This window comes from Peromyscus leucopus, chromosome 3 (genome assembly GCF_004664715.2).
Source record: "Peromyscus leucopus breed LL Stock chromosome 3, UCI_PerLeu_2.1, whole genome shotgun sequence".
Lineage (NCBI taxonomy): Eukaryota > Metazoa > Chordata > Mammalia > Rodentia > Cricetidae > Peromyscus > Peromyscus leucopus.
In genome coordinates, this window is record NC_051065.1 from 60,138,865 (window position 1) to 60,194,369 (window position 55,505).

General features: G+C 42.6%; 2 protein-coding genes across 2 annotated transcripts; one reads left to right on the top strand and one right to left on the bottom strand.

Annotated features, from left to right (window-relative positions):
• Nucleotides 1–965: 965 nt before the first annotated feature.
• On the bottom strand, nucleotides 966–11,232 carry Znf786 (zinc finger protein 786). The gene is made up of 4 exons (XM_028879640.2): nucleotides 11,142–11,232; nucleotides 8,817–8,943; nucleotides 5,225–5,380; nucleotides 966–3,437 (listed from the first exon to the last, which is right to left on the bottom strand). The coding sequence occupies exons 1-4, from the start codon at nucleotides 11,157–11,159 to the stop codon at nucleotides 1,429–1,431; spliced, it is 2,310 nt and encodes a 769-aa protein (XP_028735473.1). The 5' UTR covers nucleotides 11,160–11,232; the 3' UTR covers nucleotides 966–1,428.
• A 14,434-nt stretch (nucleotides 11,233–25,666) lies between these two features.
• Nucleotides 25,667–49,236, top strand: Znf398 (zinc finger protein 398). The gene is given in 8 exon segments (XM_028879639.2): nucleotides 25,667–25,933; nucleotides 30,224–30,619; nucleotides 41,256–41,382; nucleotides 41,729–41,839; nucleotides 41,984–41,986; nucleotides 45,534–45,575; nucleotides 45,578–45,646; nucleotides 47,565–49,236. Coding segments are annotated over 8 exon segments (1,929 nt in total). The 5' UTR covers nucleotides 25,667–25,909; the 3' UTR covers nucleotides 48,722–49,236.
• Nucleotides 49,237–55,505: the final 6,269 nt, after the last annotated feature.

Consider the following 55,505-nt stretch of genomic DNA (forward strand, 5'->3'; position numbering starts at 1 on the left):
ATCCCTGCCCAGTGGAAGACTGTAGCTAGAGTTTTCCTGCCTAGCCCACAGTCAGGACAAATCTTTGTCACCCGCCAGTCCCACAGCCGCTCAGACCCAACCAAGTAAACACAGAGACTTATATTGCTTACAAACTGTGTGGCTGTGGCAGACTTCTTACTAACTGCTCTTATAGCTTAAATTAATCCATTTCCACAAATCTATACCTTGCCATGTAGCTCGTGGCTTACCGGCATCTTCACATGCTGCTTGTCCTGGCGGCGGCTGGCAGTGACTCCTTCTGCCTTCCCGTTCTTTCTTTTCTCCTCTCTGTTAGTCCCACCTATACTTCCTGCCTAGCCACTGGCCAGTGTTTGATTTATTGACCGATCAGAGCAACACATTTGCCATACAGAACATCCCACAGCAGAAGACCACACCTTTAATCCCAGAACTTGGGGGACTGAGGCAGTAGATAATTGTGAGTTGAGGTCAGACGGGTCTACATAGTGAATTCCAGGCTGGCCAGGACTACATAGTCAGACTGTTGGGCAGGTAGGAGGGAGGAACCTCAATACAGTCACCACCTGGGCCTGAGGCTGTTGGAGAGACTTCATGGTGGCTTTTGTTTCCTTCTCTAACATTAGAGTTTGAAACTTTAAAAGAATCCCTTTCTGATCTCTATAGTTTAAAAAGACTTGAGACTATAAATCATTCACATATTGTGATACCTCTGTTTTGTGTTCTGTGTATGGTTTAGGCAATTGCTTAAATATTCATTCATTATTGGGAATCCCACTTCTGCTCCAAGTAGCATCTCTACTCTGGAACTCCCAAATCTCTACCCACCAACTCAACCCCGATCTTGATCCAAACCTCTCAACAACTTTGGTCTTTTGTTTCTTCAACTCAGACTATCAGCATTTTCTTAGGGTACACCGCACTTTAATCACCAAGGGCCCTGATGAGAAACTTCAGCATTCACATGAAATTCAGACTTCATTTTATCGCTATTGGTTTCAAAATAAATGAATCAAAAGCAAATCCAAAAGTGTATCACGACAGAAATAAAATCTGCTGGATTTAACCGTTTAGAATCATACTCTGAAAAGAACAGAGTAGATTTGATATTAAACAGACGTCCCTTTTTAGCTTTGACCATGGTACTGGAGAGATTTCCTTCTGGTTTAAGATAGGGCTTTTGAACTAACTGCATTTTGCCCAAATGCAGTTAAAGTGGGAGGAAGAGCAAATACCTTTTTACCAAGGGAGGGAAAATATAATTGGTGGTATTTCAAAAAAGAAAATTCTCCATAGTTTCCAATTTTTAATTTGTTAATTTTTTTGATAAAAGTAGAGCCCCTTTTCCTAAAACCCGCTTTCCTGTGGGTTTAGCCACCATTCTTCATGCTACCCTGGCAACGAAGCTCTGCTCATGGCTTTGAGGCCTCAACTCCAGTCAGCCTCGATCATTGCAAACAGTTGGCTAAGCCTTTTCTTAATGTCAGGCTCACGTGGAACCCGGCAGGACTTTGTGTGCACTCTAATGTGCTCAACCAGTTTGGACTTATAAATGAAACCTTTCCCACAGTCCCCACAGGCAAAGGGCCTCTCAGGCCTGTGGATGCGCTGGTGCCTGAGCATGTGACCCCTTTCCCGGAAGTTTTTATCACATTCGGGGCAATGGAAAGGTCTCTCGCCTGTATGCAGGCCCTGGTGGCTGAGCAGCTGAGCCTTCAATCGGAAGCTCTTGTCACACTGGGGACACTGAAAAGGCTTCTCTCCTGTGTGTGTCCTCATGTGTTCCACGAGTTTAGACTGTTTGGCAAAGCCCTTCCCACACTGGCAGGAGAACGGCATCCGGCCGCTGTGCAGCAGCTGGTGTGCCTTCATGTCGGCCTTCACACGGTAGCTCTTGCCACACTCCGGGCACTGGAAGGGTCTCTCTCCCGTGTGTAGGCGCTGATGGTTAAGCAGCTGCCCCTTTAGGCGAAAGCTCCTGTCACACTCTGGACACTGGAAGGGCCTCTCTCCACTGTGGACACGGAAGTGCTCTGTGAGCTTAGACTGTCTGGTGAAGCCCTTGCCGCACTCCCCGCAAGAGAACGGCCTCTCCTTGCTGTGGGTGCGCTGGTGGGCCTTCAGGATGCCCTTCAGGCGGAAGCTCTTGTGGCACTCGGGACACCGAAAGGGCCTCTCTCCGCTGTGCACTCTGAGATGCTCACGGAGCTTGCACTGATGGGTGAAGGCTCGGCCACACTCGCTGCAGGAGAATGGCCTTTCTCTCAGCCTGCTCTTCAGACGGAAGCATAAGTCACACACTGTGCATTGAAAGGGCTTTTCCTCTGGGTGAAGCCGCGGGTGCCTCAGCGGCTGTCCCTTTGGGCTGAAGTTCCTTCCACACTGGGTACACCAGAAAGATTTCTCCCCACTGATGTCTCGGGCATGTTCTGTGAATTTGCAATGTTTAGTGAAGCCCTGCCCACACTTCCTACAGGAGAACCGTCTCTCCTCACCATGCACACTCCGGTGGACAATCTGCAGGTCTCTCAGGCAGAAGCACTTGTTGCTCTCTGGACACCCAAAGGGTTTTTCTCCTGTGTGTGCCCTGCAGAGGATGGCCTGCTTAGACCGTGAGAGGAAGCAACCACCACATTCTGTGCATGAGCAGGGTTTATCCTCACCTAGGCTGCAGCCACACTCCAGGGCCTTCAGCTTGCTACCCTTGTGGCAGCTGCCCTCATAGTCCAGGCTGGGATCTGGCTTCTGTCTTGAGGGCACCATGGGGTCTTCCCTCCAGGAGGTTGGCCTCTCCTGGCTCTGCTGGTATTGGTGAACATTGCTATCCATTGGGAAGCTCTTGTCACATTTGGGGTGCTGGGAAGAATTGTTCTTGAGATGACAGCTGGAAAGGGTATGCTCATGATGGAAGTACACTTTGCATGTAGGGCACTGAGGTGGTCTCTTCTTTGTATGGGCATCTAGATGTCTCACCAGATACTGCTTCAGGCAGAAGCTCTTCCCACACTCAGGACACGAGAAACTCCACTGCTGTTGTGACCCAGTCTGCCTGCTGACCTTCTTCCAGACCCTACATGATGGGTTCTTGGGGTGACCCTTTCGGTGCTTCACTAAGTGATTCTCCTCCCGAGAGTTCTCAGCACAGACAGGACAAGAGTGTTGGGTACTCTGCCCAGAGGTGACTTTTTGCAAGCCAGGGAGATCCGGAGTTCTGTGACTCCAGAGTCCTTTTTGGGCAGCCTCACTGGAACTGTGCACTGTGGAAACTAGAGTCCCGAGGCTGTGTGTCTGTGCATTTACAAGACCGATGCCTTGGTCATGCCCGAGGGAAACATCTTCCTTTCCTCCTAAAACAAGCCCAAAGGAATGCTGACTCTCCAGAGGATTTAACTGCATACGGCATGTGACTGCTCTTGACTTCACAGATTGCTGCCCACCTGAAAATGAAAACAAAAATTCAGTAAATTTTTGTCTATGGCGTGACTGAAAGTCATCACCAGTAAAGTGATCCATCAACAGTCAACCTGTGGTGGGAGCATCCTGCTCCCACTAAACTACAAAACATGACCAAAATGAGTTCAACAACCATTTGCAGAAACTAAACTACACTGAGCTATGTTAATGTTATGACGAAAGTGAAAAGATGAAAACCTAAGTCTCAAAGGGAGGGTCTAAGGCCTGGAAACTGACTGCGTAGGTATGAATCCCATTTGCCCACTGGGTAAACCTTGCTAAGCTAATTGCTTCTGGTTTGGGGCTCTTTATCCTGCTTAAAAAAAAAAAAAAAAAAAAAAAAGAGGCGAGGAGGAATAGGACAGAAGTGACAGAGGGGTGGTTTAAGAGTACTGACTGCTCTTGCAGAGGACCCAGGTTCTGTTTCCAGCACCCACACGATGATTCCAATTCCATGGGATTCAACTCCATCTTCTGGCCTCTGTGGACACTGCATACACATGGAGCATACAAACTTACACAGGCATCCACACCATACACACAAATAATAAATAGTACAATAAATTATTAATTTCTTTCTGAGACAGGGTCTCTCTATGGAGAGATGCCCGGAACTCTGGAAAATTGCAGGAACAAACTGGAGCTGGCCCAAGAAGCACTTCCGATGTACTACAGGGGCAGAGCTGGAGAGATGGAGCTGCCCAAGGCCAGTGGAACCTAAATGATTCTAGCATAAGCCCCAGATGATAGATATGGACCTGCAGGGCTTAGTGTTTGCCCTTCTGGATGTGGGTCTTGCTTCAGTCCTCTATTTTCTTGCTATAGCCTCATTCTTCATTTTTGGAGTAGTAATTATTGCACTGTGCCATGGCATATTCGTAGTATGCTACTTCTTTTCTTTTCTCTTTTGGTATTATAAGGGGCTCACAGCTGAAAGACTGCTTTGCTCAAGAAGACAGGGTAAGCCTGTCTCAGCTTTGGTCTTTCCCATCCACTGGCAAGAACAGCTCCCATTAATGACGACTTCAGCACGGTACACATTACTCCTTCCTAACACTCTCCTGGAGGTTCTTGGATTGGAATGGCCCCACAGACTCATATGTTTTAATACAGGGCCCTCAGTTGGTAGAACTGTTTGGCAAGGATTAGGAGGTGTGGCCTTACTGGAAGAGGTGCGTCACTGTGGGGTGGGCTTTGAGATTTCAAAAGCCCATCATGCCATTCCCAGTTAGCTTTCCCTGTCTACTCGTGGATGAGATGTGAGTTCTCAGCTACTGCTCCAGTGCCATGCCTGCTACCAGTGCTCCATGCCATGATGGTCATGGACTCTAGGCCTCTGCAACCATCAGCCCCTAGTAAAAACCTCCTTTTAGTAGTTGTCTTGGTCATGGTGTTTTGTCACAACAATAGAAAATGACAGTCACTTACAAATGGAGAGATCAGACTCAGGCTTTAGCAGTCACATGCCTAACCACTATGCTTTACTGCCTTTCTCTAAAATATATGCAACATCAAGCCTCAGGTCAGCCAAACAGGAAGAAAAGATCAGAGAAAGAAAAACAAGAAATCAGAATGTGATGTGTTTGGGTTAAGATCATGGTTTCTTTCTTTTTTGAGATAGGGCCTCGTGTAGTTCAGACTGGACTTAACTCACTATGCCAATGAGGATAACTTGGAGCTCCTCTCCTCCTCTTGCATCATCTCCCAGGTGCGGAGATTACAAGTGTACATCATAACATCCACTTTAGGACACCAGGTTCTTCATACTCACTCTCAAATAGCGGTTCCTCAATAACTAGATGAAAGTGCACATCATCTATAGAGGAGCGAATCCCTTTCTCTAGTTTCTCTTCTTCTCCCCAGCTGCCAAAGAGCTCTCTCCCAAGTTCAATCCAGGATATTAGTTGTGGTTTTGGAAGTCCATTATCTGTACAGAGAAGTCCAACAGGGTAGTTTGGTTTGAGTGTTGTAAGGCACGTCAATTTTAAATTTCTCAAAATCTACTTCTGGAACAATACATGAGATGCTGACAAACAGACTCACCCATCTATCAGCACTTCCTGGTCTATCTAGACATGCTATAGTAACTGTGCCATTTTTCATAGTCTTTGCATATCTAATGATGTTATATTTAATTAAAAACAAATGGGAAAATGCTTTATTATTGTTATTATTATTGTTGTGATGATGATGATGTCTGATGTCTCTTAACCACTGAGCCATCTCTCCAGGCCCCTGTCTGATGTCTCAGTATGCAGTTCTGGCTAGCCTCAAACTCAGAGATCTGTTCTTCCAGAAGACCTGGGTTCAATTCCCAGCATCCAGACACCAGCTTACAACTATCTATAGCTCCAGAGATAAAATACTCATGAGCACATAAAATTAAAAAAAAAAAAAAAAGAATATCAAGGAATATTTGATGTTATTCAGCTTTTAATATATCAGCTGTCTTCTGCTATGAAATTCTTGCGCACTCGCATACTACAGGCCTTATGGCAAACAGTATAAGCTTCTCAGACCTGCTGCTGATCTAGTAGGTAACACCCCTACAGAGCCTAAGAAACAGGCAAACTGTAGATGCATAGCTTTGTTTCTTGTGCAAATGAAGCTCAGACCATCCTTTTCCTTCAGGCCTAGTAGCACTGCAGAACTACTGACTGAGGATAATTGAGTTTTTTGCATGACCAGGTGCAGTGATAGCTGGGAGAGAGTTCCTGGTCTTAGCAGAGTCCCATGGCTGGAGGAGAGAGGAACAAGGCAGTATCTATAGATGATAAGGCAGAATGGCTCGGGATGAGGAAGAAAGAGCAAGGAAAAGTTTTGCAGACTATATATAGGTGGATTTGAATCAGGTCAGAAGAGGAAAAGAGGAAGTAAAGATGGAGGACGGAGGGGCGGAGGATGAGATGGAGAGCATAAGAGCTTAGTTATTACTAGGGCTATAAGAGGACAGGAAAAGAAGGGACAGAGAGCAGCTGAGTGTGAGTTAAGAGCTGAAGCTATGTGGATAGAATTTTGTCTCAAAGTAATAAAGTAAATGGACGAAAGAGCATGGTGTACATGGATTCTTTTCCCTCAGATAACCCCACGCTGAACATAGTGTCTTCCCCAGGATTTGCTCAGGGAAGGCCCTTGGGAAAAATTCCAATAATTTTGTATCTGTGTATGTTGGGAGGTACGTGGCATGTATTTGGAAGTCAAGGGATAACCCTAGGTATTGGTTCTCAGGATACCTTCTACTATAGGGACAATCTTTTTGTAAACTGTATAAAAATGTGTCTCTGTCCTTCCTCACCTGCCTAAGGCACCTTCTCATTGGTTTAATAAAGAGCTGAACTGCCAATAGCTAAGCAGGAGAGGATAGGCAGGACACCCAGGGAGAGATAGGAACTCTGGGAAAGAATCTTGTGGTGGAATATCTTTCTGTACACTGTGAATATGTTTTGCTCTCACTGGTTGATAAATAAAGCTGTTTGGCCAATGGTGAGGCAGAATAAGGTTAGGTGGTACATTCAAACTGAACACAGAAATGAAGAAGAATGGAACGATGGAGATGCTGTGAACTGCTGTTAGGAGAAGCAAGATGTGAGAGAACAGGTAATGCCACAAAGCTGTGTGACAAAACAGATTAATAGGAATGGGTTGAGTTAAGCTATAAAAGCTAGCTAGCAAGAAGCCTGAGCCATAGGCCACACAGTCTGTAATTAATATAAGCCTCTGTGTGTTTACTTTACAAGCGGCTGCGGGACCATGGGTGGGAGAAATGTCTGGCTACATTTGAGAGATTCAAATCTGAGGCATGAGATTCAACAGCCAAACTCGCACGAACTTGGACATATGGTACTGAGGAGAGGTAACAAACCATGAAACGGAATGTAGATTAATATAAGTGGGTTAATTTAAGTTTTAAGAGCTAGTTGGGAACAAGCCTAAGCTAAGGCTAAGCTTTCATAATTAATAAAAAGTCTCTGTGTCATTATTTGGGAGCTGGTAGTCCAAAGAAAGACCTGCTATATTCCACCTTTTAAATTTTGAGACAGGATCCGTCATTGGCCTCAATCTTTTTGCCATGCAGGTCAGGCTAGGTAGCCTTCAATCTTCTAGGGATCTATCTGTCTTCGCCTCTCACCTGGCCCATCAATGGGATTACAAACAGGCATGTGCCACTGCACCCATCTTTTTATGTGGGTTCTGAACCTGCAAATTCAGATTTTCATGCTGCCAAAGCAGGTGTTTTCACTACTGAAATACTGACTCATCTCTCCAGCTCCAGACTCATTTAAAAATTCATTTGATATATAAGAAAAATTAGCCAGGCATATGGTTCACAATATTTATTTATTTATTTATTTATTTATTTATTTATTTATTTATTTATTTAATAGCATCTCTTTGTAGCCCATCATGTCCTAGAATTCACTATATAGACCAGGCTGGCCTCAAATTCAGGGATCCACTTGCCTCTGGCTCCCAAGTCCTGAGATTAAAAAGTGTGAACCACCATCCCGACAAATGTGTAGCCCTGGTAGGGTGTGCCACCACACCTGGCTGCTGTACACCTTCAATCCCAGCACTCGAGGCAAGTAGATCTTTGTGAGTTGGAAGCTAGGTTGAGCTATATACAGAGAGTTCCAGGCCAGCCTCAGCTATACAGTAAGTGAGACCTTGTCTCAAAAAACTATAAAACAGCAACAAAAATTAAAAAACAAATAAGCAAACAAGAACTATAAAGAAGGTGTAAGTTTAATTCAAGTGGTAAAGCCCTTGCCTAGCACATGCAAAGACCTGGATGTTCTCTCCAGAATCACACACAGGAAGAGGAGGGATGATGATGATGATGATGATGGTGATGGTGATGATGATGGTGATGATGATGATGATGATAGAACCCAAGAAGGAAAAATATCCTAATCAGATTCAGCCACACTTAACCACTTCAATGTGTACTCTTTCAGAACCACACTACAGGGAAGAAGTATTTAACCCCATTGTAAAGCTGCAAGGAGCCCAATTTCTAGGTTAAGGCACACAGGTACTTTATGGGATGAGGCAGGCGTGCTTCTCAGTGGAAAATCAGGCAATCTCAGAGTAAGAGTAAACTGTGATGGGAAAAGTTTTAACATATGCCTTAGCTATCTCTGACTATGTGACATCACACGTTGTCTTAAATACTGTCCTGTACCATCTACCCCGAGTAAGGAAGGGTAATGTGTACTTTATTACTAACAACAACAACAAAGAGCTAACAGGCTTTTCTGGGTTAGTATCTAAGCAATCTTGCCACCCAACAGGAGTATCAAGTGCTTGAGGGGCTCTCAGAAGACCAGCTGCAAGACTCACCCCAGGAGTTGAAAGCTTCTTACCTAGAGAGACAAGTGTCTCATAATTGGTTCTCATGACATGCTTGTAAAGTTCCTGCTGCCATGCTTCCAAATGCCGCCACTCTTGCTCAGAGAAATAAATGGCCACATCTTCAAAAGTCAGCGGTAACTGAAGTGAAAGACATTATACAGATACAATCATAATAACTACAAGTGACTCCAATTTATCCTCATCGTTTAGTTGAGACTCATGGAGTGGACAGCTGTTTTGATTCAGTGGTCTCTTCCACAAAAGGGATTTACAGAGGCAAGTGGATCTCTGTGAGTCTGAGGCCAGCTTGGTCTACAGAGTGGGTTCCAGGACAGCCAGGGCTACACAGTGAGACCCTGTCTGGGGGGTGGGGGTGGTGATTTGTGGGCTGGAGAGATGGCTCAGCAGTCACAAGCACTGGATGCTCCTCCTAAGGGCCCAGGTTTAATTCCCAGCTCCCACACAGTAGTTCACAACCATCCATAACTCCAGTCCCAGGGAACCTAATGCCCTCTTCTGTTCTCCACAGACACTGCACACACATGTTGCACAGACACACATGCAGACAAAACCCCCATATACATAAAATAAAGATGAAGGAAAAAATGTAATTAAATAGACAAAATGGTTTGTTTCCTCTCCTCTATGCTCCGCTACTGCCACTACATCCATCTCATATGTCTTCAAACTACACATCTGTATGTGCAGGATGGTTAAGTTCTTTACAAACATAAAACCAAATCAATGTGAAATCTCAATCTCTCAATGTGTCATGGCCATTTGTTCAGACCAATACAGGAAGCCAACTCACACTGGAGTAAATTGCATGATTACATCGTATTCCACAAGGAGACAGAGCCCATTAATGGGCCATACACACACTGCTTCTCTCTTCTCTGTAAATTTTATGTATTTATTTTAAGACAGGTTTTCATCTGCTATGTAGACCTGGACTGACCTAGATCTCAGAGATCTACATCCCTCTGTCTCTAGTGCCACGATTGATTAAAAGACAAATGCCACCATGCTGGGCCTCCCCTCGGATGGGTTTCCTTATGTATAAGGACTTTCACTTTCATAGAATAAAGCCTAAACTGGTGTATTACTAAGTCAAAGGGTATAAACAACCTGAGCTTTAAAGTGTGCATGTGCATGTGCTTTATAGGAATTGTTTTAATACTGTTTTTCTTATTAGAATGAATGTTTACCTGGCCTTTGAATGCTGATACCTGACTAACTAGGACATTGCCCAGATTAAGTGTCCTCTTGACCCATCAACAGTACTTTCACTTGCATATACTATTGTGCTGCCATATAAAAGAAAAATATTGAAGATATTCTATATTTTATATATAGGTTTATGTATTGTTGGGGATGTTTATGCTGTACTGTTTTGGACAAAATAAAAGAATTATGTTTTGAGGCAAAAAAAAAATTTTTTTCTATGCTGAAGTCGCTAAATTTTGTAGCAAGAATGAACCCTCAACCTGTGAAACTGTGAAGATGTAACAACAACAAAGTCATGCCAGTTTTGCCGTCATAATTTAAACTGCAAGAGTTTCACAGCAATAGTGTACAGCAGGTGCTTGGTTAAGACAGTAAAGTATTATGTTAGAGCTCCTCCTATGATACTCCATTTTAGGCACCCAGAAGAACTATTGTGTCTTTTGCAACTGAGGTTTATTATCTACTTTTAATAAATTCACAAATATCTGTCATTTCATGAAACTGAAAAGGATTTACGGAAGAATATTTTATTGTTTATTTTTCTATCTACAGAAATGGCCAGCTCCCGTTTACTCAAAATTCTGTTTATAATTGCACTGCCTATCTTTTGTATATGTAATCCTGAAAAACTGTACATTCGTTGAGAACGTACAGGGTGTTTTAAAATTAGTTATCTCTGCCTTGTTTAATAATCAAGAATGCTTAATAGAGCAGTTAGAACTGCATAATAAAAAACAGCCATTCCCTCTATTCCCTGGTTTCAACAAAACACGAAATAATCAAACGGCGCGAGCTCCATGCCGATTTTACAGCCCTTTTCTACCCTCCTGGCATGAGGTCCTTCCTCACACACAACGTGAACGCAGTGAACGCCAGTCTGCGGCTAAATTATGACCTCGTAAACCCCGCAGGACAGCACAGCAAACCTTCGGAAACCCAACCCTGAAGGCGTTTGCTGCGATCGTGAGAGAAGGCTGTGAAGCCGCCGCTCTCGGAGGCGCTGGCGACCGCAGCGCGGACCCGGCTTTGTTGGGGTCCCCACGCCGCCGCATGCGCAGCCCGAGGTCCCGCCCCCGCCCCCGTGAGCCCGGTCCGCGCGGGGCCCTTACCCGAGCGGGTCCGGCCATGGCCAGCGCGGACACGCCTAGCCTGGGCCTTGGCCCCGGCAACGCCCACGCTCCCCGGCGACGAGGCGGGCACCCGCTCCTCCCCGACCCCAGGCCACAACCCCCCCAAACCCAGCGCCAGCCCCCGCGCGAGTGGGACGAGGCCGTCGCGCCGCCCCACAGCGCCCCCTGCGGGCAGGAGGAGCGGCTCGGTCTGCACCGGAGCCTCGCTTGGCCGCAGCCCCCTTTTCTCCGCAGTGACGGAGAGCAAGGGAAGAGGGGAGGGAAAGCCGAGACCTCCCGGGCTCTGAGACAAGGACTGGGGCCCACAAGGTCCATCTTTGCAGTAGGCCCAGGAATCAACAGGGGGAGACGGGGACTGAGACTGGCAAGGACATGGCCGCAGAAAGGGCCTCTCCTGGAAAAGGTTGTCCCTAGGGAAAGGGGTGTGGGGTATACCTGGTCAGGGCCAGAGGTGTGAGTTATGTGCATAAATCCTGTCCATTCAGATGGAGAGAAGTCACTGACCTGAGCATGAGTGGAGTTCCCTCCCTTAGTCAGAGAAGCCCTAGAAAATGAAGGTGGCCACTCAGGCCACCTTCTGGGGTAGGTGACAGGTAGGTCCTAGGAGTGAGAACAGAGAACCCACAGCATCTAAGCCTTAGATTCTGCAGGAAATAGACAAAGAGGTAGAGAAGGACACAGAAAAGGGGGGCATGGGAGAAATGGAAACGCAGGGAGAGAGTAAGAAAAGGAGTAAGGATGGAAGACAGCCAGTATCCCCAGACGATTAGCTTGAAAGTGTTTCCTGGTGTGTTCGGTGTCTGGCTAAAGTATGAAAAAGAAAAGGTGTGCATCTTGGGGCGAGTACATAGAGAAATAAAGTAGTCCCCCCGAATAGTAATGTCAGTGTGCACACACACCTGTTTGGCATGTACTCATGTGTATCGCTATTTGAATGGTTTATTTTTATAAAATATCATACATGGGGACTGGTGAGTTGTCTCAGTAGGCATAACACTTGCTAGTAAAGCCTGACAACTTCAATTGAGAGAGAGAGAGAGAGAGAGAGAGAGAGAGAGAGAGAGAGAGAGAGAGAGAACATAAAGTTGTCCTCTGACTCCCACATGTCGTCATCATCCTCCAGCACTCAACCCCCAACTGCCCTGCCTAACAAGATAATAAAAATAATTTAAATGCATGGTAAAAACTGATCCCCTCCCTTTGAGATAGGGTCTCGCTAAGTAGCTCTGGCTGTCTTGGAATTCACTATGAATCCCAGGGTGGATCCCTAGACTGGAGTTACAGCCAGGTGTGAAATGCCATGTGAGTGCTGGGAATCAAAACCACTGAGGATCTCTCCAGAGCCCAACTGTTTTCTGAGACAGTATCTCATTTGGGCGGCGTTGGCTTCAAAGTCTTTTTTTGGCAGAGGGTGCCCTCAAACTCCTAATTTCTGCCTCCACCTCTCAAATGCTGGGATTGCAGGTGTGTAACATTTTATCTGACCTGTTTCCCTGTTTTCTAAGTATAATGGGTTTTTTTTTTTTCATCTTTGAACTCAGTTGAGGGGGGCTGATGGTTCAGTGGTTAAGAGTGGCTATTCTTCCAGAGGTCCAGGGTTCAGTTCTCAGAGCCCACACGATGGCTCACAACCATCTGTAATTGTAGTCACCATGGGATCCAGTACTCTCTTCTGATGAGCATACATGTAAACATAACACCAGCAGAGCCATCCCACTAGCTTATTGATTGATTGATCCATTGATTGAGATAAGGTCTCTCAATATAGCCCTGGTAAGCCTGAAACTTGCTTGCAGACCAGACTGGCCTCAACTCACAGAGATCCTCCTGCCTCTGCCTCCTGAGTGCTGGAATTAAAGGCAGGCACCAGCATGCTCCCTTCCCTCTTTTTGAGACAGGGTCTCTCTACATAGCCCTGACTGTCCTGGAACTCACTCTGTAGCCCAGGCTGGCCTTGAACTCACAGAGATCCTCCTGGCTCTGCCTCCAGAGTGCTGGGATTAAAGAAAAGTAGCACTAGGTCCAGTACTGCCACCCTTTTATTTCTTTTGTATATCTGAGTATTTTGGCTGCATGTATGTCTGTGCTTTGCAGTTGAAAGCATGCCTTTCGCCTTCTCTAAACCCAAGTATGCTTGTTAAAGGAAAATCCAAAATCTTTGTCTCATGTCAGAAGAGCCATCTGGTTTGGGACGAAAGAAAAATTAAATAAAAAGACTATTCTATTGCCACTAATCTCATAATCCTTTGGTTTTATTTTAACTCATTAAAACGTTTCTTTCATTTTCTCTTTCAAGATAGGGTTTTTCTGTGTAGGCCTGGCTGTCCTGGAACTCACTCCATGGACCATTCTGGCCTCCAACTAAGGCTATCTGCCTCTGCCTCCTGAGTGCTGAGATTAAAGACCTAACCACCACTGCCTGGTAAAAGCTTTTCTTAAGATATAAATATTATCTCAAAATTTATAAGATAAATTAAATATATAAATAGATATGTAAAATTAAATATATATTTAAACTTTCTGTCATGATATTAATGGTTATACAGAGCACTGATTCTAGAAATAGGCTTCATCTAGCTTCCTGTACATGATTTGGGGCTTGAGTCTGAAGCAGGTAACTAGGAATTAAGTTTGTGTACCCTGGATGTAATTAACAAATTCTGATCCTTTAACTTCTCTGAGATCTGCTGCATATGACATTTAAAATGTTTAAGTTTTCTACAGTGAATCATGACCATTCCTAATAGCGACTTTTGATGTCTCCAAAAGGATGATGGGGCCCCACAACGACAATTCCACCTAGATTGTGGTAACACCACTGAGCTGACAAACACCACCCAAAGATTAGTTTTGGACTACAAACTTCTCAGGACAATTTCAAGCTGGTTGGCTAAGATAGTCCAGCATCGTAGATTACTCCAGCCAGGACTTGATAAGCCTTGCACTTTCCCATCACACCGACTTGGACAACAGCTGGCTCTCCCAGGACTTAACCGTTATCTCAGTTTTCTCAGAGTTCCCCAAAGATGCCATCACCCCCAGAAAACAGGAAGCAAGTTTAAGAACATGATGCCCACATTCCCAAGAGCTGGGGTGGGTGGCTTTTGGTCATCCTGTGAATTATGGATATTTGTCATCATTTAGGGGGGTTGGTTGCAAGTTGCTATTGGTCATAGTCAGGGAAAAGATTAGATTCAGGGATATCATTCTGAAAAGAAAAGGGGGGATATAGGAGTGATAAGATAAAGGCATAAATTATTGAATACACTTTTAAACTAAAAAAGCAAGCACTGGTCTTAAATATTTTACATGGATTTTTGGATTTAAAAATATTTTATGGATTTTTGTATATTGATACAAATTTAAGATTATTTTTGTTATACTATGTATGTGTTTCTACTCTTGTTTAAGGTATTTTTGTATACTGATACAAATTTAGGGTTATTTTGTTATACTGTATATATGTTTCTACTCTTGTTTAAGATATTCTTGTATATTGATACAAATTTAAGGTTATTTTTCTTATACTGTATATCTAGTTCTATTCTTGTTTAAGATATTTTACCTATGCAGCTCATTTGAAAATTTAGTGTAAAGTTCTATGTTGTGGGATGTCTTTCTGTATACTGTGAATATGTGTTGCTCTGATTGGTTGATAAATAAAGCTGCATTGGCCTATGGCAAGGCAGCTTAGAGGCAGGTGGATTTTCAAGCAGATAGACCGGAAGAAAAAAGAGAGGCGAAAAGATGCCAGGCTGCCACCCAAGGAACAACATGCCAGCAGACCAGTAAGACACGGAACATATGGCAAAACATAGATTAATAGGAATTGGTTAATTTAAGTTATAAGAGCTTGCTAGCAAGACGTCTGATCCATTAGGCCATACAGTTTGTAAGTAATATAAACCTCTGTGTGTTTACTTGTCTGAGTGACTGCTGGACAGGCAGGGCACAGGAAAACTTCTGACTACTTGTAATAGTCCTTGAAAGCTACTTAGGATAATAAAGAAATACAGTTTAGTAGTTAGTCATTTATAACTCATAGTCATATTAGGTATGTTTTCAAGGTCAAATAGAGATATATTTTAAGTAGATAAATGGTCTTCAAGTACTTCAGAGACCTACAGAATTCAAGATGTTTCAATAACATAAGACTACAGAATTTAAGATGTTTTAATAACCTAAGACTTTTCATGACAGTGAGACTCATCTGCTCCTGGCAGCACCAATTTACTTCAAAAGAGGATGATGGGCATCAAAGAACCTTCATATGGAGTTTGCTTTCAGTGTGGCAAAGTTAGCCACTGGACAAGAAATTGCCCTTGCCTTGGCTGCTGACAGTATGCTGTCCAAATTGGACAAGCAAGACAGAAAAGGAGGAGACTGCCAAACTTTGCCATGACAAGGTAGGACAGTCCTTCCAAATTCCTGCTTCACAGAAAGTCTGTCAGGTATTCTAGACCTATAGGCTAAAGATGGATGCCCCAATGTTGCAGAGAAACCTTGGGTGATTATCCACAGAGCCAGCTGTGTCTAGCATTTTTATAGCTTTGGAAGTTGTTTGCTCTGCACTTCCTGTTTACTCAGGTAACATTGTTTCCTTCTCAGACTTCTAATGGAGTTGAAGACTAGACAGTAGTTACAGTTTTCTTGTTACCAAATTAAAAAAAAATATTCTAAGTACAAAAGCTTGAGAGATACAAAAGCTTAAATTGTTTATCTAAGAAAATAGTTTGAGGTCTAAAAAGATAGTTTAGGTTGGTAATACAAGTTAGGATAAAATGTGAATTAAGTACAAAACTTTGGACTCACCAAGATAGGATAGATAATGAAATACTCTCTCTGAATTGCCAAATGCAAGTGGATGGACATTGTAAATGTAATTCTTACCTGATTTCTTATTGTTCTTATTGTATATAGTTTCACTGTGTATAGTTAAAATCTTCCCTGTTTATTTAGACAAAAGGATGAAATGTTGTAAAATATTTTGATTGTACTCTTTTTTGTGTGTGTGTTTTTCATTTTATATATATATATGTGTGTATATATATATTATATATATATATATTACAATACTATTCAGTTCTACATATCAGCCATGGGTTCCCCTATTCTCCCCCTCCCACCCCCTCCCTTACCCCCAGCCCACCCTCCATTCCCACCTCTTCCAGGACAAGTCCTCCCCCGAGGACTGCGTTGATTGCACTCTTATACTCCTGAGACTGTCAATAAAGTTTTTCTCGAATCCGAGTGGAGCTAGCTACTAGCTGACCAAAATTAGCCATAGAGGTTTTGGAGGACCCAGGACATATAGACAGACACAGGAAGTAGTAGTAGGGCGGAGCTTAGAAATAGGCTGGGCCCTTTTGAATAAAGGAAGGAGAGAGAGGGAGGGGGAGAGAGGAGGTCACTGGCAACTTCTCTGCCACTTCTCTTACCAATCAGGTTCTTACTCCGATATCTGACTCCCAAGTTTTTACTGACAAAAGAATAATTAGATAAACACTTCAGCAACCCTTTATCTCTTTTTTAAAAAAATGAAGTGAGGGCACTGGGCATAGTGGTGTACACTTTTGATCCCAGTACTTGGGAGGCAGAGGTAGGCTGATCTCTATATGTTTGAGGCCAGCCTGGCTGGTTTACCTAGTGAGTTCCATTCTGGTCAAAGTAATGTAATAAGACCATGCCTAGATAGATAGATAGATAGATAGATAGATAGATAGATAGATAGATAGATAGATAGGCAGACTGACAGACAGATAGGAAGGCTGTAAATGCATGGAGGCTGGAGGACAGCCCTGCCTATCATCCTTAGAAAGGCAGTGCACAAGCACACCACATCTGGCATGTTTACATGAGTTCTGGTTTGCCATCATGTCTGCCATTTTGATGTGGGTTCTGGGGATCAAACCCAGGTCCTTTTTTTAAAAAAGACATTTTAAGAATATTTAATTTTTTTGTCAGCTGTGTTGGCATATCCCTTTAATCCTAGCACTTTTGTGGCAGAGGCACATATGTCCCTGTGTGCTAGAGGCCAGACTGGTGTACATAGAGAGTTCCAGCCTAGCAAGGGCTACACAGGAAGGCTCTGTCTCTAGAAAACAAAACTAACCAACCAGACAAAATGTTTCTTATTAATTCTAACCAACCGCCCAGAAAGAAAGGTCTTGGAAACAAGATTGGGGAAACTCAACGATCCATGATCATAAGCTCATCTTACCACAAGATGATGAGTTACCTCTACCTTTCAAGTCCAACAGCTCATTCCCAGAAAGCCTAACTGCCATTTTTGTTTTGTTGAGATATCCCTGGTCTCTGCCTAATAATAACATTCTTCCTGGTTCCATTTAGGTTAGCAGCTGTAGGTTTTGGTTTTTTGTTGTTGTTTTTTTTTTTTTTTTTCTTTCTTTTTTCTTTTTTTTTTTTTTTTTTTTTTTTTGGTTTTTCGAGACAGGGTTTCTCTGTGTAACTTTAGAGCCTTTCCTGGATCTTGCTCTGTAGACCAGGCTGGCCTCGAACTCACAAAGATCCACCTGCCTCTGCCTCCTGAGTGCTGGGATGAAAGGCGTGAGTCACCACGGCCTGGCAACAGCAGCTGTAGCTTTAAGAAGAGCACTCTGCCAAAGCTTATCAAATATGATTCAATACCATTCTCTCTTTAAATTATTACTTATTTGTGTGTGTGTGTGTGTGTGTGTGTGTGTGCAGGAGGAAGTCAGAAGGCTATCAGATCACCTCAAGTTACAGGCTAATGTGGGTGCTCTTAACCACTGAGCCATGTCTCTAGCCCCTTAAAACTATTTTTACACATTTGCATTCTTTCTTCCTTCTGTCAAGAATTCTTTTCTCTCTGATTTCAAATGGTTGACTGCCATTGATATTTCTGTTAATTGAAGTATAACTCCCCAAACAGGAATAAATCCTTCAGGCTAGCCTGAGATTACTTATTAAATTTTTATCAGTAAAAATGGCCTTCATGGCACAAGAATTAAATAATGAGTTTGAGAAGCATTGAGGTATAACTTCCCCAAATTTCTCTTTAATCCACTCCTTGAATAGAAAATTAGTCTTATTCTGGCAGTATGAGCAGGCATTGAAGTATTAGTTAAAGGAATAAAAAAGAAAACACTTACAAGGGCAATTAGATTATGTTGCAATTCTCCCCACTTCCCCTGAGACAGTCTCACTATATAGCCTTGGCTGGCCTGGAACTCAATATGTAAACCAGGTTGGTCTAAACTCATAGAGATCCACCTGCCTCTGCCCCCCAAGTGCTGGGCTTACAGGCATGCACCACCATGTCTGGCTCAACTCTGCATTATTTATTTATTTATTTATTTGCTTGCTTGTTTGTTTATTATTTTTTATTTAATTTTTTTCAACTCTGCAGTCTTTATCACTCACTTCATCCCTCTTTCACTATTCCCACAGTTAGGATTGCTAGGTAAAAACTGGATGTATTAGTGCACGCATTTAATCTGAGAACTTGGGAGGCAGAGGCTGGTGGATCTCTGTGTTTGAAGTCAGCCTGGTCTACATAGTGAGTTCCAAGCCAGCCAAGGCTATATAGTGAAACCCGTCTCAAAAAAACAAAAACAACAACAATAAAAATCAGAGTATTGGGAGATGGAGAGATGGCTCAGTAGCTAAGAGTAATTGCTACTTGTATGAGTTAGCTAATAACAGCCTGACCTATTGGCCAAGCATTTATAATTAATATTAAGACAAATTACTATTATTCATGAAGCAGCTGCTGGCACAGGAAAATTCCACCTACAAATGGTACCCACTGTCTGTTGTAGATTTTCATAAGACCTAAAAAAGCTTTTTTAAAAAAGGTTCTAAAGACAGAAAAACAGAGCCAGATGCAGCTTCCTAGTCTCAGAGACTCATGCCAGATGCAATGTAGAGACACATCTCCCAACAGCTGCCTGTGAGATGGAGCCAGCTGCCAACTGCCATGATCTAAGCAGCATGGCAGGTTCCTGCAGTCTCCCATACAGGCTCTGTGCTCCAGCTGCTGCTTGTGGGCTTGAGAGCTCCGCCAGCATACTACATGACAGGTTTAGGGGTTTTGCTCATGCAGACAGAAAAGGTTACAGATACACAGTAAAGACAGATTTAGATTGGAAAAAAATCTCTAAGTGGGTTACAGTGTGTTTAAAAATATACATAGGCTTGCAAGAGAAAAGAAAAAAGTGGAGAAAGTTCTTAAAAAAGGAATAGAGTAATAATAAAAATATAATAAGCCACATAAAGATGGGAAATACACAGAGAGTATGGATCCTGTACGTTATTGTGTTGTCTTTGTTTGGCTGCAAAGAGACATTAGACTATAAAAACTGCTAGATTCAACCAACCTATATATTTTAAAGATATCTTGACTTTAAAATTTAAGTCAAAAGATGTGTTACTTTGGGGGAGTGGTTTTGCTTTTAATTTCCACAGGAAATGAGAAGCTGTGGATTCATTCTGGTTTTAAAAAAAAATCATTCTGGTTTGATTGAGGAAGACCCACTGAAATCCTGACTACAGACATTAAAAAAAACAAAACAAAACAACAACAAAAAAAAACAACAAAACCTAGACGAACTACAAGACACTGGATGTATATTTTACCCGATTAAACACATAACAAAAAACATCTTTAACTGACTGTGTACAATGTACAGTCTATACTTGTATTAATGCATACAAGTATGTTACCTTTAAAAGTTTATATATTTTCAGAGCAAGGGCATCAGACACCAATGAAAATGGATGGTCCAAGTGATCCAGAATCCAAAACAACTTCAAGACTGCTGGCTGACATGCTCCACCTTCACAGATGACTCTAGCTGGAACTTCATTATTATCCCAATTTTCTCAGGGTCCCCCAAAGATTACCAATGCCCCCAGTCAACAGGAAGCAGTCTAGAGAACTATGCCCACATTCCAAAAGTATTGGTTATAGATGTTTGTTATCATTTAAGGGTGTTGGTTACAAGTTGTTATTGGTAATGGTTGGAAAAAAGCTGACCAAAGGAGAATAGATTCAAGGACCTCTTTTTGAAAAAAAAAAAGGGGGTGATATAGAAATGGTAGGATAAAAGGGTAGATTGATTATTGAATCTACTTTTAAACTAAAAAACAACTATTAAACTCAAAATATTTTACATTGGTATGGATTTTGGTTTATTGATACAAATTTAAAGTTAATTTTGCTATATTGTATGTATATTTCTACTCATTTAAGGTATTGTGTTTATGTAACTCATTTAAAAATGTAATGTATGATTAAGAAATAATGATTAATAATCATCTATAATAGTCAAACTTATAGTCATGTTAGATATATTTTCAAGGTCATACACAGATTTATTTAGATAGATAGATGGTCTTCAAACACTTGAAAGACTTACAGAATATGACATTTAATATGTTTAATAACCTAAGGCTTTTCTTGACAGTGAGACATGTCTGTTCCTGGCAGCACCAATCTATTTCAGAGAAAATGATGGGCATTGAAGAAAACTCCATATGGAGTTTGCTTTCTTTATGGCAAAAGCTAGTCATGTGGGCAAAGAAACTGCTCTTGCCTCAATTGCTGACAATGTACTGTCCAAACTGGACCATTAGGTAAGAAAGGCAACGGCCAAACTTTGTCAAGATAAGGTAGGAGAGTCCTTCAAAATTCCCTGCTTCACAGGAAAGTCTATCAGATATGCTAGGCCTGTAGGCTAGATTTGGATGCCCCAATGTCACAAAGGAACTTGGGGTAACTGGCCAGGCAGCCTGATGTCCCTGTCATTAGGTAACATTTCATCCTTCTAGGGTCTTTGATGGAGCTAAAGACTAAATAGTTAAACTTATAGTTTTCCTTAGTTATGATAAAAAGCAAATTAGGTATGAAACTTTCGGCTCACCAAGATAAGATACATAACAGAGTATTTTCTCTAATTTTGTCAAATACAAAATAGACTGGATATTGTAACTAATTCTTTCTTGATAATTGTTTTTGTTCTATATTATTTTACTATGTTAAAATTAAAACCTTCCTTTTTAATTAGACAAAAAGGGGGAAATGCTATGTAATAATCTTTCTGTACACTTTGTGAATATATGTCACTACAATTGGTTTAATAAACAAGTTGACTGACCAATAGCTGAACAGGATAAAGTTAGGGGGGAAAGCCAAACTGAGAATGATGGGATGAAGAAGGATGGAGTCAGAGGAGATGCTAGCCCACTGCCAAGGAAGCAGGACATGTAGAACATGAGGTAATAAGCTATGAGCCATATGGCAAAGCATAGGTAAGAAATATGGGTTAATTTAAATGTAAGAGTTAGCTAGTAACAAGCCTGACCTATTGGTCAAGTATTTATAATTAGTATTAAGATTCTGAGTGGTTATTTGTGAAGTGGCTGCCGGCACAGGAAAACTCTGCCTACAGCTGCTTGTGGTGATTTGAGTGAGAATGGCCCCATAGGTGATTGAACACTTGGACCCATTTGGTGGATCTGTTTGGGAAGGATTAGGAGGTTTGCCCTTATTAAAGGAGGTCTGTTACTGGGAGCAGATTTTCAGGTTTCAAAAGATGCTGGCCATTCTTTTTGTAGACCTGGATATAAGTGTTCAGCCACTGTTCCAGTGCTGTGCCTGCCTGCCTGCCTGCTGCCATGCTCCCTGCCATGATGGACATGAACTCTAACCCTCTGAAACCATAAACTTCAAATAAACTCTTTCTTCTGTAAGCTGCCTTGATCAGTATGTCTTATTACAGCAATAGAAAAGTCACTAAGACAATGCTTTTGCAGAGGATCTGGGCTTGGTTCCCAGCACCCATATGGCATTTAACAACTGTATGTAACTCTAGTTCTAAGGGCCCTCTTCTGGCCTCCAAAAATAGTAGGCATGCTCTTAGTGTACATACATACATGCAAGCAAAACACTTAAACACATAAAATTAAAACAAGTAAAAGATAGGAAGAAAACATACTTATGCTTATGTTTATATATGAAGTTTATGATTACCTTTGAATGGTTCCATACAATGAACAAAATAATAAAAGAATCATACATATAAAGCAAAGAGAGTGATTGACTAGCAAGCCTTGGAACACACATCCCATATAAAAGGAGATACCTTATTTAGAAAAGTAATCATTGCCATGCAAGACTGGGCCCAGTATTTACTGAATATGTTAATTTAAAAAAACATGTTATTTTGGAATAGCTACAGATCCACAGGGAGTTACAAAGATTGTACAGAAAATATATTCTGAACCAAGTTTCCTCCAAAGGTCACACTATATGATAATCTTGTAATATCAAAACCAGGGAATTGATACTGGTATACTGTTCTACTCAACATTTTATTTCCTTTATTTTGGTAAGCAATGCTACAAGGTATATATTTACCAATTTAAACAACCATTCTCCTGCTGTGGGACATTTTGGCTGTTTCAAGTTTCTAGCCAGTACAAAAAAACCAAGTTCAATTACTAGAGGTCTTTGGGTAAGCATATGCTCTCACTTTCTGAGATGACAACCCTAGATACAGCTATGTGCTACAATGTGAGTATATATTCAGGGTTCTTTTTAAAGATTTATTTTATCTTATGTATATGGGTGTTTTGTCTTCCTGTTTGTCTGTACACATGTGCATGAAGTACCTGAAGAGGCCAGAAGTGGACACCAGATCTTCTGGAACTGGAGTTACAAATGGTTGTTGGTACCATGTGGGTGCTGGGAACAGAACTTAAGTCCTCTGCAAAAGCAGGAAGTACCGTTACCCACTCTCCAGCCCTGTTTGCTTGTTTTTAGATTTATTTTTTGTTTATGTGTGTGAATCTTTGTAATTTTCTGTGTATCATGTGAGTGCAGGAGCTGGAGGCCAGAAGAGGCCATTGTATACTTTAGAACTAAAGTTACAGATGATTACCAACTCCTACATAGTTCTGGGAACAGGATCCCAGTCCTGCAAGAGCAGCAAGTGCTCTTTACCACTGAGCCATCTCTCCAGCTCCAGCCCCAGCCCCCAAAGTATTTAAGACAAATAATTAAATGTGAGGCCGGCACGCCTTTAATCCCAGCACTCGGGAGGCAGAGCCAGGCGGATCTCTGTGAGTTCGAGGCCAGCCTGGGCTACCAAGTGAGTTCCAGGAAAGGCGCAAAGCTACACAGAGAAACCCTGTCTCGGAAAAACCAAAAAAAAAAAAAAAAAAAAAAGAAAAAAAAATTAAATGTGAGAAAAGTCTTTAATAATTATTGTTAGAGGAAGAAACATTTAACAGATTGGTGATAGCATCATCATTTTGAATAGGCAGAGCTACTCCTGATACTTGGTGGAGCTTAGTTGAAAGTGTATTACTTATCAGTTGTGGGATATTTGTACAGTGTGAAGATGTATTTGCTGTGATTGGTGTAATAAAAAGCTAAACAGCCAATAGCTAGGTAGGAGGTACAGGCAGGGTTTCTTGGGAGAAAAAGGAAGAGGAGCTAAATCTAGGCACATGAGAGATGCCAGGAGACACAGAAGAAACAGGATGGGTTGCTGTGAAATAATCTTTCTGTACATTGTGAAAATGTGTTGCTCTCATTGTTAATAAAATGCTGATTGGTTGATAGCTAGGCAGGATTTTCAGGACAGAGATCAAACTGGGAAGAAAAAGGGCAGAGTCTCCAGAGTCTGGAGCAGACACAGAGGGAAGCAAGATGAATGTGCTATGTTGAAAGAAGGTACAGCCTTGTGGCAGAGGGTAGATAAGAAATATGGCTTAATTTAAAATGTAAGAGTTAGCTAGTAATCAGCCTGAGCTATTGGCTGAGCATTTATAATTAATATTAAGTCTCCATGTCAGTTATTTGGGAACTGGCTGGTTGGACAGAAAAGTCTGCCTACAATGGACAGTACCTGACAGAACAGAGATTAAATAAAAATGGGTTAATTTAAGTTATAAGAGCTAGTTAAAATCAAGCCTAAGCTAAGGACAAACTTTCATAATTAATAATAAGTCTCCCTGTCATTATTTGGGAGCTGGCTGGTGGGACAAAAAAGACTTGTTATACTTATCCAACCTTTGGGAGTTGGAGGCAGGAGGATCAGGAGTTTAAGGTCATTCTCTACTACCTGGGCTACATACTTCAAAAGCTAAAATAAGTAAAAAGATGAGGAATCTTATGTAGTAATACAGATGTCCATGTTTAGTGTCCACAGGCACATCTAACAGTTAACAGGGGAATAAAGGGCATGGAAATTACTACTCATTTTTTTTTAGATGGAGTTCCACTGTGTAGCTCTAGATGACTTAGAAGTAGCTATGTAGGCCAGGCTAGCCTTAAACTTACAGAAATCTTCTTGCCTCTGCCTTCCTAGTGCTAGGATTAAAGGCAAGTAGCACCATACCCTGGCTTTGTTCTTGCCCTTTAAGTCCAAAATTTTAAATTATGACTTTTAATAGTAAAATCAACAAATATTTTCCTGAGGTCAGGCTTTTCTTCTTCTTCGTCTTCTTTTCTTCTTCCAGAAGTTCATTCAGTTATGGTGATGTTATGGTTCAGAGAATGGTGATTTTTAACTCTCAACGATGCACCATGTAATTTGATGTTCATGCTCAAATTACATATAAGGTGCTCACCTTGTATGTACACTAAATAACAGTATGCTCAAGTGGAAGTGATCTAATGTGATGCTCTTCATACTTTGGGGGATTATAGACACTTCTACTGCTAAGAGAATTGACTGGATTCATTTACTGAAATACAGGTTTGGGTAGTGGTTTGATTCATACATGTTTGAAAGGAGGAGTATGCTGGAAAGTTATGGTTGCGTGATTATCTTCCTACCATACAGGCTGTGAAACACACACCTTTGTCTTCACTTGTCCCTTAGTCCAGACCAGCAGATATAACCACAGCTTTATTTCTGTTGGCCTCAGAAAGTTCACTTCTCAGGGCTGGTGAGATGGCTCAGCAGAGGTTTGGTTCCCAGCACCCATATGGTGGCTCACAACTCTCTGTAGCTCCAGTTCCAAGTTAGCCTTCACCCTCTTCTGGCCTCCATGGGCACCAGAGGAGGCAAGTGTAGGCAAACATTCACACACATAAGATAAAAATAAACAAATATAAAAATTCCCCTTCTCAGCCAAGCCCAAGAGAATAGGTAATCCAAATAGAACAGTCTTTGTTGCCAGTACAAGCCACGTGGAGTATGATCTCCACCCATTTGTAATTTCAATGAATGATACAACTCCATCATTCCTATCTAACTCACTCATTTCTACACTGGTAGTAGATTGGGCTATCGTCCTGCCCAGCTGACGCCCGCTGGGCCTTAAACTACTTAGCATTTGTGGGGCCTTCTGGGCGGATGAGAAAACCCAACGCAGTAGGTGGGATCTGCATTCATCAAAACTCTTCCCAGAGGCTGAGCTCTGGAAGGGTGCGCCGGACGCGGGGGCCGCCAGGGGGCGCGCTGGCCCGGGAGGACCGACAGGAAGGGGGCGCGTCTAGGCCGGCAGAGCGCCTGCAGTACTCGCTGTCCACAAAGCGGCAGCTGAGGGGCGGCTGCAGCCGGTGCGGCGGAGGCTGTCAGCAACTCTGCTCCTCCGCGGCCCTGCGCTCCCGGAAGCCGGACTGCCGCGCGAGTCCTGTCAGTGCGAGCCACGCGAGACCTCTTCTCGCGGCTTGCGGAGAGCACCGAGCAGCCCGGCCTGCGTGCGGCGGCGACTTCCCGGGACCGGACCGGACCGGGTAGCGGAGGGCCATGGCCGAGGCGACCGCCGCTCCGGTAAGGGCGATGATGCACGGGCGTCTCTGTCACCCGGGCTTCGGGGGGGAGCGAGGAGGCTGGGGACGGCCGCGGGCCTTGTCGCCCGCGTGGGTCTGCGGCTGTCGCCCGCCCTGGAGGGCCACCGCGGACTGCAGCCGCGCCAGGGGATCCGGCTCTGAGGTTTCTAGCTCACACGCGCCGTGCTGCTTCGGGTTAGCCCCACGGAACGGGGAAGTGGGCTCGAGGTGTTTTTGAAACCCGCCAGCCATTCTGTACAGCTGAGAGGGCTGCGGTTGCTAGGTGCGGCCGGACAGTCACCTGCGAGGCGGCGAAGGTAAACGCCAAGGTGTGCCCTTAACAGACTGCGTGAGGACGGACAGCGTCGCGCGCCCGCCTGGACAGGCCGAGGCCCTGCAGGGGACCTTGGAAGGGCCGACTGGAGCGTAGGCTCAGCCAGTGGCGCGGGTGCATGTGTGCTGCAGGCCTGCAGCGGGCCCAGCCGGGCACCAGAGAGATGCCAGAGCCGCCAGGGCAACCGCGACAATCCTTGCACACAGCCATTGAGGAAGAGGGAAAGGTTGCTTAACAGGACGTTCTGATGGGAAGTATTGGTCAGCTCAAAGAGACGTTTTAATAATAGGTCAGGAGCCGGCAGGTCCGCTGAGAAATAGTTAGGAAGGAAGAGAAGGAAGAGGAAAACGGGAGCCGTGAGGTTGGATGGGGAAGAGAGCAGAGGAGAATACCATCCTTACTCCTGGAGCTTAATTTTTTTTCCAAACAAAAAATAATAATTTAAAAGATAGTAGAGACCATCATGTATCCTATAGGTATATGCTGAGAGCTGTGCACCTACTTTTAATTCTCTACTGATCATGTTTAGGAGGTAAAACCATGGTGGCATGGTGGCTCACACTTGGGGGTCTGAGAGAAGAGGATCAGAAATTTTAGGATATGCTTGGCCAAATAACCAGATTGTGTGTCTTAAAAAAGAAAGAAAGAAGGTAAAACTGGAAATTAATTTCAGTGATATGTGATATTTAGTCTCGTGTATGCAAATTTTCAATAGCAATAAATATTACAGAATTATCAATGAGATTTTACAGTTTTTCATACTAAGTCTTCATACCACTGTTTTTTATACTCAGCACATCTGAGTTGAACTGACCACATTTCAAGTCCTCAGTGATCCCATGGAATCAGTGGCTATGGTACTGACTAGAGCAAGTCTGTTTTGATGAAGAAGAATTGGGAGATACTGATATTTTTAATTTTAAGAAATATTTTTAGGAGCTGGAGAGATGGCTCAGAAGTTAAGAGCACTTGTTGCTCTTGCAGAGGACCCGGGTTTAGTTCCAGCATTCACATGGTGGCTAACAACACTGTAACTCCAGCTCTAGACTATCTGATGCCCTCTTCTAACCCCTGAGGGCATCAGGCACACACATGGTGCCACACACACACACACACACACACACACACACACACACACACACGAAGATGAGATACTGATATACATGCAACAAATAAATCTAAATGATTTAAAACTATTTCTATTCTTTGAGAATTTAAGAGAATGTCTTTTGTTCATGTTCACCCACTCATCCGAGACTCACTCTTCCTTCCCTTGCCACTGTCCCCCAGTTTTGTGTCTTTTTTTTTTTTAAATGACCCATGGAGTCTAATTTGTGCTTTTCATATACTCCTTGGTGTATATTCCATTCACTGGAATGTGGTTGATCTACCAGGGGCCAAACCCTTAAAAAATGCATGCCCCCCCCAGATGCCATCAGTTGTCCACAGCTCCCCAGTTATGGGTGGGGCTCATGAACTTCCCTTCACCTTCTATGCTATAATGGGGACTAGCTTGATGTTCTGCAGGCAGCCTCGGCTGAAAGCAGTTCATGAGAGCAACAGTCCTGCTGTGTCCAGAAGACACTGTTTCACTCCAGTCCAGCATTGGTCTTAGAACCTTATTAACCTTCTTCCTCAGTGGTCCCTGAACCTTGGGGTTTGGACAGTGCTGTGGATGCCCCATTTGGTTGAACACTTCACTGACAAGTTTTTACTACTACTGCTACTACTACTACTATTACTACTGCTACTACTGAGTCTCTCTTTGAGACAGAATCTCACTCTGTAACTCTAATTGGCAAACATATAGACCAGGCTGGTCCCAAAGTCACAGAAGTATTCCTGCCTCTGCAAGTGCTAGGATCAAAGGCATGTGCCATCACACCAGCTGTTATTTTTGTAATGGCAGAAGGGTTGGTATTAAGAGCACAAGTGGAGAGACTAGCTTTTGTTACTGATAGTTTGATGTGGGAAGAATATGAAGAAAAAGAGTTTATGTCTAATTACTTCAGTTTCCTTTTTGTTTTGTGTTTGTTTTATGAGACAGGGTTTCTATGTATAGCCCTGGCTGTCCTGGAACTCACAGAGATCGGCCTGCCTCTGGCCCCCTCCCCTCCACCCCTAGTGCTGGGATTAAGGGCATGGGTCACAACAGCCTAGTTTACTTCAGTAAGGGTGCAGTGTGGAGAAGTCTCTGCCCTCACTGTGTGCTCCCTTAGGTGCAGGGTCCATCAACTAAGAACTTGCTTAAATTGCACATCTCCATTCTCTTCTTTCCACACTTACTAAATGAAAATATGTGTTTTTTTATTTTAATTTTATGTACATTGGTGTTTTGCTTATGGAACTGGAACTGGAGTCACAGACAGCTGTGAGCTGCTATGTGGGTACTGGGACTTGAACTCAGGTCCTCTGGAATAGCAGTCAGTGCCCTTAACTGCTGAACCATCTCTCCAGCCCTGGAACTATATGTTTTTAACTGGATTGTCAATATTTTTTGGGGTGGGGGGGATCAGGACTTGGGATTCAGGTCTTGCCATTGTAGCCCTTGCTGGCTTGGTACTCACTATGTAGCCCAGACCGGACTCAAACTCACAGCAGTTCTGACTCAATTTCCTCAGTGCAGAGGACAACACGGGGGAGTTGATTCTCTTCTTCCACGGTTTGGGTCCCAGGAATTGAGCTCAGATAATCAGGCTTGACTGCAAGTGCCTCTAACTGCTAAGCCATTACACTGGCCGACTGCCCAGCCTTTTCTAGTTGATTCTTTTGTACATTAGTTTGAGAGTTTGTAGACGCCTGAAGGGCACTAGGTAGTGTCAAGTGCGCCACTGAGCATTGACCATTGGTACATGTTGACAGCATCTCACATGGTTATATGATTTTCTTTTGTAGATCTCACCTGATGCTTGTAGAAGCAAAAAAATAAAATAAAATAAATGTGAATGATTCAACTCATTCAAAGTAGGTCAGCTGAGCAAGGGAGGCATTAGAGACATGAGTGAAATGGGGTTGGAAAGTGTCAGAAGTGGTCGAGCAGGGAAGAAAGCAAAGCCATGTGCAGGTGGTAGGCCAGGAGCGAATGGAATCATCATAGAAGAGTTATTATTAATGGATTGGAGGTCTGATGAAATGAGAACAAGACAGTGTGTAAAGTGGAAATAGAAGGCAGTGGCCAGAGTGGTGTATTGGGTTCAGAGAATTAGGCCTTGTAGAAGCTTAGTCTAACTTCGTATTTGTTGTACAGATTTCCTCCATTTATGATACTCTGTTTCAAAGTTTCAAAGTTTGTAATGAACAAACAGCCTGTGACTTTCTTGGAAAAAATCTAATTCAAACATCGTTACCAGCCTGAAAATTCCCATGTATTTTTCTAATTTGTCCTTTGGAGTTCCATAGTATAAGATTAAACAAACCTGTTCTACCTTCAATTTCAGAACCCTTGAATATTTGAAAATAGCTGTCATATTTTCTGTAGACTAGACATCCTCGGCCTGTTCAGTTATTACTAATTGGTATAGTTGTAGTGTATAAACGAGTGATAGACAGGGCTAGATATAAATTCTTAAGAGATTTGTCAGAAGGCACTGAGGTCAGTGAAACTTGGTGAGAATTCTTATGTACATTAATTAGCCTTTTCCAGAGATAGAAGAGGCAGCAGCAACCTGTATTTCTGGGCCTTTTATTAGAGAAATGGGCCAGACTAGCCTTAAGAAGCCAATTTATTTATTCACTATCTTTTCCCAATCCATCCTTGAACCCACCAGAACAGTTCCCTTGGCTTTTGATGCCAGCAGGCTTCAGAGCAACAAGGTTGACATAGGCACTATAAAGCTGTAATAAAACAGTTTTGGTTAATATCAGCTGGACAGTTAAGTAGTTCTTATTTGGTTGTGGTTTAGAGTCAGGATTCCTTCTAACTCTCAATGTCTTGTCCCATCTCTCCATTGCACATAGACTTCTGAATGGGACTCGGAATGCCTTACATCCCTGCAGCCCCTTCCTCTTCCTACACCTCCAGCTGCAAATGAGGCACACCTGCAGACTGCAGCCATCTCCCTGTGGACAGTGGTGGCTGCTGTCCAGGCCATAGAGAGGAAGGTGGAGGTCCACAGCCGGCGACTCCTCCACCTAGAAGGCAGGACAGGGACAGCAGAGAAGAAACTAGCCAGCTGTGAAAAGACAGTGACTGAGCTTGGGAACCAGCTGGATGGCAAGTGGGCCGTACTGGGGACCCTGCTGCAGGAGTACGGGCTGCTGCAGCGGCGGCTGGAGAACCTGGAGAACTTGTTGAGAAACAGGAACTTCTGGATCCTGCGGCTGCCCCCAGGTATTAAAGGAGATATTCCAAAGGTAATACCCCACTTCTAGGCTACAGTGGTACCACTAGCTCGGACACTAGCCCTTTAAGAGGTAGTCTTAGTCAGTCAGTTACTTAGGTGTTTTTATTTCCTCTTAAAATTTTCTGTTTCCTCTTAGATTGAGCAGGGCGGTGGTGGCGCACGCCTTTAATCCCAGCATTCGGGAGGCAGAGGCAGGCTGATCTCTGTTAGAGTGGTTCAGAGCAGGACAGCCTGTCTGTCTAACTAGCAGTGGTGGCACGCTTTAATCCAGCATCGGAGCAGAGCCAGGTGATCTCTGTGAGTTCGAGCAGCTGGTACCAAGTGAGTCCAGGAAGGTGCAAGTACACAGAGAAACCTTGTCTCGAAAAAAAAAAAAAAAAAATCTTAGGTTGATGGAACTCTGAAGGTATTTTATGTTTGTCTACTTGACAACTGTATGGTGTCCATCTTTCTTTCCTTTGTTTCTGTAAGACAGACCCTTGTAGCCAACGCTGGCCTTGAACTGTGGACTTTCTGCCTCTACCTCCCAAGCATTAGGATTGTAGGCATGGGACACCAGTGCCTCAGTGCACATTGTCAGGCTTCCAGAGAGAAAACACTTTCTCGTCCATAGTGGACTCTCCAGATTCTTCTTCCTCTTTTAATTTCTTTCACTTTTGCTTGTATATGAGTCACTTCTCTCTCTGTAAAACTGTCTGCCACAATCTTGGTGACAAAATTGAATTCAATTTCATTTAAATCAGTTAATTTGAATTTGGTTGACAATTTTGGTGAAAAGTTAGGAAGACAATGTGAGGGATTATAATCATGTGGTTCTTATAAGGGCTGAGGTCATCTGTGAGTCTAGGCTGTCAGTCATAGAACAAGCATGCTGAGAAGCTAATGTTGTCTTCTGAAGGAACGGGTTTATAAAACAGGAAGTTTTGATGATCCCTGTTTGACAGTGAGACACCTAGTTTCCAAACATACTCTTTCATTCATACATTTGCTCACAGACACAGGCCTTTTTAATTCTTTAAAAAAATATTTGTTTGGGGTAGGTATGCCTTTATTCCTAACACTCTGGAGGCAGAGACAGAAGGATCTCTGTGAATTTGAGGCCAGCCTGGTCTACATAACAGTTCTGGGGCAGCCAGGAATACATAGACAGACCTTGTCTCAAAAAAAAAAAAAATTTTTTTTTTGTCTTAGGAGTTTGATATGTAGCCCAGACTTGCTCACAACTTAGAATCTTACTTCAGCCTCACAAGTAATGGGATTGCAGGCATGAGGCATTATACCTGGGTTTCACAAGTATTTCTTTCTTTTTTTTCTTTCTGTCCTCTTTTTTTTGGGGGGGGGGTTTCAAGACAGGGTTTCTCTATGTAGCTTTGTGCCTTTCCTGGATCTCACTCTGTAGACCAGGCTGGCCTCGAACTCACAGAGATCTGCCTGCCTCTGCCTTCCGAGTGCTGGGATAAAAGGTGTGCACCCCCACCACCCCCAGCAAGACTTTATTCTTAACAAAACAACAACAACAAAAAGTCAACTTAACAAAACAACAACAACAAAAAGTCAACTGGCTTGGTATACTTTAAAATTTTTGGAGTTAAAGGTGGAAAAATTTTAAAAACTCTATAGACATTATAATACATGACTGAGATTATGACCTTTAAGACCAAGGAAAGGAATTTGAATTAGAAACTTGAGTACAATGGGAAGGAACTACAGGACTTGAGTACAGGAATTGTTACTGGCTTGTGTTTTAAAGAATTGACCTGGCTGCTTTGTGGAGATTTGTCGGAGCAAGAACAGAAACAGAGTGGGAACCAGGAGGGAGCGTTCATAAGAAGAAAGTGAGAGTGGCGTGGATGGTGAGGCAGTAAGATGAGGAGAAGCAGGTACAGGGGACTGACAGTAGGATTTCCTTTGTTGGGAATTTGACATGAGGGATAACTATCACTGTGAATTCACCGTGGGATAATTTACCTAGAACTTAGTGTTCTGTTTTACTTATTTCAAGGCTTATAATTTTCTTAAGAGTCCTAACTTGCTCAAGATCTTATGGCTACTAACAATAAACAGCAGAATTGTATTTTTAACCTAGTTGGATCTGAAGCATATACTCTGTAGATTTACTGACTCTTAGGCTCTTAGTTTAAGAACTGAGAGATGCCTGGGTGGGCACACCTTTAGTCCCAGCAGTTGGGAGGCAGAGTGAGTTCAGGACAGCCTGGGCTACACAGAGATCTCCAAAAACAAAACAAAACAAAACAGCAGAGAGTGGGGGAGGGACAGAGGAGAGAGGACTGAGAGATGGCTTACTTGTTGCTTTTATAGAGGATCTGGGTTTGGGTCCCAGCCATCTATAACTCCAGTTCCAGGGGACTCTGTGCCCTCTTCTGGCCCCTGCAGGCACCAGGCATACGCACAATACACTTAACATACATGCAGGCAAAGTACTCATACAGATGCATTAAATAAAAGTAAATCTTTAGAAAAAGAAAATGAACTGAATAGACGGTAACATTTCCTTTAGGATACTGTTATGGAGAGCTCACCAGAAATGACCACTCAGACACAGTGTATAGCCATTTGAAAGTCTTTATTCCAGCAGACTGAGGCCACACCCAAGTGTTCAGGGTCCTGAGTATCCCCCTTCCCATCCCCTCTGTGGTGGTATTGTGTCCCCTGCAGATTTTTTTTTTCAGAGTTGAAAGTCCAAGAGGTCAGAGCTCTTGGACACAATACCACCACACTCCTCTCCCACTCCCATCCAGTACACAGGATTTTTAAATCTTGAAACTATATCCTGGCACCTCATTCAACAGGTGCAGGGGGACTTTGCAGAAATAAGCAGTTTGTAGCAAGCAGTTTTAACAAAAGCTAAGATAAGTAGTTAGCTGGAGGGGGATCCTCACAAACAAGCAGTTTTAACAAAGGCTAAGATAAGTTAGCTAGGACATTCTGATCTTTGGTTCCTGGAATAGAGTTGGGTTGTTTTCCATGGGATTCTCCATCAAAGAGATTAGAATCTAGTTAAACCTGGAATGGCGTCAGCAAGAATACAGGGTGGAGGAACCTCTGTACTGTCTTGCCTCATCACAGTACCTCAGGGAGTAAAAGGAATGAGTCGTTATCACTGGGCAACAGTAGGTGCAAGAAGCTCAAGGAATGGTGAAGAGTCCTTGACGTGGAGATAGCATTGTCAATTATGAGATGGAAGAGACGTCTCTAGAGAGAGTGGATAACAAGAGATAGAAGGAGTCAACAGAGGAGCCTCAGCAGGAAAACAAATCAGAGAGTGGGTGGTGCACAGGGCTAAGTTGGAAAACAGCATTTCAAGTAGGGTTGTGATTTGTGAGTTACAATACTGGGAGGTCTAGAAAGGAAAGGACAGTGAACATGACGGCAGCATGGCCGTCAGAGGAGATCGTGACATAATTTGCTTTTCTGGCAAGACAGAGATAGAAGACAGAATAGCACAGTTGCAGAGTAAATAGGAAGAGAAGAAAAGAATGATAAAAATGAAGTTAGTTCTTCTCTCTCTCTCTCTCTCTCTCTCTCTCTCTCTCTCTCTCTCTCTCTCAAGTGTAAGTATAGAGCTATTAAAAGTAAGGGTCTGAAGAGCACTGGCTGCTCTTCCAGAGGACCCATGTTCTATTCCCAGCATCTACATGTAGGTTCACAACCAGTTCCAGGGGATCTACTGTGGCCTCCAGAGGTACAAGGCATCAATATGGTGCACAGACATACATGTAGGTAAAACACTTATACACACAAAAAATTTTAGAAGTGAGAATAGAAGCATAGAACACACTCCCAAGACTCCTCAGAAGCAAGTATTGGTTTTTCCCTTATCTTTCCAGAGAGAATTTATTAATATACACAGCAGATGTGTACATTATATACATACATACATTAGATAGAGATATGTAACTTTTACATAACTATATAATACAGATTATTCACATTGTTTTTGCTTAGAGTACAGTGTTTTATTGTTATAAAATCCTAACATCTTGGTTTATGAAATGGGGACATAACCATGACTAACTTTAGTAAACCATACAGAGTTATCCAAGGTGTCATAACAAAGGAAAATTTAAATCACTTTTCTCCATGAATATTAGCTGAAGTCTTATTAAATACTCTGATGGGGTCCTTATGTTTTCACTTAGTACAATGTCCTTTGAAATGCGATCTGATAACTTTAATTGCTATTTTATAAAGAAATAAAGACTTAGAGTTTAACCAGAGTCAGGCATGGTAGCACATACCTATAATCCCAGAATACAGGAGGCTCAGGCAGGAGGATTTACGTATGTTCAAGGCCAGCCTGATCTCCTAATCAGTAACAGGCCAATCAGAACTATACAGAAAAAAATAGAAGCAAATACACACACAAAAACAAAATCCCACCCCCCGCAAACAACAACCAAAAAACCTGAACAAAAACGTAGCTCAATTGCCAGAGTGATTACCTAGCTTGCATGAAGACCTGGGTTTGATCCCTGACACTACGTAAAACTGGATACATTAACACATACATGTAGTTGTCCCTACTCTGGGTGACTAACAGTAATGGTCTCTACCTTCCCAAATGCATAGCTCTCTGAAACCATTGTGAACTAGGGACTGGACTGTTCCTTAAGTTTTTCAGCATCTTCGTTCGTTCGTTCGTTTGTTTGTTTGTTTGTTTGTTTTTGTTTTTCGAGACGGGGTTCCTCTGTGTAGTTTGTTGCCTGTCCTGGAGTTCACTCTGTAGATCAGGCTGGCCTTGAACTCACAGAGATCCACCTGGCTCTGCCTCCCAAGTGCTGGGATTAAAGGCGTGCGCTATCACAGCCCAGCCCAGCACCTTTTTTATTATTTCACATAACACTTTGCAGCTAAGTAGACACTAAGATTTATTTAATGAAGCCAGGAGTGATGACATAGGCTTGTAATTACAATATTCTGGAGGCTGAGACAGGAGGATCATGAATTCCAGGCCAACTTAGGTTGTACAGTGAGTTCCAGGCCAGCCAGGCTATATAATGAGAACTTATCTAAAAAAATTAATAAAACAAATGAAAATATTATGAATAAGGAGGTTGAGGGGAAGGACAGTAGTCTGAAGTAGTGACTCTTGTGGGGAAGCTGGTCTACTAAGAAGGAAAGGGACTTTCTCCAGTGGCATCTAATCTTCCAGAACTCTCTGGGGATTCCATCTGGGGCAGCAGCCTGGCCCTCTTCTGCCTCCTTTTTTTGCTCCAAGGCCTTCCCCTGGCTACTCTTCCTGAGTCTCTGGTTTTGTTGGTACTTGAGTTTTTTCTCCAGCCCACTTCTGCCTTTCTCCTCTTGCTGCTGTGCCTCCTCCCTCCACTTTCTCCTTCCAGCTGCTCTGACTCCTCCGAACTCCGCCCTCTTGTGGTCTTTTCTTGCTTGCTGTATCTCCTGTTTGCTGGGAGACCTTACAGGGATGGTGGGTGGGCTGAACTAATACCCCCCAGTGTAGGAACATCATTTAACCCAGTGCCTCATTGCTAACCCCAGTGCATTGGTGAGGTGGGTTGAGTGGATGTGAGTAGCTAGAGCTATGGCAGTGTCCTCTCCTACTCTTTGGCAAACCTGCAGATAAATCCGGTACAATTTGGCCTGTGGAGGTTCTTTCTGCCTTAGTAAGAAGGAAATTGGAAATACTCCTGGAAAGAAAACTGAAAAGAAAGAAAGCCAGAACCTTTTTCATGATTGCCGGCTCATTTTCCAATGTGGACGCTTTTCCTCCTGGAAAAGACTGACAGATTATAGCCAGTGTTCTACAGGTATCAACTCACAGATTCAGGCCTTTAATCCCAGCACTCAAAGTAGAGGTAGGCATATCTTGGTGAGTTCATGTCAAGTTCCAGGCCAGCCAGGGCTACATAGTGAGACCTGGTCTCCAAAATAAAATAAAATAATAAGTAACCAAGTGCCAAAGAGTAAAGTAAAGCTAGTATCGGACTCTGAAAGTGGATGTGGAATGGGTACACAATGCTATAAAAGAACTCAAGTGCCTTTAGTGAAAAACAAACTCACCAAGAAAAATTTCAGTTGTGCTCAAAGAGCTCAGAGGAGAATTAGTATAAAAAATAAAGACTTAGAAGAATTGATGCTGCAAGGTCCTAACTCCATAAAAGCTAGAATTATTATGAATCTAAACTCACAAGAATTAAAAACTTTAATAAGAGAGTGTGGTTTTGGAATCTAGCTGTAGAAATGTGAAAGAAAGTACAGAGCTGAATATTATGAGCTCTCTATGAACTTATGTTTCTCTCTCTCTCTCTCTCTCTCTCTCTCTCTCTCTCTCTCTCTCTCTCTCTCTCTTTTGTTTGTTTGTTTCTTTGTTTGTTTTTTGAGACAGGTATTTCCCCATAGCCCTGGCAGTCCTGGAACTCACTCTGTAGCTCAGGCTGGTCTCAAACTCACAGAGACCTGCCTGCCTCTGCCTCCCAAGTGCTGGGATTAAAGGTTAAAGCACACACCATATCACCACCGCCAACTAGGACTTATGTTTCTTTTCTTTTTTTTTTAACTTCATTTTTATTTATTTTTTGTGTCTTTTACAGACTTAGGTTTCTTAAATCAAAATTTTCACACCAATGACCTCACCTAGCACATGTAAGGGCATGAGGTCAGCAATGGGTTTGTAATACAGGAAAACAAAACAAAATCCCCAAATCTGAATACCAGAAAGAATTTAAATGAATTTTGGAAGAGAAAAAAAGACAATAAATCCCCAATGAGCTAGGCATGGTGACATATACCTGTCATTCTGGTACTTGAGAGGTAGAATGGGAGGATCTGGAGTTCAAGGCCAGTCTGGGCTACATGAGACTGTCTCAATTACTAAGTAAATAAATAATACAATAGATAATAAAATAGAGTAGAATAACTTTTAAGTCTTCTAGAAATTATAATATTCAGAAGCTGAAGTGTCAGAATTTAGGGCTGAAAAAAATTCTGTTGCTCAAGTAGAAAAATATCCAAAGAGACTGAGCTTGGTGGCACACGTCTAGAATCCAACACTCAGGAGACAGGCCATCCTTGGCTACAAAACAAGTTCTAGATCAGACTGGGCTACATACAAATACTCCCATCTCTAAAAAAATAACCCACAATGTCCTTCAAAGACTGTGAGTGTAATGAGTTTGTTCTCTAATGACTGAAAATGGCAGCTAAATTATAGGCTAACTGCTTGGGGCAAAAAGCTACAAAACAGTCTTGGAATGTAGCTCTGTGGTAAAGCATTTGTATAGCCTGTGGAAAGCCCTAGGGTTGACCCCAGGCATCACAAAAAACAAAAATTAGAACTGCCAGACAAAATATCTTTTAAGTCAGTAAATCACATAAAATTAACAAGAAATAAATTGACTAATGAACTTTAAAAAAATTCAAACTAGATACGACCAACAGAAAAAACTGGAGGTAACAAGATCTAGATGTGAACTGGAAAGAGAGAGGAATAAGATTCAAGGTGAAATGGATAGATAGTCAGATAATGAAAATTTCAGATTATCTGGTAAATACTACATGGTGAGTTTTTTGTGTTTTCTTTGGTTTGGTTTTTTGAGACAGGGTTTTTCTGTGTAGCCCTGAACTCACGGGATTGACCTGCTTCTGCTTCACCAGTACTGAGATTACCTGTTGCAGCCACCACCACCCAGCTCTACATAGCATTCTTAATGGGAGCTTAGGGCAGTGCAGTGTACCTGAGCTCAGGGGTCTGAGAACAGCCTTGGGAACATAGTAAATCCTCCATTTCTTAAAAGAAAAAAGATCACGAATTAATATGTAAAATATGTGCTACAAAGGAAGACTTTTATCAGAAATTGTGGTGCTTTATTTTATAAATGAAAAACAAATTTGAGAGCTGGAGAGATAGTTCAGGTATTAAAGGCTAGGCTCACAACTGAAAATATAAGAGTTTGGTTCCCAGCACCCATGGCTGTCTCTCCAGCCTACCCCCAAAAAGAAAAGAAAATTAGAATATGAAAACATATTAGTATATTTAGAGAAAATGAAAGTGGAGTGTGATGTCTGGAAGCAATCTGAAAAAAATTAGTGTGAAGAAAAATTGTAGACTTTCCAGATGGCGTAAGAGTTAGCCAGAAAGAAACTTCAGAGTGTTGATTGAACAGCAGCAAGTTGCAAACATTGAAATGCAGAAGATGGAAGATGCATTGAAAATGGAAAACAATGAAAATTCTGACCCAAAACAGTAACTAGGTAGCTTATGGATTTAGGTGACCTAATTGCTGAACTCAAACCAAATATTGAAGGAAATGGTAAAGAGGATAAACAGGGATGGTAAATTTAAGAAGCCACGTTGAAAAAGTGTAACTGGAAGTTGGAAAGATAGCCAAAGAGAAACAGACACAGTGGTTGAATGAAAAGCACGGGCTGAATGCAGAGAAGAAACATGCAGTCAAGCTGAAGACAAACTGCAGTGAGTTGCAGTGGACTAGAGAGAAAATCTTTTCGTAAATACAAATTGAAGAGACTATAGGAGAAAGTGGAAGTCTGAGAGACCCATAAAGAAGGATTAGAGGGGCTGGAGAGATGGTTCAACAGTTAAAAGTACTTCTCAGAGGACCCACATAAGGTAACTCACAACCACCTGTAACTCCAGCTTCTGGATATGATACCCTCTTCTGTCCTCCAAGAGCACTTGTATTCATGTGCACATACACACATATATATAAATAAAAAACACATCTTAAAATTAAAAAATTGGAAGCCGGGCGGTGGTGGCGCACGCCTTTAATCCCAGCACTCAGAAGGCAGAGGCAGACAGATCTTTGTGAGTTCAAAGCCAGCCTGGTCTACAGAGTGAGTTCCAGGAAAGGCTCCAAAGCTACATAGCGAAACCCTGTCTCAAAAAAACTTAAAAAAAAAAAAATTAAAAAATTGGAGCCGCATGCATTGGCATGGAGGCAAAGGTAGGTAGATCTCTGTGAGGTCAGGGCCAACCAAGTATACATAGTTCCAGGACAGCCAGGATTACATAGTGAGATCCTGTTTTGAAAAAAATTTAAAAAAAAAAACATTTCATTTAAGACTATATAAAGCCAGCCTTTGACACATTCTAGACCTTCTTTTCCTATGAGAACTCTCAGAGTGGAAAACAGAAAGTAAGAGAAAGAGATATGTATATGTCTTTGGAAGACATCCAAAGGAAAAGAGTAGGTGAACATATTCAAAAATCAAAATACTAGGCAAGTTGTTAATGCATTCCTATAATCCCAGTATTTGAGAGGCTAAGGAATGAGGATGGAGAACTGGAAGCCAGCCTACACTATGTAGCTAGACACTTGCAGAAATAATTCCAGATACATTTGAAAAGGGGGCTTTCTCGGTTTCTACATGCTGTTTAAAAGAAAAATCCAAACACAAATGGCAAGAATTGCTTTGTCATGGGGGCTGGTGCTGACATCAAAGTTTTTCTATTTCTAGATCCAACATATCAGAACAAAGGCAAAAACCTAATGAGAATCCTTCCACAGCTCCTTAACCCATTGAAGAAACTTGCTTTTACAAGTTTTACAAGTTGCTACTTACTTGACCAAGTAGAACAGCTATGTAAAACATGAAGTTGTATTGTCAAGTGGTGAGAATATGTGAGAATGAAAGAATATGTGTATTATTTTGTTGAGATGTTCGTATGTGGCAGGCTGACCTCAAAGCCATTAGATAGGAATGACTGAACTTTGTGCCTCTACCTCTAGAGTGCTAGGATTACAAGAATACATCACCATACCTGGCTTATGTAGTTGTGGGAATTGAACCCAATCTTATACAGACTAGGCAAATACTCTACCAACTGAGCTACACCCCTACCCAAGAATATGCAAATAAAGTACAGTTACTATATAGACATGTGTTTATATAAACTAAATCAACATATAAGACATCAAAGGAGTGAAGGTTATGATTAAGACTTCAGCTGGGCGGTGGTGGTGCACACCTTTAGTCTCAGCACTCAGGAGACAGAGGCAGGAGGATCTCTGTGAGTTCGAGGCCAGCCTGGTCTACAGAGCGAGACTCAGGACAATCAGGACAACTACACAGAGAAACTCTCAAAAAAACAAAACAAGCAAACAAAATTTCTCAGTTAATAAAAATAGTATTTAAAAACCCAAGGAATAACAGCATAAGCTATTTAAAATTCTGTATGGTTTGAGACAGGTTTTCTCTGTAGCACTGACTATCTTAGAACTCACTTTGTAGACCAACCTGACTGCAAATTCAAGGACCTGCCTGTCTCTGCCTCCCAAATTCTAGGATTAAAGGTGTGCGCTACCATGCCCAGTTTAGAATATTTTTAAAGTATTTTTTAGACTACATCAATATTTTGTGTGTGTGTGTCTGGGTGCAAATGCACCACAGCACATGTGTAAAGGTCCAAGGATAACTAGGAGGCACTTCTCTCCTTTTACCACGGGGTGTGGTAGTTGAACTCAGGTTACAAGGCTCAAGGACAAGAACCTTTTCTCACTGAGCCATCTCACTGTCCCTGGTATATTTACTGACCTCCCTTTGAGGTTGTAAAAATTAAGTGAAGTAGCTAATGAGTGGAGGAAAAGATTTATTGAATGACTGAACGGTGTGGGAGGGACTGACTAACCATGTGATTATAATTTTAGGTGCCTGTGGCATTTGATGATGTCTCCATCTACTTTTCCACTCCAGAGTGGGAAAAATTAGAAGAATGGCAAAAGGAACTTTACAAGAATATCATGAAGGGCAACTACGAGTCTCTCATCTCCATGGGTGAGGCTGAGTTGGCACCTTTTAAACGAGGTGCCAGCAGTCCCAAGAGGGCTGAGACAGTCCCTGTTCCTACAGTGTCCTCATTCTCACTGTCCTTCTGTCCTCAGAATCTAGTTTTAAGCCAAAGAAGGACAGAGCTAACTTACTATGTGCAATTTTCTCATTTTCTTGTACCTGCTTTCTTGAGGAACTTGTAAATAGTTTGAGGTTGATAGATGAGGAGAAATGATAAAGGATCTAAAGAAATTAATTCCCTGACTGTGGACCTCAAACATTCCACTGCCTTGGAGATTATCATACTGATTTATCTCTTTGTCATACCTGCTTTCCATTTTTCCTTTCCTAGATTATGCCATGAGCCAACCTGATGTCTTATCTCAGATTCAACCAGGAGAACACAGTACAGATGACCAACCAAGGCCAGAGGCAAGTGAGATTCCTGCAGATGCCAGTGAAGGTAAGAGAAAGATTATATGCTCTTAAGCTCCTTTTCCTGGTCAGAGAAGGGGGCTTAATATGAAGAAAGCATGGCTTAGAGATGTTCAGAGCCATTCAGTGCTAAAATATTTTACACTTTAAATATTATATTTAACAACTAGAGAGAGTTCAATGATCACCTTGTCCTTTACCCATCAGTACCTCATACATGCTAATAAAGTACTCTACCACTGAGCGATAGCCCCTCCCCCAATTTTCTTTTGATATATATTTTTTTCATTTTTTGCATATATTTAATTCAGTACATTTTTTGCTGAAAATGATCAAACTGTGTTTGTTTTGTTTTGGTTTTTTTCTTTGTTTGGTTTTTTGAGACAGGATTGTCACACAGGCCTACTCTACTTACAGTACTCAAATTACAAATTTCCAAAAGGAAAACAGATGCTCAGAAGAAAGCATACTGTTGGCAGCTGAGGCACAGTAAGATGCTCTTGTAATGTAGGCGAAGTGTTGTGTGTATAAAGAACAGTTTTCCAGATCTCTATACCTGCAGGCAGTTCCTTATCAAGATGAACAGTCTCGGCCTGTGCTGAATTTCCCTTCTGACATGGGGAATGAGCCCTGGTTCCTTTCAGTGGAGAAGACTACTAACTACTTGACCTAGTTTCATTTCTATTACTATGATAAGATGTCCTGACAAAACCCAATTTAGGGGAGAAAGCATTTATTTTAGCTTACAATTTCAGGTGGCAGTCCATCAGGTGGAGAAGCTGCAGTGTGGAGCTTAAAGTAACCAGTGACATCCCATCCGTAGCAGAGAGCAGAAAGAAGTGAATGCATGCATTGCACACTCTCATGATTGCTCTCTTGTTGGTTCAGCATGACCACAGGCTAACCCAATGTAGACAGTCCTTATTAAGATTCTTCCTAGGCTGTGTCAAACTGAAAATTAAAGCTGATCATCACACCCAGTAATCTTAAATATGAATCCAAAATATTAAAATGAAATCATGATGTTTTTCTTTTTCTAAATGTTGTGTTCTTTGTAGTCATATCCACTGAAAAGATAAAAAAGCAATGATAACTGATTAGCAATTAGCACCCTTCCCAAGGACCAATAGGTGTGTGCCATTATATTGATCCTTATATTTGCTTATTAAATGGCACAGGTCACTGTTTTTAGAACTTTGGGAGAGATGTAAAGTCCTTTAGGATTTAAGGATTCATTTTGAAAGAACTTAAAAGGGCTTCATCATTCCCCCGTCTCTCTCTCCCCGTGTGTGTGTGTGTTGTGTGTGTGTGTGTGTGTGTGTGTGTGTGTGTGTCTGTGTGTCTGTGTGTCTTCCTCCCTCTTCCACTTTCCCTCACACACATACTCTGTGTGCTTGATATTTCATCCCAGGCCTAGGATGCCCTTTTTTGGGCTAGTAGAAAGCTGCTAATATCCAGAAAATGAGTCAAGCTCTCTATAGTTAGTTCTTCAAAGACCTCATAGATTACTTATAGTTTTATTTCTTGCAAATAAAAATAGCTAACTATTATACTAATTGTTTTGTTTCTTGAGACAGAGTCTTTTTATGTTCTCCAGCTATGAAATTCATTCATCATAGCCTCAAATTCACAATCTTCTACCTCCAGCTCCCAAGTGCTAGGATTATAGACATGTTAAGCTTTTCAGTGTCTACTTAAAAATCTCTACCCCACCCCCCACTTCCACCCAACCCTTCCACCATCCCTCTCACCCTCTCTCTTCTTTTTCCTCTTCTTTCTTCTTTTTTGAAATAGGGTCTCTCTATGCAGCTTAGCTGTCCTGGAACTCACTCTGTAGACCAGGCTGGCCTTGAACTCACAGAGATCTGCCTGCCTCTGCTTCTTTAGTTCTTTACCTTTATTTTTATTTTATGTGTATGGGTCTTTTGTCTGAATGTTTGTTGGTGTACCACATGTGTGCACTGCCCATGGTGGGCAGAAAAGGGCATTGGATCCCCCGGGACTGGAGTTACAGATAGTTATGACCTAACATATAGATGCTGGAAAATTGAACCCAGGTCCTCTGGAAGAGCATCCAGTGCTCCCAACTGTGGAGCCATCTCTCCAGCTCCCTCTTTTAAATCAGCCAGGTACTAGTGGAATGTAACTGTGCCCAGAGCAGAAAGAAAAGGTTAAATAAGAATACGGCCCAAGGACTATCTGCTATGGGGAAGAGATAGGAAGAATGTGCAGATTTGGGCAGGACAGCAACCTGCTTTTCCTATTTCCTACTATGAGCTACAAACAAAGCTAGTTAAGTCCATCCTTATCTTTGTTCCTTCCTTGATTTTGTATATACATTTATATATAAAGAAAAGGGAGGGGTGTGGTGGTAGAGGCAGGCAAATGGATCTCTGGTGGTTTAAGGCTAGCCTGATCTACATAGGAAGTTCTAGGCCAGCCAGGGCTATGAGTTGAGACCTTGTCTTCCTTCCCCACCAAAAGAAAGAAAGAAAGAGGGGTAGGGCCATTGAGACAGTGGGTAAAGGTACATGCTGCCAAGCCTGGTGCTCTGAACTTGATCCCCAAAACCCACAGAGTGAAAATAGAATCAACCACTACAGGATTTGCTGTAAGCTTACACACACACACACACACACACACACACACACACACACACACACACACTAAATAAAAGTGTGATTTAAAAAATATATGAAAGTGTAGAGGACTGGTGGCTATGAAGAGAAAGTCCCAAATGAATGAAATTCTATTCATCAGAAATAATGGCTTTTATACTCACATTTAACAGACATGATGGTACAAGTTTATATTCTCAGCACTACAGGTTGAATGGGGACAGGAAGATGAGGTATTCAATGTCTTCCGTGGCAACATAACAAGTTTGAGGCCAATCTGGGCTACATGAGATTATGCCTTTTTTTTTCCTTTTCTTTTTCTTTCTTTCTTTCTTTTTTTTTCCCCCCCTTTGGAGCCTTTTCTGGAACTCACTCTGTAGACCAGACTGGCCTTGAACTCAGAGATCTACCTGCCTCTGCCTCCTGACTGCTAGAATTAAAAGCGTGCACTACCACTACCTGGCCCGAGATTATGTCTTTAAAAAAAAAAAAAAAAAAAAAAAAAAAAAAGAAGTAACAGTAAACAGATGTGGTGGTGCACGCCTTGAACCCCAGCACTTCAGAAGCAGAGGCAGGTAGATCTCTGTGAGTTCAAGGCCAGCCTAGCTACATAGCAAAAGAAAAGAAAAAAGTACAAGCTTAACAATGTCAAGATGGCAGTGGTGGCACCCACCTTTAATCTCAGCACTGGGTGGCAGAGGCAGGTGGATCTCTGTGAGTTCAAGGCCAGCCTGGGCTACAAAGCAAGTTCCAGGACCAGCCAGGGCTGTTATGTAGAGAAACTTTGTCTCAAAAAAAAAATTAATAATGTCATGTTCAACAAATGAACATGATTATGTTATCTTTTAAACATATTTATTTATTATTTTATGTGTATGAATGTTTTGCCTGCATGTATGTATGTGAACTGCATGCCCAATAAGGTTTTAAGAGGCCATTGGTTCCCCTGGAACTGCAATTACAAATGGTTATGTGCTAGGAATCAAACCCAGGTTCTCTGCAAGTGCAACAAGTGCCTTGACCACTGGACCAACTCTCCAGTCCAATTTTGCCTTCTGATTCAAGTTCCCAAAAACCATTCTCTCTTTTTCTCCACAAATAGAGCCTGGCTTTCAACCTCAGATATTCTGTCTTGGATTAAACAAGAGGAGAGCCTCAGGTTGGAGTCCCCCAGGAGTCCAAAGAGAATGACCTGTACAAAGGCTCCTCCTATGCTGGTGAGTAACAGAGGGACCAGAGACGTTCATATTCAGCTCACACTAGGAGTGACTAAAGAATGCAGCCGACAAGGTGCTAGAAAGACAAGGAGCAGAGAGGAAGAAAAGAAAGGTAATGGTCAGCCAAGTTAGAAATGAAACCAAAAGGCCACCAAGGTTAGTGTGTGGGGAGGCACATGCGGTGACAGGGTGTGGGAGCTGGTTCTCTTCTTCTACTGTGTGGGTCCCAGAGATTGAACACAGGTTGTCAGGCTTGATGGCAAATGCATTTACCCACTGAGCCATTTCACCAGCCCAGAAAACATACTCTTACATGCAAATAAGAATTGTTGGGGCTGCGTATATCCGTACAGCCCTGGGTTCAATCTTTAGCACTATATTTAAAAAAGGAAGACAGGATTGTTAGAGGAAGAATAATAAGTATATAGAAATGAATAAAAGATGGAAATTAGGAAAACAGAGTATCTAAAGATCACTTAGAAAGGATAGATAGAATAGAGCCAGGCATGGTAGCCTGTAATCCCAGCACTCAGGAAGCAGAAGCAGGAGGATTGCCTGGTCTAGGATTGCCTAGAAACAGTAAGTTCTAGGCCAATCAAGGTTATACAATAAGACTCTGTCTCAGTCATCAATCAGTCAAAATAGAATAGAACAAAAATGGAGAGTGGGGTAGAGAGAAATGGGCAAAAGTGTTGGAGGAGTGCAAGTGGAAATATTTTCCCTCAGTAAAAGGAAAAAGTAGTGATAGACAAAGATACAAACGTTTCCTTCTATAATGAGAGTTAGGGCCAACTGCGACTTACTTCTTGAACAATAAAAGAGAATCTTGGCCAATGAGATGGCTTTAGTGGGTAAAGGCACCTATTACCAAGCCTGACCATCTAGGTTTGATTTCCCAAGACTCGCATGGTGGAAGGAGAGAACCAGCTTCACTAGCTGTCCTCTGACCTCCGCATGTGTAGCATGGCATGCACATGTCCCCCTCCACAAGATAAACAGTGTAATTTATAGGAGAGAATCTCAAGATCAGAAAGGACTCAACTGTTTATATAGCATAATAGAACCTGGTGTTTTTTTGTTTTTTGTTTGTTTGTTTGTTTTTGGTTTTGCTTTTTAGTCTATGCTGTGCCCTATGTTTCTCTAGACTCTGGGAAGTGAGAAATATGACGGTTTCTGCTCTTTAGAAAGTTTATACCACGGACATACTTACCAATCTAGACATGTCGTTAGGTGCATGGGAGTGAGTTAGATGAATGACTAAAAGATATTTGGGGTTTAGAAAACATGCCAGTTTTAGTTTAGGTATTTAGATACTGCATAACCAAGTGTGTGTAAAGCCAACCTGTAGTCCCAGCACTTGAGTTCAGGGCTAGACTCAAGTGTGAGTCCAGCCTGAGATACAGGAAACCCGTCTCATGCCCCCCCCCCCAGTAAAAGAGTGTGAGGGAAGAGCGGGCCTAAAAGATTGACTCGTTTAACTTGACTGTGATTTGGGAAGACAGGGAAAAGATGGGAAGCATCCTGGAAAAGGGAGAACAGAATGACCAAAGACACAGCAGTGGAAATGTGTTCTTATTTCTGGGAGGACAGTCAGCTGACTCTGGAAGGGTTTATCTCATAAAATGTAGAATGGAAGTAAAGAGGTGAGTTAGGCCCTGTCACACCAGGCAATGGATAAAGTTATTGAGTAGAAGTGAAACATAAAATAATATGGGGAAGATTGGTGCCACGGTTATTCCTTTTCAAAACGGAGCATCACAGTACAGTCTTATATTTGTAATGATTTGTCACCCCGCCGTATTAGTAATGAGAGCCCTTCCCTGAGCTTATCTGAGCAGTTAGCTGCTAAGAGCAACCTGCTAGAACTGGTTGGAATGTGAGAGGTACTGGTGAGATAACTCTGAGTCCCTTCTTTCAGATGAAGAACTTGTCATCAAAGCCGAAGACCTTGCGAGAGCCTCCTTGTGTCCTGAAGTTCCAGTAGCCTTCCCTGCGCCCCCACCACCAGCAGCCAAGGATGCTTTTTCAGATGTAACTTTCAAGAGCCAGCAGTGTGCACCCATGGCACCTTTTGGACGTACAGCCACTGACCTGCCTGAAGCCTCAGAGGGACAAGTGACTTTTACTCAGTTAGGAAGCTACCCACTCCCACCTCCAGTTGGAGAGCAGATGTTCTCATGCCACCATTGTGGCAAGAGTCTCAACCAAGACATGTTAATGACACATCAATGTAGCCATGCTGCCGAACACCCCTTAACCTGTGCCCAGTGTCCCAAGCACTTTGCCCCACAGGTGGACCTCGGTAGCACCTCCCAGGACCATGCCAGTGAAACACCACCCACCTGCCCTCACTGCTCCCGGACCTTCACTCACCCCTCACGACTCACATACCACCTTCGGGTCCACAACAGCACTGAGCGCCCTTTCCCCTGTCCTGATTGTCCCAAGCGGTTCGCTGACCAGGCACGACTCACCAGCCATCGACGAGCTCATGCTAGCGAGAGGCCCTTCCGTTGCCCACAGTGTGGTCGTAGCTTTAGCCTGAAGATCAGTCTCCTGCTGCACCAGAGGGGGCATGCACAGGAGCGCCCCTTCTCCTGTCCTCAGTGTGGCATTGACTTCAATGGCCACTCTGCACTGATTCGTCACCAGATGATCCACACAGGCGAGCGTCCCTACCCGTGCACAGACTGTAGCAAGAGCTTCATGCGTAAGGAACACTTGTTAAACCACCGGAGGCTGCACACAGGTGAGCGGCCTTTCCAGTGTCCGCATTGTGGCAAGAGCTTCATCCGCAAACACCACCTCATAAAGCACCAGCGCATCCATACAGGCGAGCGGCCCTACCCCTGCGCACTGTGCGGAAGGAGCTTCCGCTACAAGCAGACGCTCAAGGACCACCTGCGGACCGGTCACGGTGGGGGCTGTGCGGGTGATAGGGACCCTTCCGCACAGCCACCAGACCCACCTGGTCCACTCTTAACTGCCCTGGAAACCTCTGGCCTAGGTGTTAGCACTGAGGGCCTAGAATCTAGTCAGTGGTATGGGGAAGGAAGTGGAGGGGTGGTTTTGTAGATCTGTGTCCCGTTGGTTATTTATGTTCACAGCAGAGTTGAAGGTCCAGGAAAAAGCCGACAAGCTCCACAATCCATAGTAATTATCTGGTACATAGAGGAATTTGGGGGTGTCTACACTCAACTAGAGACATACTTGTGCTTTGGAAGTCCACAACAGTACAAGAATACCTTATTTTGAAAACTGGAAGAGAAGTCGGCACCCATGTCTTTCCAGATACCACAAAAGCAGTTTGGGAAGCAAGATTTTGCTTTTGATCATTCTGTCAGGATGGCAGAGTGAGAGTAGACTGCCTCTAGGTAGAGACAGGTGCATAGAAAGAGGCCCCCAAGCCTAAGGCCTGTCTTTAATTCCTCAGTGATGGGATGACTGTTGGGGGAATGTGTCTCTGAAACCAGCTAAGCTCTGTTCATACCTGTGTAGTCACCTTCTCCTGAAACATGGTGAGTGAGGCTGCTTCCTAGGCCTAGATTCTGTCTGCTAATACATTTTGTTTAATGTTGGTGAACAAGAAATCTGACTTCAATAGCTTATTGAAGGGGACAGTTCTTAGCTTTTACTAGCTTGATTTGAAACATTCTGACTCTTGTAGCAGCTTTTAAAAGGGTAGAGAACTTTACCACAGCCCTGGTTAGAAAATAAGGAGAAGAGTTTTTTCTCCAGGTAGGAGCTAAAGATCCCAGAGATCCCAGGCACAACAGTGATAGCAGAGCCTAAAAATCTGCCTGAATCATGAGTTTAGAGTCATTTCTATCAATTTATCCCTTCTCTTTTCCAAGCCGATGATCATGTTTTTCCATTTCTGGTGTTTAATTCTCTCTCTCTCTCTCAAGGGTCTCTCTATGTATTCTGGCCTAGAACTTGCTTCATAGACCAGGCTGACCTTGAACTCACAGAGATCTTCCTGTCTCTGCCTCATGTTCTGGGTGCACCACCATGCCCAACCTGATTTTCTTTACAATCCTTAGCAGCAAAAATCATCACTTCAAGACATCAAGCACTCTAGCAAGTGCTGCTGAGCTCAGGGCTTTTGTTCCCTCAGTAATGTAATAGCAGTATTGTAAATGTGATGCTCTTAAGGAAAGGATTTGCATCCCTGCTTGCTTCACCCCCACTGACAGTGAACAGAATGAAACCCCTTCTCAGTCACTGAGAATTATACATCATATCTGTCTAACCTGATTGGTAATTTTTTTTTTCCAGATAGGGTTTCTCTGTGTAGCTTTGGAGCCTATCCTGGAACTCACTCTGTAACCCAGGCTAGCCTCAAACTCACAGAGATCCACCTGCGTCTGCCTCCCAAGCACTGGGATTAAAGGAATGCACCATCACCACCCAACTTGATGTGATAGTTGTTAGACAGGGCTTCACTGTGTAGCCTTGGCTGGCCTGGAACTCAGAGACTTGCCTGCCTCTACATCCAGACTGCTGGGATTAAAAGCATGTACTGTCATGCTCATCTGTTGTACTTCGAGGGGTCATGGCTACTATGCATTCTGTTCTTGGGCACTCTTGGTCCTCTGAAAGCATCTGAACCTAGTTCTATTCCTGAGTGTCTGTGTAACCAGCTATGTGTCCTCTTCCTATTTCAGCTCTCACATTTTTATCACCAAAATGAGGCTGTTAAAAAGAAAAGGTGGGCCTCCAGAAACTTTCTAAAAAGAAAGAAGAATCTTGCGATACAGTTCTTCTCTGCCAAAATCCTGTCCTGCCTTTGGCTTCTGTCCAAACAAAGTCAAATGAGGCAGAAAAACCAAAGCAGAGAAACGCATGTAGAAACTTGGTGGAAGTCAGCTTGTCTTGTTCTGCTCTTAGTGGGTCCTGAAGTAGAAGACAGAGAATGTAGAAGCCCTATAATTTGGGACAGGAGCTGTTTATCCCACACTCCTTTGTTCCTCCAGAGTCTTCTGTAATGTCTAGAATGAGATCTAGAACTGTTTAGACATGGTACTTTCTGGATAAGGAAGGGAATGCTTTCTCCTGATTACTAGGCCTAATCTTCAGTCTGCATAGTTAGTGTACCCACAGTAGGAAATGGTGTTTGCCTAGTTACTGTGCTCCTGCTAAAGTTCTGCCTGAACATGCTGCTCTTCAGGATCATCACATATAGGAAACACTGTTTAGTGACATTAATAATACCAAGGGTCCTGGGAGACATAAGAATTGTATGTAAGACCTGGTCTGCTGTCATAACTTTCAGTCTGTAGGCAGTGAAAATCCCCAGGGGATAGATAAGACAGATGATGGCAGAACTGTGGTATATTGGGATAAAGAGCTTAGCTAGAATCTGGACCATCCCACAGGAAAACCTGGAAATTCTGAAATGCCCAAATCAGGTTCCAGCTTTATTAATGACCCATTAGGGACTTGAATGTGAGATTTGCACCTGAAAAAGAAGGAATCAAGGCATTATCCTCAGGGTGAGGGAAGCATTTGCTAGAGCTGAAGAGAAGATACCTACTGAAGCTTTGGTATGGGGCTAGATAGCATCTGAAGTTCATCTGAACTTAACACATTTACCAAGGACACAAAAGTTAATGAGAGGCCTATGTACCAGAGTGCTGCCAACGGATCCCAATGCCTGTTCTGTTAGGAGCCATAGCCAGCAGGGGTCTAAACTGGCTAAAAGAGAATGTAGTTCAAATACCAACCAAACAAGAACCATAAAACCAAATAAAATGGCAGGGCCATTCCAGAAACTTGGAAGCATATGGAATCAGTGCTAACCCTTAGTGTGGCTCAAAGTAGGGACTTCAGTTGTTGTATAGTTAGTTCTCCCATTCTTCAGTCTCCTATCAAGTAGAGCCCATTTGTTTGTCAAAGATTCAAAAGTGGCTCATTGGAAATGGAAAGTCCAACAGAAACTTTCAGCAGGTAGAATCTCCTTGTCTACCTGGTGTCTTGAGAGAAACTATACATTTAACCCTGGAATTAAAGAGGCATTTGGGGCCTAGTGCTCAAGACCAGTCCCTCTAGGGAAGAGGAAACTCCAGAAATGACCTACTGAACTGTCTGTCCCCTAGATGATAGCACAAAAACACTTCCTCAGAGTGCATCCAGGAGATGGCTCTGACCAGATTTACTCTTACTTTCTGAAGTTTTCATTGTCAATACTGAATGAGCCTCTGGTTCAGCCACAGTATGAAAATAAATGTAAGTTGGTCAATTGTTTATAAAGTAAAAGAAGATCGGATCCCTTCCTACTTGGCATTTGATAATGGAAACACCTTAGTCATGAACTCCAGAGAGAGCCATGCTCTACATCACTTCCTTCATTAATAAACTACAAAGTTTCCAATAGGGGCTCCCCTAGGCTTCTCTTGAGATGATATCCATATCTATCTCAGCCAGTCCCCCTGACTTATGAGACAATAACAAGTATTATTTCAGTCTCAAAAAAATCTCACTAAAAAAAGTACCTAAGTTCATGTCAGTGGGTTGGAAATCCCAAGTTTATGTCATATTTCTTGAGACAGAACATTCCTCCCCTCTTTTTTTTTTTTTTTTTTTTTTTTTTTTTTTTTTTTTTTTTTTTTTTTTCGAGACAGGGTTTCTCTGTGTAGCTTTGCGCCTTTCCTGGAACTCACTTGGTAGCCCAGGCTGGCCTCGAACTCACAGAGATCCACCTGCCTCTGCCTCCCGAGTGCTGGGATTAAAGTCGTGTGCCACCACTGCCCGGCTCCTCCCCTCTTCTTATGCCTTAGCTCCTTAGACAACAAAAAGCAGCCTCTGCAGCTGCTTGACTAGCAATGAGGCATTTTCAGATGAGGACCTGATATTGTTATATACATGTACATATCTATTTGGATACACACACACACATATACATACACACACATATATACATACATACATACATACATACATACATACATACATATATATTGGTTTTTTGAGACAGCGTTTCTCTATATAACCTTGGTTGTCCTGGAACTTGCTCTGTAGATCAAGCTGGCCTTGAACTCAGAGATCCTACTGCCTCTGCCTCCCAAGTTCTGGGATTAAAGGCATGTGTCATTGGATGGATATTTTTGACTGCTCATTTCACCCTGGTTCTCTGTAGCAAAGGGGTAGTCTCTTATCATATGGGGTGTATACAATAGGCTGTTCTTTTAGCAAGTTTCAGGTTCCTATAAACAAGATAATTAGGAGTTCAAAATTAGGGACTGGAGTGATATCTCAGTAAAGTGCTTGCTATATAAGCATGAGTACCTTAGTCTAATCCCTAGAACTCGTGAGAAAAAAAAAAAAAAAACAGGACCAATGCCATCATGGGCTTGAATCCCAGCACTGGGGAGGCTCTTGCTGGCCTGCCAGCCTGGCTTAATTGGTCTCAGGTCAATAAGAGACCCTGTCTCAAAGAACAAAGTCAGTCAGTGGCTCCTGAGCAATGACTCCCAAAGTCCTCTGGTATAACTAACACACACACACACACACACACACACACACACACACACACACACACATATACACACATCAGATTGGAGGTGGAGCTAAGGAGGGTATAGGGACTCAATGCTCATCATCATCAGTATAGTATTAATGGCTAGGAGCAGAGCTTCTGATGTCAGACCTAGATTCAAGTCTCAAGTAATATAACATTATTTTACCTTCTGAAGACCTTGTTTCCTTATAAGGTAGTAGGAATGCTTCCTGTATCTCAGATGTGGTAGGACTTAAGAACTCATGACACAACATTTTACAGAACCAACCTGAAAGGTGATCACAAAGCCAGGCTGCACTGGAAATGGAAGTGATAAGAGCCAGGGTCTAGCCAGGTGTGATGGTTCACACCTGTTGCCCTAGCACTTGGGAAGCTGGAGCAGCAGGATTCAGTTCCCAGCAACCACATGGTGGCTTACAATTTTACAGTTTCAAGGGATCTGGTCCTGTCTTCTGGCCTCTACAGACACCAGACATACATGTGGTACATATATATACATGTAGGCCAAACACTCATACACATAAAAACAAACATCTTTTGTTTAAAAAAAAAAAAAAAAAAAAAGATTGCCCATAGAAGTACATGACCCCTAGCTGGCTCAGCCTTTTGCTACCATCTTTTTTCATAAATTTAGTATTATCTCTTACTGATTATTTTCTACATCCACCAGTCCACATAAGTTTCTGATGCTATAACCCCATTTGGCTCTGATTCTCACTTGATTTTTCTTCTTTTTCCTCCTCTTAATTTTTTTTTTTTTTAGATTTTATTTTATGTGTCAGTGTTTTGCCTGCAGGTGTGTGTGTGTGCATCATGTATGTGCCTGGTGCCTGCAGAGGTCAGAAGAGGGTGTCAAGATTCCCTAGAATTGGAGTTATGAATGATTGCAAACCACTCTGTGGGTGCTGGGAATTGAACCTGCGTCCTCTGCAATAGCAACCAGTGCTCTAAACCACTTTGTTTTGTTTTTTAAACTTCAAAAGCAGATTCTGTAATTAGGTTGGCAGTAAACATATTGGGGCACCATGCTGATTAATACAGACGTAAGCAATCCTCAGTTTCCCACGTTCCAAAAGAAAGACACCACAATTAAGGAGTGACAGCTGCTGACAGTGTGAGAACCAAGTTCCATCCCCTCGGGAGTCTTGATTTCCCTGTCCAGTCCCACATGGCTGGCTCATTCTGTTGCTTTTCATGAAGTCAAAGCTGGACTTTGCTAAATCACTGTTTTAAAACAAATTTTAGGGTAGTGGTGGGACACACTCTAGAAGCAGAGGCAGGTGGATCTCTGTGAGTTCAAGTCTAGCCTGGTATACAGAGCTAGTTCCAGGACAGCCAAGGCTACACAAAGAAACGCTGTCTCAAAAAAAAAAAAAAAAGAATTTAAAATATATTCTTTTAGATATTTCTCAGTTTTTCTTAGTTTAGATTCTATAATTGGGAAATCTGGCCCAGTTCCTTTTCCCATGCTCATTCTGACTCAGTCAGCTACAGTCAGCAGTAAAATTCCTCTGGCCCCTGTACCAGGATCTGTGAACCTCATAAATGTGTCCAGGAATGGGAACCATACAGCAGTTTAGTGCTGCCAGAGGGGACAGAATCTCTGTTTAATGCTTATTGAGCTTTCTTCAAATATTTCTATTTCACCAATACTATCATAAGACCGCTTAGTGTCCTTGCTCAAAATACCTGGAAGATACCGTTTGTCTTGTGAAAGGAGTCATTTGCCACCTGAAGTCAAGGGAGGGAGAGGTAGTGTCCTTTTCTGACCCTGCTTCTGTTTTTGTTTGTTTATTAGAGACAAAGTCTCACTGTATAACCCAGTTGGCCTCAAACTCACAGTCTCGGCTCAGCTTCCCTAGAGAAGGGATTACAGATGAGTGAACCATGCCTGACTCTTCAGTGCCCCCAGCCCACATTTTCTCCTTTTTCTTTTTGCTTTTTTGAGACAGAGCTTCATATATCCCAGGCTGGCCACAAACTTGGTTTGTAGCCTAGATTTCTCTGGACTTCTGCTCCTGCCTCTCCTTGGTTTTACCAAGTGCTGGGGATCAAACCCAGAGCTTTGTGCATGATAGACAAGCACTCTACCAACTGAGCCACACCCCCAGCCTCCTTTTATAAAATTGACCACAGTCATAGATATGTGACAGCTTTGGTCAACTTGGTCGATTAAATGTCCCCTCCATATCAGGCCTAAGACCACCAAGGAAGGCAGAACACTACAGTCTCATCAGAACAGCCTCAAAAACAGTGATTCCCAAGTTCTCATCTCAGTTGTTGCATTCCAAATAAAGGGCTTGATAAAACTTCACTGAACTATGCTGGTTTGTGCTTATT

Bases quoted from the DNA above. Each gene is read 5' to 3' on its own strand.
- Znf786 (XM_028879640.2), bottom strand. The intron at 5,381-8,816 runs GTAAGAAGCTTT...TTCTCTGTACAG, and splicing joins TGAGACACTTGTCTCTCTAG to ATAATGGACTTCCAAAACCA. The intron at 3,438-5,224 runs GTGAGTATGAAG...TTTCATTTTCAG, and splicing joins TGAGGAACCGCTATTTGAGA to GTGGGCAGCAATCTGTGAAG.